The 67,187-nt window shown below is 36.7% G+C and overlaps 12 protein-coding genes, 1 long non-coding RNA gene and 1 pseudogene across 15 annotated transcripts; 9 read left to right on the forward strand and 5 right to left on the reverse strand.

The window, feature by feature from the left end:
- Positions 1-311: 311 nt before the first annotated feature.
- LOC148696077 (uncharacterized) lies at positions 312-1,801 on the reverse strand. Its single transcript, XR_015963300.1, has 2 exons — positions 748-1,801; positions 312-614 (listed from the first exon to the last, which is right to left on the reverse strand). It is a non-coding gene; the product is annotated as an uncharacterized LOC148696077 (long non-coding RNA).
- Positions 1,802-8,147: 6,346 nt separating this feature from the next.
- LOC148696078 (uncharacterized) lies at positions 8,148-14,806 on the forward strand. Of its 3 annotated transcripts, XM_088696184.1 has the most exons (10): positions 8,148-8,634; positions 8,800-8,870; positions 9,078-9,166; positions 10,161-10,254; positions 10,743-10,836; positions 11,661-11,750; positions 12,982-13,168; positions 13,270-13,353; positions 13,598-13,756; positions 13,854-14,806. In XM_088696184.1, the coding sequence occupies exons 7-10, from the start codon at positions 12,994-12,996 to the stop codon at positions 14,804-14,806; spliced, it is 1,371 nt and encodes a 456-aa protein (XP_088552310.1). In that variant the 5' UTR covers positions 8,148-8,634; positions 8,800-8,870; positions 9,078-9,166; positions 10,161-10,254; positions 10,743-10,836; positions 11,661-11,750; positions 12,982-12,993. The 3 variants fall into 3 exon arrangements, 1 of the variants encoding a protein (XP_088552310.1); XR_015963797.1 differs by lacking the exons at positions 12,982-13,168; positions 13,270-13,353; positions 13,598-13,756; positions 13,854-14,806 and having other exon boundaries at positions 8,731-8,870; positions 11,661-11,863; XR_015963798.1 differs by lacking the exons at positions 10,743-10,836; positions 12,982-13,168; positions 13,270-13,353; positions 13,598-13,756; positions 13,854-14,806 and having other exon boundaries at positions 8,731-8,870; positions 11,661-11,863.
- Positions 14,807-15,207: 401 nt separating this feature from the next.
- LOC137744424 (uncharacterized) lies at positions 15,208-18,192 on the forward strand. The gene is made up of 2 exons (XM_088696151.1): positions 15,208-16,117; positions 16,286-18,192. The coding sequence occupies exons 1-2, from the start codon at positions 15,208-15,210 to the stop codon at positions 18,190-18,192; spliced, it is 2,817 nt and encodes a 938-aa protein (XP_088552277.1).
- A 3,591-nt stretch (positions 18,193-21,783) lies between these two features.
- LOC148696079 (uncharacterized) lies at positions 21,784-23,117 on the forward strand. Its single transcript, XM_088696152.1, has 2 exons — positions 21,784-22,407; positions 23,034-23,117. Exons 1-2 carry the CDS (start codon positions 21,784-21,786, stop codon positions 23,115-23,117), a joined length of 708 nt encoding a protein of 235 aa, XP_088552278.1.
- Positions 23,118-23,721: 604 nt separating this feature from the next.
- LOC148696080 (MYB-like transcription factor 4) lies at positions 23,722-25,610 on the reverse strand. Its single transcript, XM_088695299.1, has 3 exons — positions 25,365-25,610; positions 24,856-24,985; positions 23,722-24,049 (listed from the first exon to the last, which is right to left on the reverse strand). The coding sequence occupies exons 1-3, from the start codon at positions 25,492-25,494 to the stop codon at positions 23,722-23,724; spliced, it is 588 nt and encodes a 195-aa protein (XP_088551425.1). The 5' UTR covers positions 25,495-25,610.
- A 4,734-nt stretch (positions 25,611-30,344) lies between these two features.
- LOC137711662 (MYB-like transcription factor 4) lies at positions 30,345-32,507 on the reverse strand. Its single transcript, XM_068450917.2, has 3 exons — positions 32,042-32,507; positions 31,626-31,755; positions 30,345-30,918 (listed from the first exon to the last, which is right to left on the reverse strand). The coding sequence occupies exons 1-3, from the start codon at positions 32,163-32,165 to the stop codon at positions 30,621-30,623; spliced, it is 552 nt and encodes a 183-aa protein (XP_068307018.2). The 5' UTR covers positions 32,166-32,507; the 3' UTR covers positions 30,345-30,620.
- Positions 32,508-35,921: 3,414 nt separating this feature from the next.
- On the forward strand, positions 35,922-39,554 carry LOC137710723 (actin-interacting protein 1-2). Its single transcript, XM_068449830.2, has 6 exons — positions 35,922-36,470; positions 36,596-36,757; positions 36,885-37,071; positions 37,223-37,645; positions 37,792-38,199; positions 38,796-39,554. Exons 1-6 carry the CDS (start codon positions 36,076-36,078, stop codon positions 39,051-39,053), a joined length of 1,833 nt encoding a protein of 610 aa, XP_068305931.2. The 5' UTR covers positions 35,922-36,075; the 3' UTR covers positions 39,054-39,554.
- Positions 39,555-39,726: 172 nt separating this feature from the next.
- ATSEC20 (Sec20 family protein) lies at positions 39,727-42,121 on the reverse strand. Its single transcript, XM_068449832.2, has 7 exons — positions 41,701-42,121; positions 41,424-41,493; positions 41,123-41,178; positions 40,865-40,940; positions 40,710-40,746; positions 40,321-40,435; positions 39,727-40,241 (listed from the first exon to the last, which is right to left on the reverse strand). The coding sequence occupies exons 1-7, from the start codon at positions 42,102-42,104 to the stop codon at positions 39,998-40,000; spliced, it is 1,002 nt and encodes a 333-aa protein (XP_068305933.2). The 5' UTR covers positions 42,105-42,121; the 3' UTR covers positions 39,727-39,997.
- Positions 42,122-46,153: 4,032 nt separating this feature from the next.
- On the forward strand, positions 46,154-50,152 carry LOC137710464 (beta-glucosidase 44). Its single transcript, XM_068449487.2, has 11 exons — positions 46,154-46,643; positions 46,772-46,830; positions 47,615-47,690; positions 47,772-47,843; positions 48,114-48,201; positions 48,337-48,589; positions 48,676-48,791; positions 48,878-49,095; positions 49,463-49,494; positions 49,581-49,683; positions 49,774-50,152. The coding sequence occupies exons 1-11, from the start codon at positions 46,397-46,399 to the stop codon at positions 50,049-50,051; spliced, it is 1,542 nt and encodes a 513-aa protein (XP_068305588.2). The 5' UTR covers positions 46,154-46,396; the 3' UTR covers positions 50,052-50,152.
- A 6,926-nt stretch (positions 50,153-57,078) lies between these two features.
- On the forward strand, positions 57,079-58,403 carry LOC137710250 (uncharacterized). Its single transcript, XM_088696153.1, has 2 exons — positions 57,079-57,116; positions 57,206-58,403. The coding sequence occupies exons 1-2, from the start codon at positions 57,079-57,081 to the stop codon at positions 58,401-58,403; spliced, it is 1,236 nt and encodes a 411-aa protein (XP_088552279.1).
- Positions 58,404-59,764: 1,361 nt separating this feature from the next.
- On the forward strand, positions 59,765-60,861 carry LOC148696081 (uncharacterized). The gene is made up of 2 exons (XM_088696154.1): positions 59,765-60,574; positions 60,664-60,861. The coding sequence occupies exons 1-2, from the start codon at positions 59,765-59,767 to the stop codon at positions 60,859-60,861; spliced, it is 1,008 nt and encodes a 335-aa protein (XP_088552280.1).
- Positions 60,862-60,864: 3 nt separating this feature from the next.
- LOC148696082 (uncharacterized) lies at positions 60,865-61,614 on the forward strand. Its single transcript, XM_088695300.1, has 2 exons — positions 60,865-61,161; positions 61,270-61,614. Exons 1-2 carry the CDS (start codon positions 60,865-60,867, stop codon positions 61,351-61,353), a joined length of 381 nt encoding a protein of 126 aa, XP_088551426.1. The 3' UTR covers positions 61,354-61,614.
- Positions 61,615-61,915: 301 nt separating this feature from the next.
- LOC137711483 (putative 26S proteasome non-ATPase regulatory subunit 3 pseudogene) lies at positions 61,916-63,840 on the forward strand (annotated as a pseudogene).
- Positions 63,841-64,228: 388 nt separating this feature from the next.
- On the reverse strand, positions 64,229-66,416 carry LOC137710295 (small ribosomal subunit protein RACK1). The gene is made up of 2 exons (XM_068449226.2): positions 65,437-66,416; positions 64,229-64,540 (listed from the first exon to the last, which is right to left on the reverse strand). The coding sequence occupies exons 1-2, from the start codon at positions 66,316-66,318 to the stop codon at positions 64,442-64,444; spliced, it is 981 nt and encodes a 326-aa protein (XP_068305327.1). The 5' UTR covers positions 66,319-66,416; the 3' UTR covers positions 64,229-64,441.
- Between the last annotated feature and the right edge of the window lie 771 nt (positions 66,417-67,187).

The following is a 67,187-nucleotide window of genomic DNA, read 5'->3' on the forward strand; positions in this document are numbered from 1 at the left end:
AAGCTAGCAAATTAAGCTAGGGTGGGTGATTCTCCATGGGGTTGGGATTTTGGCTGCTTTTTGTATTATGTGCAGAAAGTCTCACTCTAAATTTACAAGTCTTCTTCCTATTTTAATTGGCCTTTAATTTGGAGAGTAAACAAACTAGTTATGATTAGGGTTAATTCGAGTTTAATAGTAAAGATGAACGTAATGTTTAGTGTGATCAGAAAGAACTTATTGTGCATGTCAGACGCTTGTAAAGAAAGAAATTTCTCGTATATCGAACTGTGGTTAGAAAAAAAAAAAAAAAAAAAAAAAAGCTTCATGCATATCGAATGTTGGTAAATAAAATTATTTTTTTAATAGAACGATATATTACACAAAGAGATAGAGAATTTGGTGAAAAAAGATAAAAATATTTCTATTTTCAGTCTTATTTCCAAGTTTACAGGGAAAATTGAACCCATGTGGGCCTTTGATTTGGGCTTTGTCATGATCTATATTCAACTGCTTCAACTTGAACAAAAAGGGCCCCGCCGCTTGCCGCTGGCCGAAGGCAGCCCTGGTCCTTGACTTTTGAGGCTTCAGCCAGTGAATGGAACAGGCAGTCTGGCTCGCCATCACTTTGCTTTCTGCGCGGAGTTTATGGCAGTTGCTATGAACGCAGCAAGAAACTGCTAAAATCCTGCACTTTCATATGAGAGAGAGAGAGAGAGAGAGAGAGAGAGAGAGAGAGAGAGAGAGAGAGAGAGATCGATATCGTACCAGCTGATGAGGTAAACGGTTTTGATCGACGAAACGAGGGAATGATGAGGGTTGATGTCCATACACAGTCCTTGTCAATCAAACAGTTCTTACTAATACCTCAGCTTTGTTGCCGGTTTGACCTTGGTCCGCCTTCAGTTCTTAAGCAGCTCTAATTTTTACTTTCTTGGGATTAATATGATTTATCATCAAAATTTCTCTCTATTGATTCATTATTTATAATGACATAATTACTACGGCTTTAAAAAATTCATGGTGCACTCTCTGTTTTACCGAAATTTACTATGCACGCTTTTTTTTTTTTTTTTACTGAAAAATTAAAGAACAATGAAATTACATATGTGATTACTATAAAGGAGTGAGAAAAAAAATTTGTTCAACAAGATAATGTATATCTATAATTTGCAAATTAAGTAAGTTCCGAAGATAGTAAATCGAATATAATATGTATGTGTGTGTGTATATATATATCTTTATTATTACAGTCTAGTAATAGTTTTCTTCATCTTCACTTGCAAGTAAGAGATTTTAAGTTTAACTTCGTAAATGACGAGTTCGACACTAATTTATTCTCAAATCCTTAGTGTAAATATATAAACTAATAAACTATCATACTATGAAGAATTTATTAATGTTAAAAGGAATGGAAGGAGATGATGATCAGAAGGGTTTCAATAGTTAATTAAAAGGTTGATTACATATTAATTAGCATTAAGAGACTAAATTTGGAGTGCCATCCACAACTCCCTACCGACATTATTACTTATATGTACTGTAAACTGTAGAAAACAAACACGAGAGAAAGACTAGATACGGGATATATATAGAAGTTCAAGGTCGAACAGACAACGAGATAGAGATATAACCTGCAAGACACTGTTTATTTGACGAGGGTCAGCATGGAAATCACTCACCGATATACCATCTATGCATACATATGATACTCAAGCCCCCTACTACTGAATCATCACATATATCTCTGTGTGTAAAAGACATTCCAAAAATAATGCTTCAGATTCAATACTAAAAGGAGATGAAGGGAGGGAAATGGTGAGGGAAGGCAAGGAGACTCTTGTCCGCCGGGTTGAGTTTGTATTTATAGATGTTATCGATCTTACCTATCTCTCAGAAGTCAGGGAAGCATGAGTTGTCCTGACATTGACCTTTAGATGTGAATGTATGTGTGTGTGTGGGGGCGTGGGGGCGTGGGGGATGGGGAATGGATGGTGTTGATCTCATCTAGAAAATCAAGGCTAGCTAGCTCGAGTTTGAGGGTAGATGGGATCCCATGCATATTCCTTTACATATTGAAATTGAAAGAATGGTTATTGACAAATTTCTAACACATAACAACATGTGGGGATGGCCTTGAGACGGTAGATGGGAAACTTTTGTATCATCTTGTGCTACCTACCCTCCATCATAATCACCATAATGATATCGAGAACCAAATATAATTAGTGTTAGTAATTGTACTTAATTTGATACCAACCACAAATGGGCTTGCAGTTCATTTTGACGTACATAGATGGATTGAGAATCAGATTGAAAGATGCAAATTTGAGAATAAAATCCAAGCTTCTATATTTGAGCTAACTCCATTGTCCAACTTGAACTCGTAACTTATTATTTCGAATAATGAATATGAAGTAGGGAAACAAGTATCGAACTCACTATATATATATATATATATATATATATATATATATATATATATATATATATATATATATATATAGTCTCTTCTCAAATTTAAAAGGAAAAAAAAAAGGCGGAGACCCCATAGCTGCATTGAATATATAATCACTGAGACAGAGAAGAGAAAATATGCTTGTTCGGGTTTTACATGACCGAAATATCTTAGGCCAATCTCTAACCCATAGCCTAAAATCTATAATTCCTCTTCTATTCTCCCCTCAATCCATTCTAACCCAAGTTTTAATTTGGACCTAAAACCAAAAAAAAAAAGCCAAATTTAGCCCAAGATTTAGGCCAAGATTAGTGGTGGACCCCCACCCACATGGGTGTGTCTCCCGCTTGTCTGTCAATAAAATTGAGCCCAACAACTCTTTTGGTTAATCAACGGCTCACGTTCAAATGGGTTGTTGGTTATCCAACGGTCCACATTTAATTTAGTTAGTATTTTTGTTTTATATTTATAAATTTATTAAATCCAACGACTAAGATCGAATATGATCAAATCTAACGGTAAAAAGAAATCTAACGGCCCAAATTTAAATTCAACGGTTAAAATAATTATAAAAAATTATTTAACTCAAAATTCACCTAAAAACTTTATAAATATCTATATATTTGTTGAAAAAATCCACATAAAACTCACTTTTCTCCTACAATTCTTACAATTTTTCTTTCTACCATCTTCCAAAACCATGTGTTTGTTCATGTGTCTTGTGTTTATACATCTCTATCATGTGTTTCATATTCTTCTATAGTGTTTCATGAGTTTCATGTGTTGGTTTAGTGATTTTTCAATGTTTATTGGAATTTAAATATTTGTAGGTTAAAATGTTCAGAAAATTTATTTAGGATAGTCTACATAATTTTTTAAAAGTTAATTTTAAAAAAAATAGCCTAAATTCATTCTTTAATAATTTGGGGTTAAAATTTTAGACCAGAAGGGTTAGAGCAGAAAAGTTATTTTTAGGTTAAAACTTAAATTTTCTGAGCTAAAAGCTTAGGTTTTAGGCTAAGGGTTGGAGATGGTCTTAAAGAGAGTTGATGACCTAATTCTTTCTCATCTCTCAGCTGCTAAAAGATATGCCTTGCCCTGTTTATTTGGACAGATCTGACAGAAAAATGAGCTCGCCATTCCATTATTTCCAAATTTGGATGCACATATACATCATCGGTTAAATAAATTACTACAGTAGAAACTAAAAAGCAGAACATGACAAGGAAAAAAACAGTGTATCCGCTTTAAGCTAAGGGTAGTGTTATTCACACACTCTTTTTTAACTCCCACACATTCTTGTTAATTTTTATCCATTGATTTTCTTCAATTCATTTGATCTGACGACTAGAAATTAAAAAAAGTGTGTAAAAAGTAAAAATAAGCGTGTGGATAATACCATCCTAAGATAATATTTGGGGATTAATAATGATTAAATATGGTCTTTTATTCCATAGTTGGGTAGGCCCATAGGACTGATGGGGATTTACTCAAATGTGATGTTGGGTTGGCCCATAGAATTTACATGCTTTTTTCTTTGGAAAATTAGATAAAATTATTATTTTTAAAATTCTATTTGCAGCAATAATCATTTTTTCAGTACGTCATTGATTGATATTTAATTGATATGTCATCAATATTTAATCGTTATATGTCGTCAATATTTAAATGACATGTTGTTGATACATAATTCGATTAGTTTAACAATTGAGATTTGATTTCTTTGCAATTTTTCTTTTCTTTTATTCTTCTCTTTTTGATACATTTAGTTGTTATGTTTGGAAAAAGAACTTTAAAGTTCCATGCAACTTAAGTTAAATTTGGTAGGCATGCTCTACAAAAAAAAATTTGATGGAGAAAATTCAAAAATGACTAAATAATACTGTTCGGGCGACGATTTCTTCGGATAGGGCTTCTCGGCTCTCAGCACAGCTCCCTAAGGGATTGGCACTTTGAATGTGTAGTCAGGCTCTTGCCTGCTGATTTGCTGCAAGAAGAGGACATGGTTAGTTTTGAAAGGTACCTTTGTGGGGTCTTAGGTGTAGGCCTTAAGATTCGCAATCAAAACTAATCAAGTGTTAGGCGTGCACTGCTATCTCAGTATAGCAGATGTAGAACAAGATTGTGTTTAGTCGATTACTTGCGTCCCAAGTTACTCAGACTTCTTGCTATCAAAGGATTGTCGTGGATGGGTTAAGTTCACATTAAGTTCTTTTTCTTGCATTATGACTAAGGACTTTCCGTTCATAATCTTGTATATTCGAATGAGGGGAGTCCAGATCCCTTAAGTCATTTGTTTGGTTCTTAATTGATTTTAAATGAAAGCATATCCATTAAGCTGACCAGATCCAAATGCAAATGAGACTCTTAAAGTAGGAACATGGATGGCTATGACTTGAATACATGCTGGAGAATACATTAAGCAGTAGATCTATTATCTTAGAAAACACACAAAGAGCTTTAAGCAAGATTTCACCTTGTCGGGCAAGGTTGAACTTCTTGCAATCACTTCTCTTTGAGTTTACAAAGGTTTCTATGCTAAAAAGAGATGGATGGTAAACCAGTTTACACAAGAGAATCGATACTACACTACTAGGGGTGATAGCAGAGCTTTAAATTAGACAAAAGATAGCTTTTGTGAGGGAGATATCCTGAAAAAGGACTGAGATCTGGGCTGATTATAGCTTTTGGATGCAAATTTGGCTTGAGAGCAGAGTTTGTATGTTTGTTTATTTGATTGGTTGAGTGTCCTTGTCTCTGGGGCCCCTTCCTCCTTTTATAGGTAGATTAGCCCGACTACAGTGACTTTGCTCTTGCCCAAAAGCACTTGGAGGGTAGTGAGTTATCAACTTTTTACTTGTATTGCCACTGAAAAGTGATTTTTGGCTGATTGTGAGTTAGTCCCCATCACTTGGCGTTCAAATCATAGGCACATGCCCTATGCATTAATGGGAAGGCGCCAATTTGTCTCTGGGCTTGATTCTTGGGCCTCGAGGAAGTCTTCCTTTAATTGGTATCTCTAGGCTTCCACACATTTGCAGCCTAATGTTTAAATATTAACCCAAACAAATACATTTGAGATCGAGAGCTATGAAAGTACTTTGGCTTAGTGTCCTTGTAGTATATTTGTAGTGTTTGAGTAATAGCTTTGTATTCATTGAGTAATCCATTGTAAGGTGTATTTTAACAGTTGAATATAAAATTCTTTGAAACATTGAAAGTCTTTCATCCAAACACAGCTCTAATCATTTTAAGTTCAATCCTTTATTAAGAAAACGAGAAGCCTGAAGCCTCAGGTCACAACTGAGAAAACTGAGAATACTACTAGTTTAAATATATATGTCAAGAGTTGAGGAAAACGAAAATAGTACTAGTTTAAATGTTAATGACCTAATTAAATTTTAGTAAGATGTGGCGAGCTATAAAGAGTAATCTGCATGTTGAATGGTAGATAGAAGTAGTAGTTAGCGCACAATAACTCATGCATATACCTCCTCGATCTGCTTGGTCAAGGGTTATATGACATGCATGAAGTGGTAACAACTACCAATGTGATTATTATGAACTAATCAAGAAACTTTATGTCTGAACAAAGATTAACATATACGTACACAACTTCCCTTGAATTCCTGGTGCCTCATTTCTCAGTACTGATAAATTAGTAAATAATTAATAAATATTGGGTAATGCGGACCTTACGCTGCAGCAGGTTTGCAGATATTGGAAACTGAAATAACATTTTAATGGGTTTTAATCATTGTCGGAATGAGTGGTTGATCCGACTGAAAACTTTTTTGGATTCGGTGTTCCTAATAGTTTAATTATATATTAATTAACGTCTTAAGTTAATTAATAAGTTGTGGATTTTGTTCCACAACCACCACATCCGCAAGGACCACAAGTGGCGAAGCTACGTGAGGGCGAGGAGTGGCGGCCGCCCCTTCCCACGCCGGAAATTAAGTTCAGGAGTGGCTGTTTCGCCCCTTCAGTCTCGTCGGAAGTGATGAAATTTCGTGTGGTTTTCTGGCGTTTTGAGTTTCCCTGCTCTATCGTACCACAGGCTGATCGCGAGCTCTCTTTTTTCCAAAAAAAGAAATACCTAGGCCAAAGAAAGGAGGAACAAAGATTTGCATTTTGAAGCTTCTGCAAACGGAAAGGTTCTGACGAAGAAGAAGAGAAAGGAAGAAGAGAGAGACTTTCTCTCTCTCCCATCCCACCCCACGTGCAATTACAATTTGTTTTTTTTTTTTTAACTAGTGGCCAATCAATTTGTGCCACCTAACTTGCTATTACTTGTTTATATTGGAATTTGTTTTGTTTTTTAATTATTGTCCAATGTATTTGACAATTCTTCCAATATTTTTAAGCCACTTATTTGACATTGTCATTTAACTTAAAATTCATTATAAATTTATACGAGCTTCAAAAAATAATTTGTAAAATATTATGAACTCGTAATTATTTATTTTTTTTCTCTTACCATCAAATTCAACAAAGTAATAAAGAAAATTTGTTAATATTTTTTATATTTTATATTTTATAATCAATGTTTTTTGGATATTATATGGTGTACAATAAATAGACAATTATTTATACGGTATATAATAAATTTGTTCAAATTTGCCTAGGTCCTTGCCTAAGTGTAAAGTCATGTTCACCGTCCGATTACAGCTTAGCATCTTTTTAAACTTTGCTAATTATACAGTTAAGTAATAGGACGATACAACAAGAAACGGTGCTAAATCATCCTTCAAATAATATTGTTGTTCAAACCCTACTTCGACTATTTTGAGTAGTCCAAATCCTCTTGAATATTTCGGTTAGTGCAAATTCTCCTATAAATATTACAGGTAGTTCAAATAATCTTCTTGCAAATCCTGGACTTAGACCTCGAATGAATGTTCACATTTTTCCAGGGCCCTAAACTTTTAAATTTCACCCCTCTCCTCGAAAATTTCTGGCTTCGCCAAACCCTAGTCGAATGCTTTTGCATACTAATTATTCGTTTGTCTTCTTCTCTATTGTCAACGAAGATAAAGTTTACTTAGGAAACTAGATTATAATCCCTAAATAATATATGTTTTTTTATTAAAGTTGGGTGTAAGATTAAATACTGAATTTGGTCATTTGACTTTATATATCACCTAAAATTTAGCTAATAATTATTAACTTTTGTTTTGTTTTATTTTATTTTTAGTATTATAAATAGAATATTTTTACTTAATTTGTATTCGGTATGGGTACAAAAATTGCTTAAGTGGTAACAGCACATATATGTTTATATGCACGTATATATATGTATACATAATTTGTGTACCTGTACATATGTACATATGTACATAAATATATGCACCTATATATATTTGTGTATCTATACATATGAACCTATGTATATATGTTATCTATATATATGAACCTATGTATATATGTTACCTATATATATGCACCTATATGTACATTTGTGTACCTATACATATGAACCTATGTATATATGTACCTATATATATGCACCTGTGTATATATTCATGTACCTTTATAATGTATATTGTTTATTGTGTTTGCATATTAATTTATTTGTTTGGTTTCGTGATTGTATATATAAATTTTTATATAGTTTAATTCTCATTAGCAAAATGATTTAAAAAGTCTTTCATTTTCAATTACTAAATTTGATATGTAGAAATAAAATTTTCTATTTTTAAGGATTTATCTATATATATAAAGTGAGAGCCCCAGTTTGGTGAAGCTTTCTAAACTCCTAAAATACCCTTACTTAATGACAGTGCGCAAATCAAGGATTTGATACCAAAAGAGGGACAAAAAGGTAAAAACATTAACTATTTGAAACCTAATGGAAAGTGAAAAGGAAGAGACAGTTGCCAGTTCAGTTATTAGTCGTACTCCAACTTCCCACGATCGAAACCAAAGAACAGTTTGACGATTCCCACGACGAAACCAAAGAGCAGTTCAACGATTCCCATGATCTGAGTTTAGTTGAAGGTTCAACAACAACTGCCCACATACCACCGCTATATACAGATGAATTTCGAAAAGATCCCAATTTTCGAAACCAGACTTCGGGACGTCGTCTTGGAGCCCATACTCTTCACACCTTCGATCCCGGACACCCACTTTCAAGAGCCCAATCTCCTGGCTGTTGCTCATCTTCCCTTCTCTCTTCCGATCGCCATATTTAAGTAAGTTTTCCATTTTGTACAAATCTGTAACCCCAACTTTCCTTTCCATTTAGCTTTCGATTTCAACCTTTGATTCAAGATTTTTTCCAATTGCAGTTTTTTTATTTGGTCCCATCATCTGCACACTTTTTTTTTTTTTTTCCATCTTTCCTTATGTGTCCTTAGTAGCTTCCATCACTCTTGCTCTCTCAAAGATTGCATTGAGGCAGAACACGTACTCACTCAAAGACAATCTGGTAAGCATTTTCTTTTTATGTGATACAGTCTTAGATTTTTTTGTATTTTCCTTGGTTCTTCGGGGGTTTGTTCAAGTTCTCGAGGGATTTCAAGTTTTTGGGTTGATGATTGAATTTGGAGCTTAATGTGTTTTTTTGTGGTATTTTTTATAGAGGTAATTTCTTGGTGGGTTTTGTGTTTACTGTAGTCAATTTTGGGTTTTGTAGATTGAGACAGCAAGACTGAAACTCGAAGACGAACAAGCAGAGGAGGAGGTCGGTGAAGAAAAGAGAAGCAAAAGTAAAAGGAAAAAAACGTGAGTTATTTTTTATTATTCTCCCTTTTGAAGAGCAATTTTTGGATTTTCTTTAATTTGTGTCAATCTCCATCTCTGTTCTTCCACTTCCTTTCCACCTCTGTTTGGTACTTTTTAATTTAAAAATGTATCTGTAAATTTTTTTCTGAATTGTATTTGCTTTCTGTAGTGTTTCGAATCTTCTGATTGCATGCTGGCTTTTTCTGGTAATGGGTTTTATTCATGAACATTCTCATTGCTGCAAATTCGATTAATTGTTTTTTGAACCTTTGGATGTTACCAAGATTTGATTTTTGCTAAAGGATCTGTCTAATTACATTGGTTTGTGTTTTTTTTTGGGTTGATCTTTCTTTTAATTTAATCATCTTGAAATAAAATTGGAATAACTGCATGTTTTCATTTCACAGTTTACTTTTTAAGTTTTTGGATAGATTGACTTGACCTTCACATTTCTGTGAATTTTTGCGTTGGTTGGTATCCTTTCTTCCTTATCATACTAGACAAAGGGTGATGAACAAAAAGATGGTTGCATTCCGAACAAATGGGGGGAAGTTGTGTCTAAAATTACCTCTCAATGTTATATGTTTCCTTATTATTGAAGTCATGGTATTATATAGCTGCAGTTGGTTAGGTGCTTACGATCTTTTGCAGGAAACATGATAATAACTTAACTGATTTACTTCAAATGTATAAATTGTCTGTACCAATACTTGATGTGTGATAAAGTAAATATTGTTATGGAGGCTTTATATTTTGACTTTTAAGTTCTTTTGTGTTTTGGTACCAATACTTGATGTTTCAGTTGGCACCTCAGTCCTCCCCCTGAATTATTTCAGTTGACACCTCAGTCCTCCCCCTTTTTTTTATCCTACAACTTACTGTGTCGTCATGCTTTCTTTTTTCAGGCTCTTTCAATTTTTATAAAACTGATTCAAGTTATTAAAACAAATACAATTCATGTTTTGTTATGGTTTTACATACTCATTGGTTGCAGACCTATTCGTCGGAGATCGAATAAAAGGAAAGGTGGGAAAGTCCATTCTTGCCGTAGAGCTCATGTTGGCAGTGAACCTTGAAGAAAACGAAAGGTGAGAATAGCAGAACAGTTGGCTTTTTTCTTTTAGCACCGACTTATTTCCAAAAATTCCCCTAACCTTAATTAGCATTGGCACTTTCAACACTTTCGGAATGTGTTTGCATTTTTTTAATGGCCTCCTATGTTATAGTTATCAGGAAACATGATAATAACTTAACTGATTTACTTCAAATGTATAAATTGTCTGTACCAATACTTGATGTGTGATAAAGTAAATATTGTTATGGAGGCCTTATATTTTGACTTTTAAGTTCTTTTGTGTTTTGGTACCAATACTTGATGTTTCAGTTGGCACCTCAGTCCTCCCCCTGAATTATTTCAGTTGACACCTCAGTCCTCCCCCTTTTTTAAATCCTACAACTTACTGTGTCGTCATGTTTTCTTTTTTCAGGCTCTTTCAATTTTTATAAAACTGATTCAAGTTATTAAAACAAATACAATTCATGTTTTGTTATGGTTTTACATACTCATTGGTTGCAGACCTATTCGTCGGAGATCGAAGAAAAGGAAAGGTGGGAAAGTCCATTCTTGCTGTAGAGCTCATGTTGGCAGTGAACCTTGAAGAAAACGAAAGGTGAGAATAGCAGAACAGTTGGCTTTTTTCTTTTAGCACCGACTTATTTCCAAAAATTCCCCTAACCTTAATTAGCATTGGCACTTTCAACACTTTCGGAATGTGTTTGCATTTTTTTAATGGCCTCCTATGTTATACATGCAAATAGTTATAGTTATCAGAACATCTATCTGATGTTTTACCTCATCCAACAGCTTAATTACACTCCCACTGTTTTGGTTAGAAGTTAATTAGAAGAGTCTTCATTCCATCGACATCCTTTCCTTCACAATTTATGCTGAAAATTCATCGCACAATGTAATATGAAACGTTTAGTTGGCATGTTAACTTTCAGAAGCATGAGATGATCAACAATGAATGTGCATGATACCTTTTTTTTATCCTACTGGGTTGTCTTCATCTTCGGTCTCAAAAGCCTTCCTTAACTTTTCTTCATCTAATCTCAAAAGCCCTCCTTGCATGTTTCAGCTTTTTAGTACAGCTTTTATGTTTTGGATTTTTTTTTTTGGCGGTTTACCACATATTTGGCTGAGTGGAAAAAAAAGTTAGTAATCATTTATGACTTCAGATTCCTTGAATGCTCAATATTTTAGTTGGTGGTGTGCTCTGTGATTTGTGTGATTCAGAGATAGTTGGAATTGATTCCTTGAATATTTTTCACTCTCTTTTTTCCAATTTTGTAATAAAGTGGTGTGCTGTGTGCCTTCTTAGTTCGATAATTAAGCTAAGTACCATTTGGAATCATGCTAAATAATTGATAGAAGCATAAACTAGATCTCATTTGGAATATATTATGAAGATTTATGCATCAATTTTGTTTGCAGACCTATTCGTCAGGCCTCAAAGAAAAGGGAAGGTGGGGAAAGTGTATTCCTGGTAATGAAAAGATAAGGGAGAGCCAGTGACAGATATTGGTGAGGATCCGATCTTTCAATTGTGTATGAATTGTTGCCTTCACTTGGTTTCTTTGAGGACTCAAAATTGTAATATGTACCTGTGTTGTTTTATACATGCGTTAAGTTCCAAATCCAAGTTCAGATGCATCTCTAGGTTCATTTCTTTCATTTTTAGAATCCTCAACTCCAAAGGTTACTGATAGGGAGCAAATAAACACTGATACACGAGTATAACTAGAAGAGGCATGAATGTAACGAAACTCCCAATGTCATATGTACCAGCCTTCTAGAAAACTCCCAATCAAGCTATCTTAGTATCACACACTCCATTATAAATGCTTACAATCACAGAGTTTCATCACATACCCTATTGATATATTTACACCTTTACGTTTGTAAATGAATATAAATTTCCATTTTCTATTCGCATTTGAAACTGATGCTCAAAACGCTACCCAGTATCGAACTCTATCCCATATTTCATCTATTCCCACTCCCTTATAATCATAAAAAAAAAAAAAAAAAAATTAAACGAATTATGCTCCAACCAAATGCTTGACTTTTAAATATTTGACAATCATATAATGTCCATATATAAATTAGAGGCATTCACATTTCCAAGTTTTTAAGTAAATCACTTCCATTAATAGGAGAGGGAAACAGCTGCAACTTGGACATTTGTTTAACGTCAAATAGGTGAAGCATCCTATACATGTTTAAGTAATACCCCTTGACGTTAAACAATTAGAGGCATTCACATTTCCAAATTATTCATTGCAGTTTGAATTTGTCATAATTAAAATCAAGTTCATTATTACCTGGTGCGTGTCCTATAACTTTGACTGAAAACTTATGAATCTGAAAATTTTGATTCAAGGACATTAAATTTTTTCAACATGTATTCAGAAATGAAATTACATGTCATATTTTCAGATTTTTTTAATCATTTATGTTTTCCCATTTTATCTTCGTTGTTGTTTTAAAGGAAAAATAGTAAAAATTGTATGAGAGATTACTCACATTTGTGCAAATTGGATGGAATATATGCTGCTAAATTCTTCAACGAACATGGCAATATGACAATAAGGCATGCATAACGATAACACCATTATCATAGTAAACGAAAATGATGTGTAGATAAATGTTTTTTCTTCTTCTGTTCATAGGCATCTACGTAGACTTTTTCGTATTTATGGAATGTAACAGAATTTGTATTCAATTTAGGTTCATTTATTTTTTAATTTTTTAGATAAATTTTTCCATGGAGCGTGGCCAAAGTCATGCAAGACAATGGCGTCAATCATTGAGTCCTGAAGAACATCAAAGATATCTAGCTCGACGACGTCTAATAGCACAAGAAAAAAGACAACAAATTCCAACTCTATATGATGATCATACTATGACATCCCCCAGTAACATACAACAAGAAATTCCTGGTATTTATTTCATATTCCTTTTCCTTTAACTCATACTAATGCAAAAAAAAAAAAAAAAAAAATCTAATTTCTAATTTTTCTTTTAACTATGCAACAAGTAGGTCCCAATAATATACAAGAACGGGTTCAGTTGGCTAACTATGATGTTGAGGTCGACCCCAGTAATATAGAACAACAAATTCCTGGTATTTATTTCAATTTCTTTATTTGTATTTGTTTCACACTTAAAAAATTAGGTTATTTTTTAAGAACAAAATTTAGTGAATTGAAATCTCATTGTATTCTTTTCTTCGATACTTTCATATTGATCTCAATGTTGTAGTTATTTTTAGTGGTAGTCTTACGAAATATTAAACTCACAACTAAATATATTAAATATTAAAGACAAAATTTTTAACTAATCGTATTATAATGTGGTCTATTTATTAGAACAAATTGAGCATGAAAGCGCGAATTCAAGGGTTTTGTCAGATATCACAAATCATGATGACCAAACTTCTACTAGAATGCGTACTCATATGGGACAGTTAGCACATTCAAATAGGTCACAAATATCTTATGGGATGCTCTCAATTCCTCCCCACAATGGTGAGCTTAGTATATAATTTTATCTGTATATAGATATGTAATTAGTTACAAAGAAAATTCTTATACTGAATGTTGGATATTCATGTAAAAATATCAGAAGAAGAACATGCAAATAGAACCAATTGTCATGTGCGCCAAACCAGAGGAAGAAGAAACCACAATTGTGCTAGAAATTATAATGAGAATCGGGGTATCCTAGGTTGCCAATTATCTGCTCCAACCACATGTCCGTACTGCTATGCACGATTGTTTGCTCGAGAAACTTTGAACATGTGTTGCTTGAAAGGAAGAATTGTTTTACCCCCAATACAATCCCCACCAGAAATGGTTGCTCTTTTCTCTGACCAAACAAATGAGGGTAGACACTTCAGGCAAAATATTCGAGCTTACAATCATGCATTTGCATTCACTTCAATGGGAGTACACGTGGATGAAAGAATTAATATTGGTGGTCGTGGGATTTACACATTTCGTGCTCAAGGTGCATTATATCATAAGATTGGTGGACTTTTACCAAATGAAGGGAACAGACCGCGATTTTTACAAGCTTATATATATGACACTGAGCATGAAGTTGAAAACCGAATGTGTGAAAGTGAAGTTTTAGATAGACGTGTGGTTGAAAAGATACAACATATGTTGAACAACCATAATCCTTTTGTTCATACATTGCGAAGTCTCGGACAACGCCAAGATTTGCCGAATTGCAAGTTGATCCTAAAAGAGCAACCAATAGATCGACGTCAGTATACTCTACCATCAGCATCACAAGTTGCGGCAATTATAATAGATGGAGATAATGCCACAATTGCAAATGGAAGGGATATCGTGGTGGAGACAATTAGTGGAAGACTTTCTCACGTTCGAGACTTTGTTGGATTTTATGATCCCTTACAATATCCACTATTGCTGCCTTACGGTACATATGGATGGGATGTTAACAGTCGTGATGATGGTGGAAGAGCAATAACATGTTGCGACTATTATGCTTATATGTTACAGGTTTGTACTGATAACATAATTTACTTCCCGGTATATATAGATGAATGATGATTCCTATATTAAAAGCAATATATGAAATTTGCTTTTGTAGATACGCCACAATGGATCATCACTTTTGCTTCGAGGTGGACTCTCTTGCAACAATATGCTGTAGATAACTACATTAAAATTGAATCACAAAAACTTAGATGGTTGCGTTCTAATCAAGCCACAGTTAGAGCGGATCTCTACAAAGGACTTGAAGACTCTCTAAATGCAGGTCAACACAATGCAGGTATATATATCGTTTCAGTCATCGTTATTTAGAAATATAACTTTGTTTAAAGTGTGTACAATATATATAGCTAATTGAAAATAAAATATTATTAGGTAGCATCGGGCGTAGAATTATTTTACCATCATCATTTGTTGGAAGCCCACGTGACATGTACCAACGATATCAAGACGCAATGACTTTGGTTCAAAGATTCGGAAAGCCAGATCTTTTTATTACCATGACATGTAACCCAAGTTGGGAAGAAATCAAAAGCGAATTACTCGCTGGACAAACTCCACAAGATCGCCCTGACTTACTCACTAGAGTATTTCGTGCAAAACTTGAGCAACTAAAAGAAGACATCATTGAAAAGGGGGTATTGGGCAGTGTTGTTGCTTACGCATACGTTATTGAGTTTCAGAAACGTGGTCTTCCACATGTGCATATGCTGGTTGTGTTAGATGAAAATGATAAGATCAATAACCCAGATGAGTATGACCGAATTGTTAGAGCTGAAATACCAAATGAAGATGTAGAGCCTCAACTTTATAATGTGGTGTTAAAACATATGATTCATGGCCCGTGTGGGATTCAGAATCCTCTATCTCCATGTATGAAAAATGGGAGTTGTAAGAGAAAGTTTCCCAAACCATTTGCACCAGTCACCGTTCAAGGGAATGATTCGTATCCAATTTATCAAAGGCGAGGAAATCGATTGCCCGTCTCACGTAATCGACAAGGAAACATAATGGTTGATAATAGTTGGGTCATTCCATATAATCCATGGTTGCTGTTAAGGTATGATTGTCACATCAATGTCGAAATTTGTGCAAGCATAAAAAGTGTCAAGTACTTATATAAGTATGTTTACAAAGGCCCAGACAGAGTGACAGTTGAAGTGCAATCAGACCCTCAATACGATGAAATAAAGCAGTTTCAGGATGCAAGATGGGTTTGCGCACCAGAGACATTATGGAAAATATTCAAGTTCATTATTAATCGAATTTATCCATCTGTTGAGCGAATGCAAATACATCTTCCTAATATGCACCAAGTTCAGTTTCGTGCCGATGAAAGCATAACAAATATTCTACATGATGAGAGTACAAGAAAGACAATGTTGACTGAATTTTTTACACTTAATCATGTGGATGCAGAAGCGCGACATTATTTATACATGGAGATACCATCACATTACAGATGAATTCAAGCTCAAAGAAAGTGGTCTAAAAGAAAGAATCGTAACAAGGTTATTGGGCGAATATATGCAGTTTCACCTGCTGAAGGCGAAAAATTTTACCTTCGGATTCTTCTTAATCATGTTAGAGGACCAACATCCTTCACAAACTTGAGAACAGTTAATGGGGTTTTGCATCCAACATTTAAGCAGGCAGCAGAACAACGAGGTTTGTTAGAAAGAGATGACAGTATTCGACAATGTTTGTTAGAGGCCTCCACAATTCAGATGCCGTCGGCTTTAAGAAGATTATTCGTCACCATATTGGTATATTGTGCACCAATTGGTGTTCGAGGGTTATGGGATGAGTTCTGTCCATTCATGATGGAAGATTATGTTTCCATGACTAACATAACTCCCACACTTGCTACCAACATACTCTTGCGTGAGTTGAACATACTTTTGGTTCAATTTAACAAGAGTATAAACGAGTTTGATTTGCCCCAAATGACAAGAGGAAATGAATCAAGTTCAGGAATGACGGGATGTATTGAAGATGAAATATCCATATGTATTCCACAACAAGATCTTGATGCAATTGAACGCTTAAATGATGACCAAAAAAGTGCGTTTAACATAATAATGGGTGCAGTTCAACGATCGGATAATGCAACTTTTTTTGTGGATGGTCCCGGTGGAACTGGAAAAACTTACTTATATCGCGCATTGTTAGCAAGCTTGAGAAGGTTGGGGCACATAGTATTAGCAACAGCATCATCTGGAATAGCAGCTACGATATTGCCTGGTGGGAGGACAGCACATTCTAAATTCAAGATACCACTTAGTCTCGATGCATCATCGATGTGTTCGATCGGTAAACAATCTGATTTAGCAAAGCTAATACAAAAGGCAAAGGCAATTATTTGGGATGAAGCAACAATGACGCATCGTCATGCATTTGAAGCACTCGATCGAACGTTCAGAGACTTAACAGATATTGACTTACCATTTGGGGGGAAGATAATGATATTTGGAGGAGATTTTCGACAAGTTCTTCCTGTTATCCGGAAAGGAACCAAGTCCGAACTAATCCAAGCAAGTGTTGTTAAGGCATCATTTTGGTCACAAGTAAAGATTTTAAAACTCAAACAAAACATGAGATCCATAAATGATTGTGAATTTTCAGAATTTTTACTTCGTGTTGGTGATGGGAATGAAGATGTTATTATGGATGATATGGTAAAACTACCTGAATGCATGGTGATACCATGGGAGAGTGAGCATTCCATTAATCAATTAATTGCCAAAATCTTCCCTGACTTAGAGGATCATATAAATGATGCAACCTACATGGTGGAAAGGGCAGTGGTAACTCCTACAAATGAAGACGTTGATATGTTGAATGAAAAGATAATCAATATGTTTCCGGGTTTAGAAGAGACAATGTATTCATTTGATTCAGTTGAGGATGACGCAAGGAATTTGTATCAGCCAGAGTTCTTGAATTCAATCTCACTTGGTGGTTTGCCTCCGCACAAGTTAACTCTGAAAAGAGGTGCTCCAATCATGCTTTTAAGAAATATTGATCCGAAATTGGGATTGTGTAATGGTACAAGATTATTGTGTCGTGGTTCTTACCGAAATCTTATTGATGCTGAAATTCTAACTGGACAATTTGCCGGATCCAGAGTTTTCTTACCAAGAATCCCTCTCAAAAGTACTGATACTGCTGGGCTTCCATTTGAACTTACAAGAAAGCAATTTCCAGTGAAACTAAGTTTCTCTATCACTATAAACAAATCTCAAGGTCAGACAATACCACATGTAGGCGTTTACCTTCCAGATCATGTCTTCAGCCATGGACAATTATATGTGGCTTTATCGAGGGGGGTCTCAAAGTCAACCACAACCGTGTTAGTAAAAAGTGGCTCCATAGTAGGCCAACAAGGTGTATTTACACGGAATGTAGTATACAAAGAAGTCTTGCTTCATTCCAGCTAATTATGCTGATTCCTAATAGGTAACAGCTTTATTAACGATAACCTTTCAATATGCATTTCTCACTTATCAATTAACTATTTTTATTTGATTTTTAATTTTCTCACTATCGTTTGTAGATTGGCAATGAAAATTTGAAGCATCAATCATGAACAAATGGGTGGAAATTGCAGCATTGATGTCAATATGTAAACTTTCTTTTCAAAAGAAACAGTGACATATAGACTCTATGAGTATTGTGAATAATGTACATATTGTTATGTAGGATTTATATTTTGACATTTAAATTGTTTTGTATTTTGCTACGAGTACTTACTGTTTTCATCTACTATTTTTTATTTATTTACATATACTTGCTATTGTTTATAGGCTTTAGGTAGGAACTTGCATCTAAAATCGTATGTTGTTTGATAAGTGCATGAATAACATTTAAATCATTACTTTACACAAAGTAAAAACGAAAAACATGATAACTTTTTAGGACGTGCATGATAAAAAAAAAAGTTCCTCTTTGCACAATACATTTAAAGTATATCTTGACAATTACAATAGGAAAAACTAACACAATACACCTTTAGGGGCGCGTAGCGCCCGTGATGCAAAAATGCCTCTCGCACGCACGTTAGTGCGTGCAGAGAGGCTAGTTGATGATTAAATTAGGTACTTAAAAAAAATTGAAAATAATAAAAGTGGGTAGGGGTATTTAATATGATTGATAATGAGTTTTAAAATTAGGCACTAAAACTAGATTTATAAAAGTATCCCGGTTATAATGAAAAAATAATCTTCATTAGGTCCTTAAGTCTAAATGCCCCAAGTTTATTCAATGCTTATGGCTTTTGCACTTCTTTCTCAGTGTAGTAAATTTCTAATTACTGTACTTCATGAGCACTGAGAAATTTGGCTTTTGCACAACCCGAGTCGTTCATTTTTTCTGCGTACAACAATCTTTTTGCCTTCTTCTCTACTGTCAACGATGCAAAAAATTTATTCAATTGCTGCTCACTTTGAAGAAAGTTGAGACTCTATCATAAAACTAATTAGTAATATAAGAGTAACCTAACTTCTTATAAACCTTTGCATAGTTTGGTCACTCACCGATAAAACTTTAATTGTCCTCACATTCTCACAGGTAATTGTAGCCTTTGCAACTTTTTTTTTCCCATTGTAGTAGATTTTTATATTTACTGGCAGTACTTCAATGACTCGAGAACTTCATCAGTACTAACTACTGCACAACGATAGGCCCTCACCAATTCTCAAAGCTTTGTATGTTAGATTGGCACTACCGGCCCTAAAACCCTAAACTTTGCTTTTTGGTAATGAAGTTTTCATCCAACTTTGTACATGCAATACTTTTTTTTTTCTTCTGAAAATATGAGTACACCCCTTGAAATTTAATTATCTTTAATTAAAACTTATCATGATAAATTTCTCTAACAAAAACCCAATGACTAGGCTCCAACTAAGCAATATCCATAATTAAGTTTGACTTGGCAAAATTTGTATTTTTGGATGTCTAAATTACCCCTAGTAACACTTACTTTGGGTCTCTCACTTATTATTTACATTTATTTTACATTATTTCATTCAATTAAATGTTCAAATACCTTATGGGGATTTGGAAAAAAATTTAAATGTCATGATTCCTATGCATTTAATAGCAAAAATTTACATGATACCAATGTTCCTTATATAGTTGTTTTCACGTGATGCTAACAGGTAAATTAGTATATCCTACAATATAAAAAATATTATTTTATTCAAAATTATCAATATTTTAAATGTAACTTAGGTAAATTATTTTGCACAACATATATAACAATATAAGTTCCTAGTAAATTATGTAATGATACATGCAAAATAATTTACCAACAAAAAAAATAAATATTTTTTATTCAAAATTAATTAAATACCAATATTTTGCAATATATATATATATATATAACAATTTACCTACATGCAAAATAATTTACCTACAAAATAAAAGAATGTCAATTGATTGCACACTATATAATAATAACAAAATGTGGCTAGTATATATGTAATATCACATGAAAAATAATTTACCTACAAAATAAATAAATATTTTTAGCCAATTGATTCAAATTAATTAATTACATATTATTTTACATAAAAATATAGATAAATTATTTGTACGCATATATATAATTTTAACAAAATGTGTCTAATACATACATGCAAAATAATTTACCTACAATGATTGTCAAACAAATAAAAGAAATGAAACATATGATGGTAAGAGAAGTATAAAGTAGATAATTTTATAATAATAAGGCACTTATTTCTCACAATTATGGTGAATAATTAAATTCATTAACATAATTAGAGTGTTGTGGCACAATTGTAAATGGTTTGAAAATAATAGGTATTTATTTGTTTACATGGCAGTCTACTTCAAATTTGGGTTTAATTTGGATGTTTAAAATGAGATGGGTTTTTGTTAAGAAAATAAGTGTTGCATGGATTTATATCTAAAGAATTTTTTTAGTTACTTAACCCTTTTAAGGGTTGGTTTTCCCTTTCATGCCTTTCATGATATTAAGGGTGGTTTTCCCTTAACAATTGTAATTGATGTTGATTCTTCACATATTTAATTTATTTCAATCATGTTGAAGATGAAGATATATATATATATATATATATATAGAGAGAGAGAGAGAGAGAGAGAGAGAGAGAGAGAGAGCGCAGAGAGATGCACAAGCTATGGAGTTCCAGAAAAATAGAGCAGTGGTAGTACACCATCAGTGAGAGCAACTATAACGTATAATAAGGCCATGGAATCAAATTAATTAGGTAATTTAGGTTATAAAATTTGAGTTGGAATGGTGGTTACAAATTAGGGTTTGGTCTATGCACGTGGGTGGCCGAAACGAGACTTATTCACCAACATATTCAACTACCAATTAATACGGTAATGGACAGAATTTGAGAAGAATCCCTAGCTTAGCGCCTGCAATTTTAAACCTGGGCATGCAGTAGGTCTACCAAATGCGTGTAAATTCTATATATGAGCTTCCGCCCTTTACTTACATGATATGTGCTTGATGCATTATGATCCATAAACAATATATATATATATATATATATATATATGTATGTATGTATTTATTGTCCTTCAACACCATCAATATATATATATATATGTATGTATGTATTTATTGTCCTTCAACACCATCAATACTCCACAAAACTTCAACCGCACGTGATCTACCTATCTTGTACATTTCGTAGTTAGCTAACTACGATATTACTGGCTGGTAGTACTTCTACATTTATCACATTTTTTGTATCATATTTGTACCATCTTTCTCATAAAGTTAAGATCAACCAACACATGTGAATCACATTTTTATTAAAAAGATGGTGCAAATGTTGCAACATCATTTTTTATTACCCGACGGCGCATGCGAGTGGTGACCTTTTTTGGTATGTGTGGGGCATGATGATGAAATGGAGGATCACTTATTTTCAGGTGTGAATTTAGTCGAGTTCTTTGGTTTTGCTGCCCTCTCCAGCTTGATTCCATGGCGTTAATTTGGGGGATCTGACTTTCGTGATGGGTGGAACAAGATGTATGAAAGGTTCAAAGATGAGGAGAGAAGTGAGGAGATATTTCAAGAAGTGGTTTTTGTCCTATGGAGAATTGGCAGAAGTAGAAATGCTGCTGTCTTCAAAGGAGATTTGAAAAACCCAATGGAGGCCATGGTGATTTTAAGACAACACCTTCAGGAATATAGGGATGCTCAACCTACCAAAAAGGTGCTGACACCAATTGGTCAGGCCATTTTAGAGGATGAATTTGCTGGGGCAAGGGTGCGATGGAGGAGGCCTTTATTTGGTACGTTGAAGGTGATTTGCGACGGGGCTTGGAGTGCGAAGACGATGCGGGGAGGTTATGGATGGGTTATGAGGGACTTTGCAGGTATACTGAAGATGACGGGAGGGGCGGGAGGCTACTTTTTCAATAATGCTGCGGTGGTGGAAGCAGCTACAGTTCGTGCTGCGCTGATTTTCTGCTGGGAACAAGGATGCTCGAAGGTTGAGATAGAGTCTGATGCTCAATCTTTAGTTAAGATGATCAATGGAGAGGTTTCTACGGATGCTACTTTCGACTGTAATTTATTCTTAACCCCTCAACTAGAGGAGGTAAAGTTTCTGTTTGTCCCGCGGAGTGGCAATATGGCTGCTCATGCGGTTTCTTCACATACGCCCAGCGCATGTTTTTAGCTTTTTATGTTTTTTTTTATTTAATTTTTTTGTCTTTATCATTAAATAAAATTAGTGAATGATTTATAATTAAAATATAAAGATTTGAAAGTTCTTTTTATTAATTTTTTTTATTTTATATTATATGTAAGGCAGCTAGGCGATATTCACCTTGTAAGTTACTGATCACCAGAAATTTACTTGAGGTCAAGCATACATTAATTTTTGTAATTTTTTTTGTGCAATTTTATATGTATATATGTTTCTCAATCGACCGGCCTTCTCAACCTTCTAATATTCAGATATATAGAATATTAACTTAGATTTTCGTCAATTGGCAAGTCTTTCGCTAGGGATATTGTGGTCTACAAGATTAGCTGCAGCTCCTGCCTTATCTACTTGTTGCCTAAAGTGTCACGTGTCAGTCATATAAAAAGAGTAAAGGCTTGGGTTCTTGTATCACCATAAATAATATAAAATTCTCGTTTCAATACAAACAAAATAATAACCTGGCTACCTTAGTTTGAACAGTAGCTAAATTCTCTGTTGTATCACCTGACATAATCTATAAGTCGTGATGAATTGTTGTATTCTTAAGGCATGTGTATATGCAGACACGTATAGACTTGGTTCGGTATCATGGCGGGGCATATGTACTGGCGTCCACAGTAGTCGACCTGCAAGCAGATTCATTTTAAAGAAACTAACGAAAAGTTAAGAAAAAGTTTTACTTTTAATGAAAGAATGATAAATAAAAGTGTATTGAATAGTATCAAGAAAAAGTAAAAATATGATTATTCGTTAAAAGTGAACAGTACAATGAGCGTTTTGTTAAAAGTCCCTTAATTTTACCGTTCCACCTATAGTTAGGAATTAATTCTTTGGATAAAAGAGAAAAGCGGCATAAAAATTGACTGAGTGTGAGTGTGAGTGTAACTGTAAGAAATTTGTAACTCAGTCAATTTCTTACATTAATTAGTTAAAAGTTGACTGAGTTACAAATTTCTTACAGTTTTCAGTTTTTTACATTAATAGTTAGGAGTGTGAGTGTAACTGTAAGCTATTTCGTAAAATCTACAAGTTACGCAATCATAATCTAATAAACATTTATTTGAGAAAACCTTGGAGCCAGCATAGCAAGAAATGCGTCCAGCTAACCACATTCTTAATTTCTCTCTCAAGTCTCCATTACATAACTATTGAACCAACTAATTCTGCTTTTTTGCTAGTCCTATTTAGCATGAAAAAAACTATCTCTAGCTATTAAAGATTTGAACTATGACTAAAGAGAAAATCAACTAATTAACTTGGAGGGCCAATCGTGATATCAAGATTGAGGTCAGGCAAACCACTGCAGCTTGTGTTGCTTTCCAGGCCACTGGTAGAATCTGACAATGGTTTAATTTGATCAGAGTCTTTATCCCCTTGAGAATCAACAGGTTCAGAGGGATAATTTACTTTTCTGGAGCCAAATGATGGTTTTGTAAGGCCAATATTGTGTGTGTGTCCTATGCGATGGTTATTGGGGTCAACTCCCATTTGTATCAGTTTTCTCCTTAGATGAGTGTTCCAGTGATTCTTCACTTCATTGTCAGTTCGTCCCGGCAATCTTCCAGCAATTAACGACCACCTATTTGAATTGTACAAGTATAAATACATGATCAGTATATAGTCCAGCAATTGGTACTTTAATTAGCGAATGAAGAAGACCTACCTACCTATATATATGGCTATATTTAGGGACCTCAAATAACTATTTGATTTTTTGGAAACTGAAAACCAAATCAACATCCCTTAACTATTCAACTTAACGTATATATACACACATTTCCATATATATGTATATTATTGGATAAGTATGATTTGCTTTGTCAGGAGTGCCACATGTGCAACAATAACTTGTGTCTTAAGCCAATGTATTTGAGCTGTTAGTATAAATACTATTTTTCCTCCTTATATTGTCGGTTAATTACTATGTATTCTAAAAAATATAGTTAATGAGAAATATTGAAGTTTGCCCTCTTTCTTCTCTGTTAAGCGTTCTTCTTCAATTCCTTGAGATCATATTCTGAGATGGTGATGGTTAAGATATATATGTGTGTGTATGTATGAAGAAGAAGTTATGCAATAGAAAGGAGCTTGCATTATCAATTAGGTTTTCGTTGCAGTTTATTCAGATTCTAACAAATGTACAAGGTTCCAATGAGAAAAAGTGAGACCTTTTGAAAATTATTTTGCCCCCTGATATTCCACCCTATCAAAATATTCCCTTTTTCCATTTGCTGCTGGGAATTTTTTAGACACACTACTACTGCATGTCTGTGATAGAGAGATGATTATCTTTTATTCAAAATTTTCCCTCTTTTCTTCATTTTCTCAAATGTTATCAACATATTGTATAATATAATTTTATAAAAGATGCCACGGGCAGTATACCTGTTTCCAAGAAGTGCATGGAGCCTAATGATTAGGTCCTCTTCATCTTCACCAAAGTTGCCACGTTTCACGGTTGGCCTTAGATAATTTACCCATCTTAATCTACAGCTCTTTCCACAACGAAGCAAGCCTGTACCATTATTAATTTCAAAATATGATCAACAATTAAAATTAATGAAAAATAAGGAACCATAATATAATAAATATATGTATTATATAAATATTTTTCAAGCAACAAATTATAAGTTCTAAATTAATTGAGAACTGCATGAGTATGTGTGTATGTGAGTGAATTTGTGCATGTTAGTGCTTTTTTTTTTCTTTCTTACCAACAATATTACTACTCTAAATTACATTAAGAGAGGAAGATGGTTAAATCCAAGAAGCAGTGGGGTGTAAAAACAAAAACCCTAAGAACCTCAATCCACGGGAGCAATCCACTGCTTGAACATGTTTTTGGTTGATTGGGTTAATTTTGTAAGTTCAAGAGGAAGTGCATGTATATATACCTGCAGCTAGTGGAAGGGAACTCCAGATTCCTTCACCATTTTTTTCAACATATTGAGTGAGCTTCTCATCTTCTTGCTTCGACCATGCTCCTTTTTTCGTCTTTCTCTTCTCACAGCAAGGTTTCCTCATTACAGTAGTAGTATTGAAGTTCTTACAGCAAGTGCACAGAGAGAGAGAGAGAGAGAGAGAGAGAGAGAGAGAGAGAGAGAGAGAGAGAGAGAGAGATCACTCAAGGTGCCCAAGTGAAGGGGGTAGAGAACTATATAACAGAGTTTTCCGACTTCGCTTGACTTACAGTTGTGAAATTTAACTACACTTCATCTGTCGAGGGTTTGGTGTGTGTGACGGTGTCTGGTTCTACTTCAAAATGTGATATTTCTATGTCTTTGACACATTTCCAAATACGAAAGGCCTTCATGTTAATTAAAAAGTGAGTGTAAATGATATTGGAGGCTCCATGATATTGCGTATACTTAGTTTGTTCAACTAAAAAATAAAAACAAAGCATTTTTTCTATTCAACAACTGTGGTACTACATGATATTTGTTTGAGATGAATTTTATGATAAGAGAAGGGATCTTGCATTGCATGTGCTTATAAGTAGTTGGGTTATTTCCCATACTGCCGCTTGATTTTATTGTGGAACTTCAATTTCTTCATGGTATCAGAACAGGTTGTCCCACGTGTTAAATCCAGTGGCCGCACGTGCTCCATGTCACCCCATTTGTGTTGTTCACATGTTTTAGTTGAAAATTCACCACACGTGAGGAAACGTGTTGAGATGAATTCCACATTAATTGATGAGAGAATGATCTTAAATAGGCCTATAAGTAATTGGGCGCTACTCCCCATATTAATTGTCAATAAATTTTATGATAAAACCTTAATTTCTAATGTACTATGTGGACTTAAAGTTAATAATACATGGCCTAAACATTGTTTATTAATGAAACAGATCAACTCAAATCTCTGCTTGGTCACTTCATCTTTGATGCCCACGTAATTAGTATTTTTAGTGGATGAGAATTCTCCGTCTCTTTTTGTCTCTGCCTGCATACAAATGGATTTTGAACGAGGAAACCGAAGAGAGAATCCTCGCCCATTTTTTGTTGTACATTCATAAGTCGGTACTACTGAAACAAAGGGATGGATTATGATAAAAATATAAAAACACAGAAACCATGAGGGAGTCTAGCCAACAAGTCTCATAGTCAACTGGGAGTTGAATGGTAGATACGCTGGTGATCTTTACGGGTAATTTTCATAGGGCACACGTGTTCCTGCTGCGATTCCCAAGTGTACCAACATTTGACACCATTTATAGAATGAATGAAAACGAATAACTTTTCAAGAAAGGTCAACGTAAATATATATCGAAAAGCCCAAACTTTAGATTTCATCAGTGACATTTAAAGGTTTAGAATACCAAGCAAAACTGGATTTCAGATTCTGGCCAAAGAAAATGATAAAATTTTCGAGCATACAAATAGTAGGCATGGGCAAACCCTAAATCATATTATATTCATCGAACTTTACAGTCATAATTTCTTTATGAGGTATTTATCAATTTATCCTCTGAACTTGTAAGGATTGACCAATTTCCTCCCTCAACTCTCATAATCAGTCAATTTGCATCCTAATGTTAATTTTTTTAATTTTCCATCTATTTTTCCATTGTAGGTATCTGCATGATTGCCTTTAAAGGGTAAAAAAGTCATTTTCCTACACCTTCTATCTTCTTCCTTTTCAAACTTTCTCTTGTTCTTCCTTTTCTCTAAGCCGAGCCCATGATTGCTGCCAACGCCTCCCTCCTCCGCTGTTTGCAGCCCCAGTCCATTTGATATGCTGCTTTTGCAGTTTGCAGCTGCCCACACCTCGTTGCCTCCTCCCTCGTCCTCGTCTACCTCTGTTAAGGTGTAGGGAAACCTACTTAACAAAAAATGACAGTAGGGTGCAAATTGACTTTTTTTTGCCCTTCAAAAGCAGTCATGCGGATACCTACTCAATGGAAGAATAGATGGAAAATTAAAAAAATTAACAGTAGGGTGCAAATTGACTAATTATGAGAGTTGAGGGGGAAAATTGGCCAAAATTAAAGTTGAGGGGGGAAGTTGACTAATTATGAGAGTTGAGGGAGGAAATTGGTCAATGATCACAAGTTCAAGGGTAAATTGATGAATACCTCTTTCTTTATTATGTTGTTGCATGCATACCCAGGTCTTTCTTCTTTTTCTTCCCTTTTTTCTTCAGACTGTATATGCATGCACGGGTTTAAAAGGAATATATAGTTATTTCAAATTGGAAAACATATTTGTTATTGCAAATATATATAATTTACCAGAGTGTAGAGTTTGTAGAGAGTAGGCATGAACGAAAGGAATTGAATTTTACTACTTTGTTTTGGGAATCTGAGCAAACTTATCACATTCAAGAAAGTAGTGTGCCTCTAACAAAGACAAATTTTGAAATTGTGCTATTTCCATTGTGCCCTTAGGCCTTAGCGCAATTGTATTGTAGCGTCAAAATTTTTTATTTTTGGATTAAGTACCTAAAACCTCACAATCTTTTAGTATCATTTCAAATTGGTTTCAATATTTTTAAACATTCCAAACCAGTACCCAATTTATTGAAAATGACACATCAGTTAAGCCCCAATTGATTTTCAAACATAGATCATATTCAAAACCTACCAAGTAGATACGTATATCATGGTCCACATTAATATTAGTTGCTTCAAAATCTAAACTTCAAATGTAGACTATATAATATGGAATCCAATGATCAAACGGGTATTAGATTGAATCGAAAATGCACCCAAATTGAAATTACATCAGGAGGGCAATTTCCTTACAAAGAAAGGGTTAAGAATTCAGATAGGGTTTCAAGGAGCTTGTTTCTACTTATGTGATTTCCTCATTCCCCGACTCCCGGCTCATAAGGCTTCCAATTATTCTTTGTGTGTGGTGAAGATTGTGGTGGCCACATAATGGCAGTTCATACAATTTCAGCAACTTCCACGACCTCCTCCAGATGTTAGCGGCTTGAGTTGTAGGATGAAGTTGGTGGTTTTCTTATGGGTTTGGAGATGATGGCCTAATGGGGGTGGTGGTGATTGTTAATTGGTGGATGCTATGCTTTCATGACATTCTATTGATTTTGGAGACAAAGTAAGCCCTAGTTAATTTAACAGATTTTTAATTGGGGCTTAACAAATGTGACATTTTTAAGAGGTTGGGTACTTGTTTGGAATGTTTAAAAAGGTTGAGACCAATTTGGAATGACACTAAAATGGTTGGGGGTTCTAGGTACTTAAACCTTCTTTTTTTACACAGACAAAGGGTCGGTGATTTGTAAAAACAAAAAAATGGGTTAAGAGTCTAAGACCTCTTCTGTAATTCTTCAAAGAGGCATGGCATGCTCTAAACTTTGGACAATGTAGCGCTTTCCCTCCAAAGCCAACTGAGGTCCCAGCCTCCTCTCTAGGGAAGTCCAGAACAAGCTATCCAAGAATCAATCTTTTAAGAGACGATTGATCTTGTAGAACTATTAAAGCAGGCCGTATCCAAGAAGGTTTGAAACAAAATATGCATACAACTTTTAGGTGAAAAGTCAAAATCAGCATCAAGAAAAAGGTTGGAAATTGGAATCAAGCTACATCATGTCATTCTTTGAACATTAGAATGAACATGAGGTAAGGTAGATTGGTGATCAAATATTCTTTATGTTCATATATGTAAACCATCTGGAAAATCCTCCGTTGTAGGACATGCTGTTGATAATATATGGGAAAGAGATCAGAGTATCCGATTAGTTTGGGTAATATTTTCAAGTAATCGACGTATAGTCAAAAGTTCACAGCTACGAAAATTGTTATATCGGTCCGAGCAATAGTCGCATTTACTAGTTCGTTTTCTTCTGAACTTGATACAGTGCATGCACCGGTTTTTACCAAGCACCAAAAAAAAAAAAAAAAAAAAAAAAAAGGCATTCCCAACGAATACATATAGACACAAACATATAAATGAATTTTGTAGGTTTGTGGAAGGTAAGTAGTAACTACAGTTGTCCTAGGGCAAACTGTTTTGACAGAAGTTCTTTGGGAAGGTCGAGAGATAAGGCAAAAGAAAAGGCAAAGTGACGCGGAATTGAATTTGCTGGACATGAAGAGAAGATGTGATATTAGACTACATGATACATCTTGCTCCCAACAAAAAAAATATTGAATCCGCTGTTGTGGTTGTGTTTCCCTTCCATTCTTTTAACAATTATAAAAAGTAAAGAAGCTAGATTTTTACCGCGTTCAAGTTTGTAGCTTTCAGCTGCTAGCTTGTTCTTCTTTTTCATTGTTTCGAAAGTAGATTCTTGACCAAAAACCATGTCTAGGCAAGGAGATCTCCATTAAAGTAAAATTTAAAAAGTGATAGGGAGCGATTATATAGTTTAAGCATGGAAGAACGTGTTACGTACACTAATAGTCACATTCTTTAGCTAATTGAGTTCTCTCATTCTGAAATAGCTAATGGTTAATGTACCATACTTCTTAAGGAGTGAGCCATGCATGCATGGACAGTACATGATACAAAAGATATATATATTGCCAAACCAGTTGCATATACTATCGCAATATAAATCTCAATCGATATATATCGTAATCAAAACGAAATACATTTCATCATACATATAGTATAGGACAAACCTTTCCCCTTCAAATTCCAACATCAAGCATTTCTCATTACTGTAACGGGGAGGTACAAGAGATGAACCCTTACCTCTTTCAAGGGATTTCAAATATTAGAACTGATATTGTATATATGTGTATACATATATATGCATACATATATATATATATATATATATATATAATATCTAACTTTTCCCTATATATAAACAGAGAGCGCAGAAAGAGAGATTTTGGGCAAACTCATACTTACCTAGCTAGCCATACACATATACAACTAGGATCTTAGCAGTCAGGTGCATGCCAAATTACTTTTATCTCTTTTCTTTTGCCAAATTTCCAATTGTACACACAGTGATAACTAGCTGTGTCCAAATTAATTACGTACACACCTTTATACTAGTCGACCAGACTAGTCATAATTAAAGCCAAACCCACGTACCCAAGCACCATTGTCTAAAAGAAGCCCTGGAGGTGGTGGGGTGTATATACTTAAACTAGACACTATAGTTATATGATACTTTTTTGTTTAAGTCTAGATATATCATGTACTTTTCTCCCTCTCTTCCAAAAACAATTAGAGTGAGAGGTCGAGATTCAGGTCGGGCAACCCGCTTTTGTTGCTGTGAATTTCAGCACCAGTACTCATGGAATCCGACGGCAACGCAAATGATATTGGTGTACTGGTATCAGGCTGCAGTAGTGGCACACTAGCAGTAGTGCCTCTTCTCAAGTGAGGATCATTGTGGTGATGGGGTTTTTTGGGATCAAGAGTTCTTCCCATCTTTAATAACTTTTTCCTTATATGAGTGTTCCAGTAATTCTTCACCTCATTGTCCGTCCTTCCCGGCAGTCTTCCGGCTATCAGTGACCACCTAGGTAAATTCACGAATATAGCATACATACATATATTAGTCCTCATATATCAAATATATGTTTAGGTTTTATATTAATTCTCTCTAGTTAAAAATAAATAAAATAAAATAATAAAAAAGCATCTTTAAGTATGAATTTGACTTAGGGTGATGTCAATATAATTATAATTTAAACTAACATGAAGTAAGTTTTGACTTTGGTGTAGGGGAAGCACTACACTAACCAACCCAGGCGTACACCCTAAAGTACGAACTAATTAAAGCCAATCGTTTTTCTTGGTTCTAAAAAATTAATATGTATAATTAAATTATAGACTAAGTATACAATTTAATTAAGGTATACACACACACACACACACACACACACACACACACACACACACACACACACACACACACACATATACAGATATGGTTATTGTAATTAGGGATATCCTTATGTTCAAAAAAAAAAAAAAAAAAATTAGGGATATCCAAATTTGTAATTATATAACTATATATGTATTGGAAAGAAAGTTAAATATATATGATTGTTTCCAAACTCAATTAAATCACCCTGAAACTCTCTTTTTAGTTAGGTTGTTTGGGCAATCGTGTTATTGAAAAATTAATTTAGGGAAAGGGGGTTATATATATATATATATATATATATATATATATATATATATATGTATGTATGTATGTATATATGGACTGAGTTTGTATACCTATTCCCAAGGAGCGCATGAAGCCTGATGATGAGGTCCTCTTCATCTTCTCGAATACTTTCGCGTTTAAGATCTGGCCTTAGATAGTTTATCCACCTCAGTCGACAACTTTTACCACACCGACTCAACCCTAGTCATGAATCATCATTAAACAATAATATTATTCAACATATACATGATCTTTGAAAAGCTACATATCATCGATTTATATATATAACACCTCTTTTTCCCCAATATTATTCGCTATTTATCTACTCAATCATGAATCAATCGTTTACTTCCCTGATCATGATCATATATATTCATATAGATCATAGATGCTAAAGTTGCAAAATAGTATATATTTTAGCTATAGACACCGATCAAGCAGTAAAAGTCGAAGAAATCTGGAAGATAAATTTGTAGTATACACCCACCTGCAGCCTTAGGAAGAGAATTCCAACAACCTTCGCCATGTTTCTGGATGTAGTCAATGAGTTTCTGATCTTCTTGCTTAGACCATGCTCCTTTGTTTATCTTCTCATAACAAGGCTTCCTCATTGATCAGAAACCCTAGCTAGCAAATTTAGAACCACAACAATATATAATCAAAGAGAGAGATGGAGATATTAGATATATATGTCTATATATATATATATATATATAAAGTTCCTGTCTTCCTGATGTGAGAGAGAGAGAGAGAGAGAGAGAGAGAGAGAGAGATCTAATGCCGAGGCCCCATGACTATAGCAGTAGATCGAAGGAAACATGAAGATGTATAATATTATATAAAGCATTCCGTGTGTGTGCGTGTGTGCATGGTAGGGGAGAGTTTGGAGGACCTTCCAAGTTTAGATGGACTGGTTGTTTTTACCCAAGTGTGTGTATGTGTGTGTGTGTGTGTGTGTGTGTGTTTTTTTTTATGTGTCTGTGAATGGCAAAGATGTGCTTGGTTTGGTGAGGTGAGAATGTGCACCACTTACCCTTTGACCTTTTCCACCTGCTAGCTAACCTACTTTTTAAGTGGGTAGGCCCCGAAAGTCTCTAGTTTTCCTCGGCCACCATTAAATCTTGATGGAGCTTTTGTGCTAGTTATTGTACCAGAAATTTGAAGTATTTCCTTAAAGCTCAGTGTTTTTTTTTAAAGCTCAGTTTCGACAAACTTTATGATTATCAAATGCTAGGTAAATTAAATTTGTAGGTTAAATTTGAAAACTAAATGATTTGTCATTAATAAAAAATAAGCACGTTAATCAATATTTAAGTAATAATCTAATAATCAACTTCTATGTTATTTAGTTTACTAAATTTGGTTTGTAAATTTAGTCTCCCAAGCAATACCCTTACCAAATAATTCATTGTAATTAAGAGTAATGTTAGCGAGACTAAATTTGTAGACCAAATTTTGAAAACTAAATAACACGGAAGTTGATAATTGGTTTATCATTTAAGCATTGATAAACGTGTTCATTCTTATTGATGACACATCATTTAGTTAGCAAATTTAATCTCTCTAACATTACTCTTGTAATTAATTACGAATTTTAATTAAATAATTGAAATTTTATGGATAACATATTGGTAAGGTAATTAAGTGATGTTTCTTGTGGAAGGGTCAATAGCTTTCATTGAACGGGGTTGTAACTTTTGTTCTACAAAGTTAATCAAGCATTTTTGCTTGAAAAAGAATAAAACGTATGATAGTGTGTATATAGTTGTCTTGAAATACTACCACAGTGGTCTCTTGTTGAAAGTAAGTTTCTCTCTGTTATAGGTAAGACCATAATTTGGGGATGATGATGGTTCAAATATTCTCAAGTCAATTTGTGCTCTTACAATAGAAAGTTAAAATGTATGACATTATTTTGGGATATTACCACAAGAACATTTTGTTGGCGGATCCAGAATTTTAAGATCGGGGAATCCCAATGTAAAAGGTCCAACAAATAATATTACAATTTACAAAGTCTAAACCATAAGCTTTTTTTTTTTAGCAATGTCATTTATATAAAATGACAATCCGTTCCCTCAATTTATGAGTCTATTAATAGCTTTTTTATATCCGCTCCTTCAAAAAATCCGACCAATCCACTAAAAAGTAGTATGACAAAGCAAGAACAACGACATTCAAAGGAATAGAGAGAATTTTATATGAGTCTTCTTCCTCACGAGGAGTTTGCTACAAGTCTGCAACTCATTCACCCTCATTGAATAAAATTGCTTATACTATAACCCCATAACTATAAGACGTTTAACAATACAACTAAAACTGCTTGGTCTGTAGAACATATAGCCCTAGAAATAGAATGGTCTTCCCTTCCAAAACATTTGGAAGGTCTTCAAAAGACTTCTATAGGCGCTTTTCTCAGACCTTGGATGGTCTGGAGACCACCCAGATCCCTCTATGGATCCGCCCATACGCAAGTTTTTCTTAATTGTTTTTTTTTTTGTCAAAAAGTTTTTCTTAGTTGTTGGTAAGCCCTATTTTGGGGATGACAATCTTTCAATTCAATGACCAATGTAATACCGTACTATTTATCGATATCAATAACCTCCAAAATAACTACTTGTCATCCCCCAATCCCCCTCTTCTCATACAGTAACAGCATGGTTGGGTCTTGCTTGGAGGAGACCCAAGCCCAATCTTGCTCATCCAATTAATTTAATTTAAATTGATCATGCAAGCACGAAACACAAAATTACGAAAAAATAAACTCTTATTTACTCCAATGCTCCTCAAGACTCATACTTGCTTTCAATTTGCCCCCTGAAATTCATTTCTCGCACTTTACCCCCATAATTATACAACATCTCTCACTACGCCGCATTTTCGTTTAAGTTTGTAAAAGATCTCTGACACCTTTTGCTTTCGCACAATTGAGACCCACTTGCCTATAATTTTATTTATTTTTTGGTCGAAAGGGACCCATTTGCCCATTAATTCGTTGCGTTCCCTTTCTTCTAATCCATCAAATCAGTGGATCCGTGCTATCGAAATTTGATCAAACGGCTGAAGTTATTATAACTTTTAAAATGGACCCCTATTTGTAACCGTTAGATCAAATTTTAATGGCATGGATCCATTGATTTGATGGATTAGCTAGAAGAAATCTGATCCGCCATAGAAAAGCAGCCATGGCGGCTTTCTCCCCCATCACCCACCCCTACTTCTTCTTTGGTCGAAAGAGCCTGACTTACTGTCATCTTCTTAAGATCACACCCTAATTAGTACCAGCATTCGCAATTGTGCTTACTTGAGAGTTTGAGCAACATCTCCACAAAGAAATCGCTCCATTTTTAGACCATAATTGTAAAAAAAAAAAAAAAAAAAAAAAAAAAAAAAAAAAATCATTTGATAATGTGAATTCACTTAATCGTGAAAATGACAACGTTAAACCTATTATTTTTGACATATGAACCACATAAGAGCTACGTAAGCCATTTTAACACTTGTTTAGCTGAATGAATGAAAATGAGCATAGTGAAAGAGAATGCTATGAGAGATTAAGTGGCACATAATGAGTCTTACGTGACAAAATGAAAATAAGTATGTGTTTTGTGGGGCAATGGGTAAATAACAAAAAAAAAAAAAGCAAAAAGGAGGAGACAAAGACAATTCTTTATCGAGAAATGATCTTTGTCGAATCCTTTTTATGAAGATCTCAGAGATCCTTTAATTGCATTCGTTCATTGTGCGATCAGTTTTCGTCAGACAACATCTCCACAAAGAAATCGCTCCACTTTTAGACCATAATTGTAAAAATAAAAAAAAAAAATAAAAAAAAAATTCATTTGATAATGTGAATTCACTTAATCAGGAAAATGACAACGTTAAACCTATTATTTTTGACATATGAACTACATAAGAGCTACGTAAGCCATTTTAACACTTGTTTAACTGAAAGAATGAAAATGAGCATAGTGAAAGAGAATGCTATGAGAGATTAAGTGGCATATAATGAGTCTTACGTGACAAAATGAAAATAAGTATGTGTTTTGTGGGGCGATGGGTAAAAAACATAAAAAATAAAAAAAAAAGTAAGAAGGAGAAGACAAAGACAATTCTTTATTGAGAAATGATCTTCGTCGGATCCTTTTCATGAAGATCTCAGAGATCTTTTAATTACATTCGTTCATCGTGCGATCAGTTTTCGTCAGGTTTTATTTATATTCAATTTTAAATAAAAAAATTTACAATAATTTTTTATCGCATGATGTACGATGAAGGGATGTGATTTAAAAATTTCCAGGATGCTTGCAAAATGAATATAACGAGGATCCTCTCTTCTTTATCTTGGATCTGACGACTCCCACACCAACACGTTTCCCCGTCCACTTTCCCTTTTGAACATTTCCAAAACTCGCACAGCGCTACACTGGCATCCATCATCACTCTATCCGTACCCCCCACCGCCTATATATACCCGGCGCTTTTAAATCCCCACTTCTCACTTTTCCCAAAATCCCAAAAATGACCCCCCAGCTCACCGAGGCCTACGCCTGTGTCCCGTCAACGGAGCGCGGCCGTGGGATTCTGATCTCCGGCGACCCCAAATCGGACAAGCTCCTCTACACCAATGGAAGATCCGTAATTATCATGAGCCTCCAGAACCCCCTTGACGTCGCCGTTTATGCCGAGCACGCTTATCCCGTCACTGTTGCCAGGTTCTCCCCCAACGGCGAGTGGATCGCGTCCGCCGACGTCTCCGGAACCGTCAGGATATGGGGTACCCACAACGACTTCGTGTTGAAGAACGAGTTCAAGGTCCTCTCGGGTCGGATCGACGACCTCCAGTGGTCCCCTGACGGGTTGAGGATCGTTGCTTCCGGCGAGGGCAAAGGGAAGTCTTTCGTTCGCGCGTTCATGTAAGCGTCGTCGTCTTGATTGTTCAATTTAAAATTTGTGAAATGGGTTTTCTTTTTTGGTGGATTTTCCGGCATTTTGTGTTTGGTTAGTGGGAAAATTGACGGAATTTGAATGGATTGAATAGGTGGGATTCGGGCTCAACTGTTGGGGATTTTGATGGGCACTCGAAGCGTGTGTTAAGCTGTGCGTTTAAGCCGACGAGACCCTTTCGAATCGTCACTTGTGGGGAGGATTTCTTGGTGAATTTCTACGAAGGACCGCCTTTCAAATTCAAGCTGTCTCTCAGGTTTGTTCTTTAACATAATTTAGCTCGAAATCTTATTGATTTAATCACATTGTAATTATGTATGTCTGTGTGTGTGTTTATGTTGCTGCCCTGACTCGAAATATTTTATTGATTTTTCGATGTTTAGGGATCATTCGAATTTTGTAAATTGTATAAGGTTCTGTCCAGATGGTAGTAAGTTTATCACTGTAAGCTCAGATAAAAGTGGTATTGTTTATGATGGAAAGACTGCGGAGAAGATCGGAGAGCTGTCCGCCGAAGATGGCCACAAAGGCAGCATTTATGCTCTTAGCTGGAGTCCTGATGGTAAACAGGTAAAACATTGGATTGGTAATTTCTACCCAAGAGTTATTGTTCATTTAGTCACCGTAACTGTATTATAAAGATTGCAATTTTGTGTCTTTTTATTTTGTCTGTGTTATAAACTTTCTTTGTGTTTGTTCCCTGATTGAATGTGCTGATTAGGTTCTGACTGTGTCTGCTGACAAATCGGCAAAAGTATGGGAGATATCTGAGGATAATAATGGGAAGCTGAGGAAAATGTTGCCGCCTCCTGGATCGGGTGGAGTGGATGACATGCTAGTTGGGTGTCTGTGGCAGAATGATCATATTGTTACGGTTTCTCTCGGAGGCTTCATTAGTATATTCTCAGCGAGCAACCTTGATAAAGCCCCTCTACTGATATCCGGACACATGAAGAATGTTACTTCATTAGCTGTTCTAAAGAGTGACCCAAAACTTATATTGTCTAGCAGCTATGATGGTCTCATTGTTAAATGGATTCAAGGTGCTGGATATGGTGGGAAGTTACAAGGGAAGGAAAATTCTCAGATAAAATGTTTAGCAGCTGTTGACGAAGAAATTGTTTCATGTGGATTTGACAATAAGGTGACAAAAATTGTGTACTCTTTTAGTCTCTCACAATTCAACAGTATATTCTTTACTTTTTATTCTATATGAATACTGTTTTGCGTCGTTTGGGTTTCACCTTATCTCAGTTTCTTTCCTCTTGCATTTTTCTTATGACTACCTAGGTTTGGAGAGTTCCTCTCCGCAGTGATCAATGTGGAGATGCAAAGGCTATTGATGTTGGAAGTCAGCCAAAGGACATAAGCCTTGCCCTTCTATCTCCTGAACTTGCTTTGGTTTCAACTGATTCTGGAGTTGTCATGCTCCATGGCACAAAAGTTCTGTCAACTATTAACCTTGGATTCACTGTGACTGCATGTACTTTATCACCGGATGGAAGTGAAGCCATTGTTGGTGGGCAGGACGGTAAACTGCATATGTATTCTGTAACAGGTGATACACTTAAGGAAGAGGCTGTTTTGGAGAAGCATCGGGGGCCCATTTCTGTCATACGCTACTCTCCTGATGTTTCTATGTTTGCATCAGGAGATTTGAACCGAGAAGCTGTTGTCTGGGACCGTGCCTCTCGAGAGGTAGTGTGCTCACTGTCCTCAGCCATTTTTTCAATTTCATCATTCTAATATTATAATCATTGTTCTGGTATTATTGACATTTATGGTGAAAAAGGATAAATAAGACGTGTTTTTGTTTGTCAATGCATGCGTGTGTAGAAGTTCTAGATGTATGCATCAATCCCTTATCAGCTGATCTTCTTTGTTTAACCAAATTTAGTCAAAATCAAATGTATGATTTGTAAGAGATATAAGTGTGATACAGGCAAATTGATCAAGTTCAACTGATAAAATCTATATCCCATTCGCTTGTCAGCAAGTATATCTTTCTTGCCAGCACACTTGTGACTTTCACATTTGAGTATAGCTTATGAAATGATAGATGTGCATATTGGAATGTCAAATAAATGATTATATATCTTTGCAAATTTTGTGTTGAGAACTTGGAATTTGATTTGTTAATAAATTAGGTAGTTGTGACGTGATCTTTCATCTTACTATAAAATTACGTTCGATAGATTATGTGGTTGCATACGGGAACTTTAGAACGACTCCTGCATATTGGCTATCGTTGAACTAATTCCTAGTAAACATTGTGCTTTATTTTCTTCTTCCAGATCAAGCTTAAGAACATGCTGTACCATACTGCCCGGATAAACTGCCTTGCTTGGTCTCCTGATAGCACGATGGTTGCAACTGGATCTCTTGACACGTGTGTTATCATATACGAAGTCGACAAGCCTCCAGCAAGCCGTACAACCATTAAGGGTGCAAACTTGGGTGGGGTGTACGGCTTAGCTTTCATTGATGAGCACACTGTGGTCAGCTCTGGTGAGGATGCATTTATTCGTGTCTGGAGGTTGACTCCGCAATGAAGAAACACGGAGGGCTTCTTAGCGTCAAGGAAAGAAGAAAGATGGGAGTGTTTTTTTTTTTTCTTCTGGATTTCATGGGTTTGCGAGTTTCGATACGATGGAAGGATGAGAAGGATACTTTCCATGAATTGTGAAGTATCAAGAAATAGTCTCTGTCGTCTGGTGCGTCACAAACGGCAGTGCATAGGCAAATTGGCCGTCTTTTTCCATGGCTCATGACCTTGCAGCTTGGAGTTGGTGGTTTAGTGATAAAAGTAGCCGCGAGTCGACTAGGTGTGTTGTTTTTCCTCGTGTGTCTAGTGTTTCCGCCGGCCGGCCAGCGATCGGGCACGCGATTATCAAATGCAGAATCAGAAGATCAAACTAAATTCAGCTGTGTTTCTTTGTTTTTCACCTTTTATGAATCCTTTGTTTGCTTGGTTTTTGTGTGGGGAAAGTTCTAAGTATTTAACTTTATGTTGTAATTATTTATTTGTTTATGGAATTACATTTTGTCATCAATTGTGCTCGGCAATGTGTTAAAGATTTAAAAAATTGGATGCGATGAGGATTCAACGGATAAATATTGATGACAAATCAATAAAAATATTGATCACAATGGTCAAAATCAAATACTGACGACAAATCAATAAAAATTTAACATCAAATTGACAAAATTCAGAGAAGCAACATGTTATCAATTAACATTTATACTTTCATCATTTCAATCAATTTGTCCGTTCAAAGACATCTGATAAAATTGGAACAATACAGAGAAGATCGTTTCAATCAATTTCCCTTAAAATTGCGAGATTGCTATTTCCAAATATGATAAGGAAAGAAAAAACGTTGTACATATTTAACGATGCTGGCTCCAAGAAACCAACATGAAAATAAGAGTGCAGGTACAAAAAATTAAGACACAGAGATGTCGTAATGTCGTAATGGCAATGCGTAACTCGAATTCATCGTAGTTCGTCGTGCATCACTCTTTCTAGAGGTTCCTCGACATTATGAGCTGCATTGCCATAGGCCTGGGCATGATTTACGGCATCTTCAACAGCTCCAGGTCTGAGTTCTGCTCGCCCAACCATACCAGCCTTAATGGCAGATGTGACCTGCCTCTGCAGCGCCAGCAGACCAATACGCTTTGAAACGACATATAGAACAGCTAAAGAAAACAAGAAGAATCCTAGCACAAGTATCACCCTGTCCAGATAAAATTCAATGTTAGGATCTGCAGATGTACATAATAGTTCTATGATGAAGGAAATTTTCGCTTCGGAACCTGTCAATGACATCTTGTCGTTGCATTGTCGAGAGTAGGTTTCTGGTTCGCATCAACAATGAACGGTGTCCCTTATATTCACTTTCAGCCTTCTTCAGCACTCCAGTAGATTCCTCTGCACAAACCAACATATATAGTATTTATCTAACAACGGAAAACAACCTTTCGAAATCTGTAATACTAATATTCGTATTTCAAATATTGCATACAAGCAGAAAGGTCGTTCTAAATGGACCTAGATCAATGACGTATACATTATGTCTTTAACGTAGACAATCTCTAAGGCACGTTGTCATTAGATAAGCTGTTCAAAGAAGTCAAAAAAATTGCAGTGCCACACTCTAAGCACATACAAACTAATTTGATGTAGAAGAATGAAAGAAACTCACCAAAAGTCATGAGTGTGCCAGCACTTCGTTCAACTTCCTACACACGAACAAATAAGAAAACCAAATATTTCATCCCACCAGGAGACTCATACAACAGATTCATAAAGATGTAAGCAATAAAGTAAATCGGAAAGAAAGAAAATACAGCAACTAACCTGAACCATCAGCTGACGAGTACGGCGAAGGCTCTCAGTGATGCTTTCTGCGGCAGATGTCATTCCAGCCTTTGTTCTGGAGAAAACCAATAAATCAAAAGCTTTTAAATAACAAATTCATCTAACAGTATGAGAAAACTGTAGTCAAGCTCATCAAAATTTTGCTCCAGCTTAACGACGATGCATATGTAAACAAGTGAAGCAAACACAAAAAATAGATACCAGTTTACTGAAAGCCATTTAGAAGTTGATACGTACTGTAAGTTGCGTCTACGAATCGTGGACTCTTCTCCACCTCCCAAAAGAAGTTCTCTCTGCAACAAATACAGCTAAATCAATCACAATTCGTTCCAAACATCGTTTCTCAATAAAGGACAATCCACCAAGAACTATCTTGTTTTGTCTCACATCAAGGGAATCAAACAGTATCTACATAAAAACAGTTTAACCCAAAGACAATACGATCTAGCGCACAACGATTCACAATGGTAATGTGAAGCATTATCGTCCAAGAGATTCATAAACTACCCAAAATTAGTCCAAAAAAGTAGTTCAATACCTCTTTCTGAGCAGCTTTCCTCATGTTAGCCTTTGCTTGCAAATTTGCATTCCTCAAACTCAAGCGCAAACTGATCAGAAAAACCACAAAAACAATAGAATTACCAAAAAAAAATCAATATTTTCATTTCAATTGAAGAGCTTTAATTTACCAAAAAATATATTAAAGAGATTAATTTGTTGCATTAAATTGAATAATATAACTGAACTGAAACAACCCTAAATCAAAGACTCAATTCCTTGACTTCTACAGAAACGTAAACTGAGAATTCCATTACCTGTGGGATCGGTTTTTCCAGGATTCGAGCAAGGCCTTGGCGGATTGGACCTGATCGTCGGTGGGCAACTGCGGAGCGAACAGATCGAGCTTGAACTGCAATGAATTGAGCAACGACAAGCCGTCTTGTGCGAGCCCGTTCATCCTGGGCAGCGAGTCCTTCTGCGACTCCATAGTAGCAGCTCCGGTGGATTCACCGTACTCTTCGATCGCCTTTATTTGCTGTACGACGTTACTGTACGCTTCGTCCCACTCCTTCTTCGCCTTCTCCACCTCCTCCTCCACCTTGTCCATCGGCGCTTCCGATCGTTTCGCCGGATCAGGGTGGGAAAAAAACGCGAGAAAATGAATGTTTGGTTGCCGAGAAAAATGAAAAATGAGATTCAGTTTGATTATTTCAGACATGAAACGCACAGCTTTGTATTGTATCCTCAAAAGTCTTGCGCGCCGATTTAAAGCCTGCCTTTTTTGTTATGATTTGGGCCGGCCCACTCCATCTGGCGGGATCAACTTAATTTGGGTGACCCGCGACTCACATCCCCATGAGCCCAATACCGTAATACACTCTCTCTCTTTTTTCTTTTTTCTTTTTTCTTTTTGTTGGAATGATCCCAATACATTAAAAACCCTAAATATTGGCTTCTTATATACAAAGCGTTCTTTTACCTGCAAATCATAGTCTCGTATATATATAAAGGTAAATCATTAAAAAAAAGCAAAAGAAAGTATTTTGGCATTCTAAGTCAAACTGAGCTCTATTGATAAAGCAGAACGACTTCTTACATCTAAGGAGTGAGAATTTATCGTTAGGAAATAGCAAAACTCGTTTTAATTTAATTGCAACACTACTCAAAACGGTTAAGCTTTTACTAATATGAAGTAGTTTGCGATGTACCAAGTATTTTATTATTATGCTATTAGTAATTTCACCTTTTGCACATTCTTCACATCTCTTTGATGCGAATGATTCCGACACACCACTTTTCTCTTTCTGCACTCATCGGTTTAGACAATGATGCGGAAAATTCATTCTTTTCAAATAAGGGCCTCGGAAAACTGATGCACTTAATTACGGCATTTGTTGTGTTCCTCTCCATGGTCAATTATTGAATCATCAAGTAGGCAGGCTTGTCATCTTAGAATCCAAAATTCAAGTTCACGTGCTTCAACAATGTCTGCTGAAGAACTTATTCACATACTTATCAACCATCCCTCAATTGGGTCTCCTTGAAAATGGACAACTGTCTACAACACCAATGACCAGTCGAAGATCCTGTCCCAATGATGATGATCTTAAGAATCTTCACATCTTAACCGTTCATCGTGCACCGTACGATCAGTTTTCGTTAGGTACTATTTGTTGTTTAATTCTAAATAAAAAAATTTAAAATAATTTCTAACTGCATGATGTACGATGAACAGCTACAATGTGAGGATCCCTAAGATCCTCACAATTTAGATCCAGATGGGGTCCAAATCCCTGCAGCAAATTCTACGCTTTGTCATTCACTAGTCGCTAGCATGTTTGCATAGAGGAGCGTCAAATCACTCTAGATACAAAACAAATAGACACATAAGGAACCATTAGAAAATTCTTTTAAAATAGCTGAAAACGCTTTTAGTGAAAATGTTTTTTTAAAATCAATTCATAGTTAAAATTCAAGTGAACCTGAAAAAACATTTAAAGCTCAAGATGTACATAACTGATGCTTCTTGTAAAAAGTATTTTAAGTGCTTTTAGAAAAGAAAAAAAAACATTTTTTCTAAAAGTACTTTCAGTCATTTTAAAAGAGAAACAAGCTCTAAGTAAAAGCAAGAGGATTGATCTAAAAAAACCGAAAAACAAAATCAAGCATTCCTATAAAGAGAATTGATAACCATGCTTCTTTTTTCTCTTAAATTTTTTTGTTTATTTTCGATCGTCAAATTGAATAATTTAAATGAAATCGATGAATATAATTTAGAAGAAAAAAAGTATGTGACTGTCGATTCCACAGTGGTGGTCGGGCCCTTCGTATAACTAGGGACCTACGGTTTGGTTCACAAAAATAAATACGTACAGGGACCATAACTTTGTGTCATTTTAAAAATGACATTGGAAAATCGACATAAAAACATAAAATGCAAAATAAATCACCTCCAATTTATGCTTCCGTTAGTAGTTGATTTAATTTTTATGTGTGGGTGCACGAATACGTGATTTCCTGACCAACATAAGATGTTCACAAATGCCACTTTAATGATGAATGCTTTTACTTTTGACAAAATGATCATGGTAGTATGTCACTATCTCTTCAATTATTGTAGTTTTCATCTTTTTATACTAGCAAATTTTGACTAAAATGATCACCTGGGTTTGCCTATAGGAGAAATGCTCATGAGATTTTTTTAAAATGAAATTTTTTATAAATTATTTGTCATTTCATGTTTTTTTTTTATAAAGTTTATAAATTAGCGTGAAAATTAACGTTAAATTATGAGATGCATGCAAAGTTTAACTTTGAGAAAGTCTTCTTAGTATTTCTTTTGCCTATATACTATGAAGCTACTTTAATCTCCTACGATAAGATTTCTTGATTTTTTTTTTTTTTTTGGATCAAAGATTTCTTGATCTTAATCAAACGTTTTAGAAATTAGAATCACAACCCCACATTGTCTTCTGGTAAATTCAAAGCCTAGATATCACAAACAGAAGTGTGCTGGTCCAAATTGTCAAGTTGCCTGCCGACGCCCGAGAAAGGCAATCCAACTTTACGAATCTACCCTGCCTTTGATTAGTAAATGACAAATCATGTCTACAACTCCATACGTTACTTGTCCTAATCAATCCTTAAATATTTTAGGGGTCTTTTGATATGAGTCTAAATTAACTAAAAATTGGACCTATTTCAAAAGTAAAAAATCACTAAAATTTGGACATATTTCAAAAGTTAGCCTATAAAATTGGACATATTTCAAAATTTTCCAATATTTTTTCTGTTTCTGATAGTATAATATTAGGGACGTTTTGATATAGACGCCTTGTTTTTAAATGTCATAGACTAAACATTTATTCCTTTTGCAATTTGATTTAACATTTTCCCTACAATTTTGGTACTTTAATTTTATTTCATTAGAAGTCTATTCACATTAGCGTTCCCTTTTTTTCCTCCTATTTTTATTCATCTTTTATTATGATAATTTAAGATTTTTTTATTTTTTATTAAAATATTTATTTTAGTAAATTAACCAGAATGTACAAAACTCGTTGTTAGGTACATTTGGTTATATTGGTACGTTTGATTGTAATGGTATATTTAGTTACTTGGTACATTTGAATTTTTGGTCCATTTAACTGCATGTTACTTATGTTTCTTCTGTTTCATACGGAAACAGGGCTTCTACATATTTTTGCCTTTGAACATCTGTGCTTGGAAAATTAGCTACTTGAACAAGTACTTAACACTTTCTATGTTTTTTTATTAAGTGCTGAAATAGGTGTATGCCCTGCACGACACATATTTTGCCATCTAAACTACACAAAATGTATGTGAATTGCATGTTTTTTTTTTCTTCTGTTTCTTATCGACCTCATTCACACATGTGTCCCTCTGTTCATTCATGATTGTGTTGAATTTATTCAGGTTAAATGTGTCTTACTTATGCAGTTATGCCTGAAATAGTGGTTTCCGCCGCAACGCGTAGACTTATTTTCTAGTCTTCTCTATTCAGAGAAGGAATTCCATCCAATTATTTAATGTGACAAGCCTTCTCACGTTTCAAAATTGGGAGCATTTCTGCTCACCACCATTTACTGTGGTGTATACTCATCACTCTATTTATCACCGTTAAATGAGTTTGAATTTTGAGATTCGTGTAGTGGATAAGCACAAATCTCAAAATTCAAAATCATCTAATGGTGATAAATAAGATGGTGAGCATATACCACACTAAATGGTGGTGAGCAAAGATGCATTCTTAAAAAGTTAGTGAAGGAGATTACTCCTTATCAAAAGATAAGGTTAAAAATCAATTTAGGTTATATACATTTAATGGTGGTAATAAACCATTAAATGTAATAAACCATTAAATGTGTGTGTGTATGCAAAAAGATAAAGTATACGTTGCAAGTTTGACAAAATCAGGGACTTGAAAATCTTAAAGAATCAAAACAGATGAAATAAAAAAAGTAAATATTCAAAACGGAACAAAAGAATGAGTGGGATCATCTTCTCTATTTAGAGAAGGAATTCCATCCAATTATTTAATGTGAGAAGTTTCCTCACGTTTCAAAGTTAGTGAAGGAGATTACTCCTTATCAAAAGATAAGGTTAAAAATCAATTTAGGTCATATACATTTAATGGTCGTAATAAACCAAAATATAAAATCTACAATGGACAAAAACATAGCAATTAAAATATTTAAATAAAAACATGTTTACTTTATTCCAGTGTGACACCAGATTACCCTTTTCATGATTGAAATGTGGATGGTCCCATGCATGTAGATGTAGCCCCATGCAGGGACCAAGTGTGATCTGGATCTGGTGCCACAGTTCCACTCCATATCCGTTTTTGTACGTTTATTTTAGGAAGCAAATGAAAATTATATTCGGCTCATCACTCTCACTCATTCTTCTTATCTATAAAAACGACACTCTCCTCTCAACACCGTACTCTCTCTCTCTAAATTTCTTCTGTAGCTGGGCTGCTGGAAGATGAGAACTCCTTTGTGCATGCTTCTAGGTTTTCTTGTGATACAGTGCTTCGCGCATGCGGCGGAGCACAATGGAGCTTCAGTTCTTGAGCCGGACAGTGTGAAATTGGACACAGGTGGGCTGAGCAGAGCCAGCTTCCGCAAGGGTTTTGTGTTCGGAACGGCGACGTCCGCTTACCAAGTCGAAGGCATGGCCAACAAGGAGGGTCGAGGGCCCAGCATTTGGGATGCATTTGTTAAAATTCCCGGTAATTACATGTACAGGTTTTATTGAACAAATTTGTTTATTTAATTTCAGTTTGCAGTACTATCAGAAAAATAATAGTTTTATTTTTTTATTTTTTTTGTTGAATATTTATTTTTTATTTGGATATAGGAATTATTGCAAATAATGGTACAGCAGATGTTGCTGTGGACCAGTATCACCGATACAAAGTAAGTTTGTTTTTTTCCCATCGTAAATTTATCGGAAAAAAACGGCACAACAAAAACGATGTCTTTTTGGACTGGAACATTAAGGGTTTGACTCGTGAAAATAGACTTTTTGCAAAGTAAGGATAGATATTCTAGCGACCCTCGCAAAAGCAGGGAGTTTTGTTGACTTAAGGTTGCCATTTTAATTTTATCGAAAAAAAAAAAAAGCTAAAGTATTTTGTATGACAATTTATAAGAAAATAGATTATTTACAGTATAACTGGTGGATTTTTCATAATTCTTTTATTATTTTCTCTTTCCGCTTTCATTGAATTTTTTATTTTTTTTTTATGTACAAATTAGAAAGAAATTAAAGAGACTCATCTGCCTTTTGATGTATTCATCCTACATATGTTGAAGCAGTTGTAAAAAAACAGAGGATGCATAAGCCTAGTGACAAACATGCACAGATCTAATGACCAAACCTCTACGGTTTCACAACCACCTTCACAAGTGTAAAAAAGCAAAGGTTTAAAACACGACCAAGACGTTACTGGTGATATCTCAATCTAATCACGCACTACATGCGTGTTAACTTCTTTATGTGATAGGGCATGATTGGTTTAAGATAATGGCGCTGTATTAATTGTTCAGTTGAATGAAAGTCCTTGTTGCGACATAGAGCAAAAGTGCCCGTTTTAAGTTTCAAACACAAAACTAAAGCAAATTCAAGGTAGATATTGATTGTGGTTGATTTTTTTAGGTCTGAAGTTAGGAAAATTAAAGTCTGGTTTTGTTGCAACAGGACGATATTGATCTCATGGCAAGCCTAAATTTCGATGCCTATCGATTCTCAATATCATGGTCCAGAATTTTTCCAAGTAATGATCTTAATCCCTTTCATGCCTCTTTCATTTCTCATATTTATTTTGTTCTAAACTTCTGTTTCTTAATTTATGTAGATGGCACTGGGAATGTAAATTGGAAAGGAGTTGCATACTACAATCGGTTAATTAACTACTTGCTCAAAAGAGGTAAATGCTGTGAAACTTTTGGAACGGAGAGTTCCGATCATCTAACAATGTATGACATACAAGTCATACATTGCTGATCAAATGGTGGTCTTTATCATTCTATGCCTGAGGGTAAAAAGTGCAGATGTCGCATTTTGTGGTTAAAAACGCTGATATGTCACATGTATTGCTGTATGATAGAATTTTCTGTACGCTAAGATGGCGATTTGAAGTAAGAACTACAACTTATGAAGCTATGGCCTTTGATTTTTATGTCTTGTTGTTCTGTAGGCATTACTCCATATGCAAATTTATATCACTATGATCTTCCCCTAGCTCTTGAGAAGAAGTACTTGGGATTGCTGAGTGACAAAGTAGTGTAAGTACTGTGAAAAGTCTATCAAACTTTATCGTCACCCAAGATTGTATTTTCGAATAAATTGTTATACAAAAAATGTTATGACAAACTAGCAAGAGTAGTACTGGAATCTGAGATGTGGTTCAATTTTGGCAGGAAAGACTTTGCTGATTATGCAGACTTTTGTTTCAAGACGTTTGGAGACAGAGTGAAGAACTGGATGACCTTCAATGAGCCTAGAGTGATTGCTGCTCTTGGATATGATAACGGATTCCATGCTCCAGGACGATGCTCCAAAGCATTTGGAAATTGCACGGCTGGAAATTCAGCAACCGAGCCTTATATTACTGCTCATCATTTGATTTTGTCACACGGAGCTGCCGTTCAGAGATATCGCGAAAAGTATCAGGTAAAAGAAACTATTTTGTCTTGAAATGCTGCTTTATATATCTCCTTTGGAGTCTTCAAATGAAATGAGTAATGTGCATTCTTCAGAAAATACAAAAAGGAAGGATTGGCATTCTCTTGGATTTTGTTTGGTATGAGCCTCTTACAAGATCAAAGGCTGACAACCTTGCAGCTCAAAGGGCCAGAGACTTTCATGTCGGATGGTAACTATACGTAATGAATTCTATTCTCTGAAAATTTACAACAGAGAAATCATAACTAAAAAAATTGTCGGATTGGATTTTCGTAGGTTCATCCACCCGATTGTTTATGGAGAGTATCCAAAAACAGTCCAAGAAATTGTTGGTGACAGGCTGCCAAAGTTCACCAAAGAGGAGGTTAAGATGGTGAAGGGTTCAATGGATTATGTTGGAATCAACCAATATACTACTTACTACATGTATCACCCAAAACCATCAAAATCAAATGACTTGGGGTACCAGCAGGATTGGAATGCAGGATTTGCTTGTAAGATGTTTTCCTCTCTCTACCTTAGATGCTTGTTTGAGGTTGCTTTTATAAGGAGTACTTACGCTCATAAGCGCTTATGCTAGAAGTGGTTTCATTAGATACCAGTTGAAATTTTCTTTTAAATACAAGTGTTTTCACAAAAGCAATTTGAAGTACTTTATGAAGAAGCATCTAACAAGTGTTTTTCCATAAAGCGCTTCTATGAACCCAAAAACACTTCCAACTCTTTTCTGCCAAATGCATACAGAATTGCTTTTGATTGTCAAAAAATGTTCTCTCTTTCCAGAAGCGATACCAAGCTCCTAAAGTGCTTCTATAAACCCCAAAACACTTCTAACTTGTATGTATTTCATGCAATTTGCAGATGCAAAGAATGGAGTGCCTATTGGTCCTAGGGTAACTTAATTATGATCCAATCACAATAGTTCCTTTCACTTCAAATTTTAGCATTATTCATTGAAGATAATTTGAACATTTTGCAGGCATATTCTTATTGGCTGTACCAAGTGCCATGGGGTTTGTACAAAGCTGTTATGTACATAAAAGAGCGATATGGAAATCCACCAGTGATTTTATCTGAAAATGGTAGCACTACAAGAAAACTACAAGTAGTTACTGATTAGTTTTCATTTTTCTTTCGTAGTTGTGAATCAGTTAGTGTTCTTCGATTTGCAGGAATGGACGACCCTGGCAATGTGACACTTGCGGAGGGATTGCGTGACACGACAAGGGCCAACTTCTACAGGAGTTACATAACTCAACTGAAGAAGGCAGCAGATGACGGAGCCAATGTGATGGGCTACTTCGCTTGGTCGTTGCTCGATAACTTTGAATGGAGGCTGGGATACACTTCCAGATTTGGCATTGTCTACGTAGACTTCAAAACCCTCAAGAGATACCCAAAGATGTCCGCCTACTGGTTCAAGAAGCTACTTACCAGAAACAAGCACTAGCTTGCTTCTAGTCCAAGTTTGGAGAATAAAAATGTAACCTTTTGAGTTCTCTGTAGCTGTAACCTCCATTTCGATCAAGAAACCTAGCAAGTATTTTGGTATCTCACATTCTCTATATTTCTGGAAAATTACTATTTGCTTCAAACTCGAGTGAAAAACTACTCTAATCTATTAGGGAGGGCCTTCGGACTCGCTATAAGCCATGTGCTCTAATCTATTTGGGAGGGAATTCATTGGGGTTACAAAATGAGAGGAGTTGGATTTGAGTGTAAAGGTATAGAGACACTACCTAGTCAACTAACTATGACCTAGAAGGGATTTTAGAAAGGAAACTCATAAAGCTCTATGACAAATACAAACACCCAAACACTTTTGTGTAGAATCATCAAACGCAACAAACAAATGTGCCGATTCCTTTACTATCAAAGCCGAAAACCACCCACCTCGTGAAACTCCTCATAATCTTAATTTGTTCAAGATCAAAAGGTGAGTTTTGGTTTGGAAGATCCAGTTTCAATCCCTTAGTTTGTGAATTTTGACCAAATGATAAATTGCTCTTTTTTGGAATTTGGCTTCATTAATTTGAATGGAACTCCTCATGAAGACATGTGTCAAGTCTTGAGCCTCACTTTACTTTGGTGAATCATGTGCCACGTGTGTAGGCACACGACCTATTCTAGTCAATTATGACTAGTCACATGGTTAAATTTTGAATTTCTACCAACGAAATTTCAATGTCTACAAATGTCACTGAAAATGCTTACTTGTCTCATGTAGGAGATGTAGCTTGAAGTCACTCTTGATCTTTATTTATTTTTTATCCACGTATCTATATCGAGAATATCTTGTGATTGACAAATCTTGAAATTTGATGTTGACATTGTACGTGTGCTTGACATTTGCAAAACCTGTGATTTGGAATTTTGGAAGTCATTCGAACTCTTTGAGTCTTCAGTGGATATGTGGATGCCAGACTTTACTTTTTTCCCCCTCCATATTTTTCCCACTGGAATTGTAGTAAGGGTTGGAGTCTTGGACATTATGGTCGAGCTTGTTGATGTCATTGTCCAAACAGAAAAAAGATCTGTATAATCAATGTGATTATTTCCTACAATACTTTCTGCCACTTCGACACTAAATATAAGAAATTTAGATGGTAAGAATCATGAATTTCTATCATTTGGGGATTATTTATTTATTTATGATTTTTTTTATCCAAAATATCTCTTAAATAAAAAAAAAATGACAAAATATACCCTCAGTTTTATCAAATCATTTTGGCTCATTGTTATTAACTTAAGAGTATTTTTGTTATTTTGATTCTTATTTAACATAAATTTTTGAAATGACCAAAATGATTTATGGTAGACAAATTCAGGGATTATTTTTATCAATTTCAAATCTCAATGATCAAAGTAAAAATTTATATCAATCTCAAAGAAAAAAAACCTTTATTTATTTATACAGGGCTACCGAAAGTAAAGTTGGATTTGTTTACATATTGTTTACCGCCCCCGGTAACCCTAAACCCTAAACAGAAGATCGAATAGGCAAATTGTTGTCGTGCGTGCGTTTATGATGATGATGAAAGTTGCAGTGAAAGTTGGGAAAATCCTCGCCCCAGTTGTGGCCAGAGCAAGTAACAAGAACCTCACAGCAAGACTTGCTACTCTTTCGACCGCCACCGCCACCACCTCATCCTCCTCCTTTGGTAACAACCCCTGCGTTGATCTGTATGTGGAGTCCTTTAATAAACCCTTTGGCTACCATGACGATATGTATTCCGATTCCTTGACGGAACCCTTTGGTTCCTGTTGTTGAATTGTAATCTTGTCTTGGTCCAAAGATAATTGATCCGGCCCATACACAAAGAAAGATCCATGCACATGCTAGAGAATTCTAGCAAAGTTCAAGTTGGTGGAAGAGTCTAGAAGAATGGTGAGGATTCCACCAACATACAAGATTAGTGTAGATAATTCTAGCTTAGGAAGGTAGTGGAATTATCTAGATATCTCTAGCATGATGTTTTCATGCTTCTCCAAGGTTCCATCCATACCTATAAAAGGAGAAGGCATCCACACCATTTGGAACAACCAAGAGAGCAAGTAGCAAGAAGTGAGAGTGTCAAGTAAGAAGTAAGAAGAAGCAACAAAGCTTCTAAGAGTGTTTGAGTGTTTCCTTTTGTTCTAAGTTTGTGAGTGAATAAAAACCTTGTGTAATACTTTGAGAATTCTTTCTTTCTCTTGCCTATCAATTCCGCTGTGTTACATTTTTCTTTGTAAGATAAACCTCTCCAAGTAGTGAAGCATTTTTAAACCCCAACAAAGTGGTACCAGAGCTATGGCTAGCAATGCTATGGCAGCCTTCCAAGTTCCAGTGCTCGACAGCAACAACTTCGATAATTGGAGTATCAAAATGAAGGCCCTTTTGGGTGCACACGATGTCTGGGAAGTCGTGGAGAAAGGCTACACTGAGCCAGAAGATGAAGCTACTCTGTCTCAACCCCAGAAGGAGAGTTTGAAAGATTCAAGAAAGAGAGACAAGAAGGCTCTCTACCTTATCTACCAAACATTAGATGACAATGGCTTTGAGAAGGTCTCGAGTGCAACCTCTGCCAAGCAAGCATGGGAGAAGCTTCAAACCTCTTACAAAGGAGCCGAACAAGTGAAAAAGGTTCGTCTTCAAGTATTAAGAGGTGAGTTCGAATCTCTACAAATGAAAGGGTCTGAATCAATCTCTGATTATTTCTCAAGAGTCTTAGCCGTTTCCAATCAATTAAAAAGAAACGGAGAAAAGTTAGAAGATGTTAGAATTATGGAGAAGATACTACGCTCGTTGGACCCCAAGTTCGAGCACATTGTCGTGACGATTGAAGAAACTAAACACTTGGAAGAAATTAGTATAGAGCAATTAATGGGTTCACTACAAGCATATGAAGAGAAACATAAGAAGAGGCAAGGGAATGATGAGCAGCTCCTTAAGACGCATGTTCAGCCAAAGAAGAAAGAAGAAAGCTTCGACAACGAGAGAAGCCGATACAGAAGAAGTCGTGGTCGAGGTCGCGGACGTGGACATGGGCGTGGATGTGGTTGGAACTTAAACAACCATAGCAACTACGAAAGAGGAGAAAGCTCAACAAAAGGTCGCGGAAGAGGACGCTCAAACTCAAGGTATGAAAAATCTCAAGTTCAATGCTATAATTGTCAAAAGTTTGGGCATTATGCTTGGGAATGTAGAGCTCCAAACAACAGACTTGATGAGAAGGTCAATTATGTGAAAGAAGAGAAAGAAGAGAATGGTGTTGTGCTACTAGCATGCAAGGACAATGATGGAGACCAAGACTATACATGGTACCTTGACACCGGCGCCAGCAACCACATGTGCGGAAGAAGAAGCATCTTCGTAGAGCTCAATGAATCAGTGAGTGGCAACGTTTCTTTTGGAGATGAATCCAAAATACCCGTAAAAGGAAAAGGTAACATCCTTATTCCCTTGGAAAATGGCGGTCACCAATTAATTTCAAATGTCAACTACGTGCCCAATATGAAAAGCAACATTTTGAGTTTGGGTCAACTCTTAGAAAAAGGTTATGATTTTCATACGAAAAATTATATCCTTTTTCTTAGAGATGACAAAGGAAGATTAATTGCCAAGGCGAAAATGTCAAAAAATAGAATGTTTCCCATGAACATTCAAAACGATGTTGCAAAGTGTCTTAAGATATGTTACAAAGACATATCTTGGCTTTGGCATCTTCGTTTTGGGCATCTTAACTTTGGGGGATTGGAGTTATTATCTAAGAAGGAGATGGTGCGAGGCTTACCGTGCATCAGCCACCCTGATCAAGTTTGTGAAGGATGTTTACTTGGGAAACAGTTCAGGAAAAACTTTCCAAAGGAGTCGACCACAAGAGCCCAGAAGCCACTCGAGCTCATTCACACCGATGTGTGCGGTCCAATAAAACCAAGCTCTTTGGGTAAAAATAATTATTTCCTTCTCTTCATTGATGATTTTTCAAGAAAAACCTGGGTGTATTTCTTGAAGCAGAAATCAGAAGTCTTTGGAGCATTCAAGAAGTTCAAAGCCGCTGTAGAAAAGGAGAGTGGTTGCAAGATCAAAGCCATGAGATCTGATCGAGGAGGAGAATTCACTTCGAAGGAATTTCAAGAGTTTTGTGAAGCAAATGGAATTCGTCGACCTTTGACAGTTCCAAGATCCCCTCAACAAAATGGAGTGGCGGAAAGAAAAAATCGAACCATCCTCGACATGGCTCGAAGCATGCTCAAAAGTAAGAAATTGCCTAAGGAATTGTGGGCAGAAGCTGTAGCATGTGCTGTCTACCTATCCAATCGGTCTCCAACAAGGAGTGTGTGGGGAAAAACCCCACAAGAAGCATGGAGTGGAAGAAAACCAGGTATTTCTCATCTAAGAGTTTTTGGAAGCATAGCCCATGTACACGTACCAGACGAGAGGAGAACCAAACTCGACGACAAAAGTGAGAAGTTCATCTTCATCGGCTATGACACCAATTCAAAAGGCTATAAGCTGTATAATCCAAACAATGGGAATACGGTGATCAGTCGAGATGTGATGTTCGATGAAGAAGGAGAATGGGATTTTGGCCCGCATGCAGGTGATCTTCACTTCTTTCCTCAATTTGAAGAAGAGAATGAACAAGGGATGATGGAGCAAGCAAAAGAGGTTCAACAAGAATCCACTACTCCACCTGCTTCACCAACATCAACCAATCATGGTAATTCATCAGCATCAGCATTGTCAAGTGGGAGTCTAAATGAAAGAGAAGTACCACGCACAAGAAGTATACGAGATCTTTATGAGGTAGCTGAAAGACTTGATAATCCTACATTTTTCTGTCTCTTTGCTGATTGTGAACCAGTCGACTTCCAAGAAGCAATGCAAGATACTAAGTGGAGGAAAGCAATGGATGAAGAAATTGAAGCAATCCAGAAGAATGATACATGGGAACTCACTGTTCTTCCGAAAGGACACAAAGCCATCGGAGTCAAGTGGGTGTACAAGACAAAGAAAAATGCCAATGGAGAGGTCGAAAGATACAAGGCAAGACTAGTGGCGAAAGGCTATAGTCAAAGAGCCGGAATCGACTATGATGAGGTATTCGCACCCGTTGCTCGGTTGGAAACTATACGATTACTAATTTCTTTGGCAGCTCAAAACAGTTGGAAGATTCAACAAATGGATGTGAAGTCCGCCTTCCTAAATGGAGTCCTTGAAGAAGAAGTCTACATTCAGCAACCGTCAGGCTATGAGATCAAAGGGCATGAAGACAAAGTTCTGAAGCTGAAGAAAGCCCTCTATGGGTTAAAACAAGCGCCACGAGCATGGAATAGTCGCATCGACAAGTACTTTCAAGAAAACAACTTCATCAAGTGCCCTCATGAACATGCTCTCTACGTCAAAGTCAAAGATGGAGATATTTTGATTGTGTGCTTATATGTGGATGATTTAATCTTCACGGGGAATAATCCAAGCATGTTTGAAGAGTTCAAGAGAGTGATGACCAAAGAATTTGAGATGACCGACATCGGGTTGATGGCATATTACTTAGGCATTGAAGTCAAGCAGAACGAAGAAGGAATTTTCATCTCCCAAGAAAGCTACACAAAGGAGATACTGAAAAAGTTCAAAATGGACGACTGCAAGCCCGTGAGCACGCCAATGGAGTGCGGAGTCAAACTAACCAAGTATGACAAAGGAGAAAGCATAGATCCAACATTTTTCAAAAGTCTAGTTGGAAGCTTGCGCTACTTGACTTGCACAAGACCAGATATTCTCTATGTTGTCGGATTAATCAGTCGCCACATGGAGAATCCCACAACTACACATTTGAAAACGGCCAAAAGAATTCTTCGATACCTCAAAGGTACTGTTAACTTTGGCTTGTTTTATTCAAGTTCTGATAACTACAAACTTGTTGGATATAGCGACAGTGATTGGGCAGGAGATTCCGACGATAGAAAAAACACTACTGGATTTGTGTTCTTCATGGGAGACACTGCATTCACATGGATGTCGAAGAAGCAACCGATTGTCACTCTCTCTACCTGTGAAGCTGAATATGTAGCTGCTACTTCATGTGTCTGCCATGCAATCTGGCTGAGAAACTTGCTGAAAGAATTAAGAATGCGACAAGAAGAGCCAACAAAGATCTATGTCGACAACAAGTCTGCAATAGCTCTAGCAAAGAATCCAGTATTCCATGACAGGAGCAAACACATAGATACCCGTTATCATTTCTTAAGAGAGTGCATTGCAAGAAAGGATGTGCAAGTGGAATACGTGAAGTCTCAAGACCAAGTTGCCGACATATTCACCAAGCCACTCAAACAAGAAGACTTTGTCAGACTAAGAAACTCAATTGACGTCACAAGACAAGATTAAGGGGGGATGTTGAATTGTAATCTTGTCTTGGCCCAAAGATAATTGATCCGGCCCATACACAAAGAAAGATCCATGCACATGCTAGAGAATTCTAGCAAAGTTCAAGTTGGTGGAAGAGTCTAGAAGAATGGTGAGGATTCCACCAACATACAAGATTAGTGTAGATAATTCTAGCTTAGTAAGGTAGTGGAATTATCTAGATATCTCTAGCATGATGTTTTCATGCTTCTCCAAGGTTCCATCCATGCCTATAAAAGGAGAAGGCATCCACACCATTTGGAACAACCAAGAGAGCAAGTAGCAAGAAGTGAGAGTGTCAAGTAAGAAGTAAGAAGAAGCAACAAAGCTTCTAAGAGTGTTTGAGTGTTTCCTTTTGTTCTAAGTTTGTGAGTGAATAAAAACCTTGTGTAATACTTTGAGAATTCTTTCTTTCTCTTGCCTATCAATTCCGCTGCGTTACATTTTTCTTTGTAAGATAAACCTCTCCAAGTAGTGAAGCATTTTTAAACCCCAACACCTGTGACCCTAACAAATGTCTGAAGTCATTGCTCCCGCTGGCCTGGTCCCGCGATTCCCTTCGAGCTCATTTGCAACCTAGCAAACCGCTATGAAACAAGGGAAGGGGAATTCTTCCACACGGCGCTGGTTTGGCTCCACAACAACCACCCCAACACCCTAGCCTGCAACATCGAGGCTATTGTAGGCAGCAAACGTTCCCAGGTTTCTTTTGGCAGTTTAAAGGACTTTGTCATTATTCTGTACCGGCTTCTTCTTCCAGAAGGAGGCAGCCACAATAGTGTCATTGATGTTGCCATCCACAAGAAGGGTGTTCTTGAAAGGTACGACCGTGACCCCAATTATCAGTTTTTACACAATCATGTTTTAGATGTTTTTGCGGCCGACTTTAGGTCTGATTTTGAAAAGTTGAAGAAAAAGAAGCCCAATGAGAAAATTAATTGTGATGATTTTAGCAAGTCAAGTGCGCCCTTTGTCCTTGGACCCATAGAAAACGGCTGCACGTCCTACGATTACAAAGCCAGCTGTATTGCTATCACTACTATTCCACTGTGTGAAAGCATCGCAAGGAAGGTTTTTCCTCGCGGTGAGGAAGAGGGCGAGAACGAGGTTGATTACACATATAGAGTCCTGAATCGGCTAAGTAAAGAGGTTTTGGAGCCGGTGTGGGAGCTTAGTCCATATTTTTTGGTGGATAACGTGAAAGCCGGCAAGTCCAATACTTCGGCAGATGTTCTCCTTCCCCATAAGATCATCTTCTATGAACTTCAATGGAAGGCAATGGTGGAGGACTTGTCTAACAAAGGCAAGTTGAAGAATTGCTTGGCTGTATGTGAAGTCACGGGAACCTTGAGTTGGGTGTCGGTGGCTATGTGGCTATTGGTGTCTCAACTGAGTGATCACAAGCCTTGGAAAGGAAAGGTCATCCCTTTCACTCGTAATCCTGATAAGCTCCATCTCATACAAGGCAATGATCTTGAGTCCAAGCGCGCCTTCTTGAGAGGGATGAAAGGCCTTGGAGATAGCACTACAACTCACAAGGTGCTTAATTTGATTCTCCAGGAGGCCTTGAATGCTAATTTGAAGCCGGAACATATGATCAAGAAGGTGCTAGTTTTTGCCCACTTGGGCTTTGCTATGTCTTCTAGCCACGCGGATCACTGGCCGATTACTTATCAGGCAATGAGGAGCAAGTTTGAAGAGAAAGGCTATGTGGTGCCACACATAGTGTTCTGGGACTTGTCTCATGACAACACTATCAAATGTTCACAACTATCAGGGATGACGACCTATAGTGGCTACTCCGATGATTTCCTCAAGTTGTTCTTGGAAGGGGAGGGGGATGTCGATCAGGATCATGTCATGGAAGCAGCAATATGTGGAGAAGAGTACCAAAATCTGGTTGTAGTCGACTGAGTGCTACTCAATCGTGATTGATCATTCTTTTAGTTAGTTCAACTCTTTTAAGTTATCATTTCTTCACTCTCTGTTGGCTTTTTTCTTATTCTTTGTTCTTCTAGATCTCTGTTGGCACTTCTTTTTTTTTTTTTTTACTTTTGTGCTTGATCTTCATTGTTGGATGATGGCTTTTATAACTATTTTCGTTTTCGAAAAGAAAAATGACAGTAAACATAACATTTTCGGAGAATGTTAGCAATCTTTCTTTTTTGTTCCTTCTCAGTTCTCCCGTTTATCCTCTACATGTCCATTATCTCTACAAAAAGTTAAGTTTTTAAATCATTAGCTAATAAATAAATTAGGCTGAAAACACGTCATTAATACCTACGTTCACCACGGAGGAGGTTAAGATGGTGATCGGTTTGAAAGGATTATTTTGTAAACAACCAATAATTTATACCACGACCTAAGTTGCAAAATTTGAAATTTCGCAATGCACAAAATTAAGAGAAAGTCTGAAAACAAGGTGAAACAGAAGCCCAGGGAAGATTGAAGATTAACCAAAATCACTAAGACATGGAACAAAATCAAACAGAAAACAAAAATAAATTGCAGGGAAAGCGAACCATGCCAGTTAAAGCAGAGCTAAAACCCTAATCACTGGAGTCGATGCTACTACCATTCCTAATCAAATTCAGAGTGCTAATAGTTAGCATGTTAGGCCACTAGCTTTAGAGCACCCCGTAATGTATTTTAACGACCCAACCATGTCTTCCCTCAAAATGTTATGTCTAGTCACCCAAAACAGAAACCATATGACCATTGGAATAAATGATAGTCATTTTGTATTTCTTTGTGTAAGGGTATTTGTCCATTTTCTTCACTAAATTAATGTCGTAATGATTTTGGATTTGTTTAATTTTTTACAACGATGATCTATGAATGAAGATATGAAATATAATTGGTTCAGATTCTTGAAAAAAAGTTATGGAATAGACCTTACAAGGCTAAAAATGTGTGTCAAAAGATGAGTATCCCCTGATCCAACTCTATATACATTAATATATTTGTTGCATGTGGTCTATATCATTGCGTATCTACTCATGCGTTCCAAATTCAAAACTTTCATTTCCTAAATAATAATAGAATCTAAAAGAGTTTTAAAAAACCTCTACATATAAGAAACCCAATAAAGAGGAAGAGGGGAGAGGACTTAGGGTTAATTTATAATTATCCATATTTCCTTATCGCCACTCTTTGATTTCCTCATTATTATTGTGGTACGCGTCTCTAGGGCTACGAAAGTGTAAAATTTGGATTTGTTTACCGCCTCCTGGCAACCCTAAAGCTAACAGGCGATCGACGAGGCAATTGTTATCATGATGATGAGAGTTGCAGCGAAAGTTGCGAAAATCGTAGTCAGAGCAAATAACAAAAATCTCACTAGAAGAGTAGCTCCTTATACATCTCTTGTTGGTGAATCATCAGTATCCACCGCCACGGCCACCGCCTCATCCTCCTCCTTTGGTAAGAATCCCTGCCTTGATCTGTACCACGAACTCGCGACGGCAACAAAGTCTTGTAAGAGATATCTAGACCCAATATTGCTCACGCTAGCCTGGTCCCACGATCCCCTTACTACCCTTAAGCTCATCTGCAACCTAGGAATCACCCGTTATGGCACTATCGTGTACAGGGGCAGGGAATCTTTCCACACAGCGTTGCTTTGGCTCCACCAAAACCACCCCAAAACCCTAGCCTGCAACGTTGAGGCTATCGTCGGCCGCGAATATTCCGATGTTTCTATCGGCTGTTTAGAGGACTTTGTCCTGATTCTGTACCAGCTTCTTCTTCCTGAAGGAGCCAGCCGAGGTGATATTTTGTACAGTAGCGCAATCGATGTCTCCATCCACAAGAAGGGTGTTCTTGAGAGGTACGAGCGTGACCCGAATTATCAGTTTTTACACGATTGTGTTTCGGATGTTTTTGCGGCCAACTTTAGGTCTGATTTTGAAAAGTTGAAGAAAAAGAAGCCCAATGAGAAGATGTATCGTGATGACGCCAGTGTTGCGGTAGCTACTACTTTTCTGTGTGAAAGCATCGCGAGGAAGGTTTTTCCTAGTGAGTTGGACGTGGAAAAGGACGAGGCTCATTACACGCACATAGTCCTGAATCGGCTGAGTAAGGAGGTTTTGGAGCCCTTGTGGAGCATATTGGAGCCCTTGTGGAGCATATTGGAGCCCTTATGGAGTATTGTTCACGTTTTTCGGTGTGTAAGGTTAGGCACTATCTGGAGGACGTGAAAGCCGGCAAGTCCAAGATTGCGGCAGATGCTCTGCTTCCGAATGAAATCATCCGCTATGTGAATGATCCTCATGCAGATAACAAGCATGATGTAAAATATTATTCCCATTCGGATGATTCCTATGCGGTTGATCGTCCGGATGTTGGGGACGTGGCTAAGCTTCAATGGTAGGCAATGGTGGAGGATTTGTCTAACAAAGGCGAGTGGAAGAATTGCTTGGCTGTATGTCAATTCTTCAGGGACCCTTTTGGCGTGTCTGAGGTTGTGGGGCTATTGGTGTCTCAACTGAATGATAAAGAGCCCTGGAAAGGAAAGGTCATCCCGTTCACTCGGAATCCCAAACGGCTCCATCTCATACAAGGCGATGATCTCAAGTCCAAGCTAGCCTGCTTCAGAGGCCCGGACTTCAGCGCTAATAGCACGACAACTCAAAAGCCGGACTTCAGCGGAAATAGCGCGACAACTCAAAAGGTACTTGATTTGATTCTTCAAGAGGCTGTGAATGCCAATTTAAAGCCAGAGCAGATGATTAAAAGGGTGCTCGTTTTTGCCCTCACGGATAATATGTCTTCTATCCAGGCCGATCACTGGACGATCACTTATCAGACAATGAGGAGCAAGTTTGAAGAGAAGGGCAATGCAGTGCCACACATAGTGTTCTAGTACATGTACTCCCGCGACAGCGACACCAACATGGTTGTATCTTCACAGCTATCGGGGATGACCACCTTCAGAGGCTACACCAACGATTTCTTCAAGTTGTTCTTGGATAGGGAGGGAGATGTCGGCCCTAACCATGCCATGGAAGCAGCAATATGTAGAAAAGAGTACCAAAACCTGGTTGTAGTCGACTGACCACTGCTCAATCTTCATTGATCATCCCTTTAATTTAGTTTAATTCTAGTAAGTTATGTGTCTTTTTTCTTTGTTTGTTCTTCTCTCTTCTGGATTTTTACTTTGGCGCTTGATCATCACTGTTGGATGATGTCTTTTAGTGCTATTCTTCTTTTCCAAAAGAAAAAAAAAAGTTGATAATAAAATAACTTAATCAACGTCTAGTGTTTGATGAAGATCATTTGTGCAGAAGATTAACTAAATCGGAAATTATTTAGTTATCTAACTCGTTATCCAATAAATAGTTTAACCAAGTTATTTAGTTAAACAATAAAGTTATGACAACGTTATTGAAAATCAATTAAAGGTGACATAACTTCATTGTCGAACCCCTGGAGATAAAGCATTGTCGAAAATTTGGGATTGATGGACTTCTTGTTGGGGCTCGCTTTTTGTACTTCAGGCGGCAACAATGGTTGAGATTTGGGAGACTGTTCCTCGTATTCTCTCTTCTGTCTCGCATAAACTTGCAGAGGAGGAAACCATCGCAAAACCCTGGTTCATCAGTCGCCAAATCGATTCCGATCAGCGCGAGCCGCCACCAGATTCAAGTCTCTACAAGATGACTCACGACGTGGAGATGAAGGAGGTCCCGGCGCCTTCCAACTCAGTTTCTTCGACTTCTCCGTCAACTTTACACAATTTGAAGGAGATTGCTTCACTCCTTGAGACTGCTGCTTATACCCGGGAGGTTAGGCGGATTGTGCGTGCCGTTAGGTTAACGATGGTGTTGAGGCGGAAGCTGAAGGTTTCTGTGATTTCAGCATTCCTCAATTTTGCCCTTACACCGGGATCTGAGGTTCATAGCCGTTTATCATCCTTTCTTCCCAAGGATGATGAACAGGATATGGACGTTGAAACCGCAACATCTGCTACTCAAGTTCCCGCAAAACACCTTGCCAGAGCTAGAGATGTACTCCTACTTGCTTGTGCTCATTTTTCTGATTGATCAGAATAAGTACAATAAGGCTAAAGCCTGTGCCTCGGCAGGCATTGCTCGTATTAAGAACTTGAATAGGAGAACCATTGACGTTCTGGCATCCAGGCTGTAATTCTATTACTCCCTGAGCTATGAACTCACTGGTGATCTTGCAGAAATTAGAGGAAATCTCCTGAATCTTCACCGGATTGCCACTTTGCACCATGATGAGCTGGGTCAGGAAACACTTCTTAATCTTCTGCTTCGCAATTATCTCCACTATAACCTGTATGATCAGGCAGAGAAACTGAGGTCCAAGGCACCTCGATTTGAGGCTCACTCCAACCAGCAGTTCTGTCGGTATCTCTTTTACCTAGGAAAGATCAGAACAATTCAGTTGGAGTACACTGATCCAAAGGCGTCCCTCCTGCAAGCTGCTAGGAAAGCTCCTACAGCAGCCCTTGGTTTTCGGATTCAGTGCAATAAGTGGGCAATCATTGTACGCTTGTTGCTTGGAGAAATCCCTGAGAGAACCGTTTTTATGCAAAAAGGCATGGAGAAGGCGTTGCGGCCATACTACGAAATAACAAATGCTGTGAGAATTGGTGACTGGGAGCTTTTCAAGAATATTGCAGAAAAGTTCTCGGATGTATTCAACGCAGACCGAACCCACAATTTGATTGTTAGGCTGCGACATAATGTCATAAGGACAGGGTTGCGTAACATTAGCATCTCTTATTCCCGTATTTCTCTGGTTGATGTTGCTAAAAAGTTGCGACTCTCCAAACCCGGTTGCTGATGCTGAAAGCATTGTGGCGAAGGCAATCCGAGATGGTGCAATTGATGCCGCTCTGGATCATGCAAATGGATGGATGGTGTCAAAGGAAACTGGGGATATCTACTCCACTAACGAGCCCCAAGCTGCATTCGACACAAGAATTGCATTTTGCCTCAATGTGCCCAACGACGCATTGCGAGCACTTAGGTTCCCACCAAATTCCCATAAGGAGAAAGAAAGTGCTGAGAAGAGGAGGGAGAGGCAACAACAGGAGCAAGAGCTTGCAAAGCACATAGCCGAGGAAGATGATGATGAGTTTTGAAAAGGTTATATACTGAGAAAGCCGGCCATCTACTTTCCCTGTGCAAGGCTCTCAAAAAGCTGTGCCTGTTTTGTTTTCTTTTCTGAAAATGTATCAAGAATATTTTGAGTTCCTTGTCTGATTGACTGGGATAGCGTCAGTTTCCGTTTATGTTACAGATTTATCGAGTTGGGCCTGAGCCACCTCCTCTTTCCGTTGAATATGATACGAACGTCGAATATTTTACATTTCACCAGACATTGAACATGCTTATCAGGTTACCATACTAGTTCTCTCTTGATGTTCCCTGTAATTTGACAATTGTTCAAGTGGCATATTGCCAGCAGAGTCTTTTTTCCGCTTATGGTTGAGAAACTTGTGTCGTAAACTATACAATTTTGGTTCAACACATGATGCCTGTGAAGTCTTTTTCTTCGTACGGCCACTCGGTAATCGGTATTAACTTGTTTAGGGTGGATGGTAGGATGTGTGTTAAAACATTAATAACTTAAAAATAAAATTTCTCACCACTTCTATAAAAACATGTGATGTACCACTGATGTTCCGGTCACAATAAAAAATTTCTCATGTTGAGGATGGACTGGAGATTCGACATTCAATAATTCATGCCGTCAAGCCAGGGCAGTAATCACATAAATATCACAACTTAATTTGAAAACCGAAACTAAAAAAGCTTTGGCCTCAAAGCCAACATTGTCAAACAAAATGATTCAAATCCACCAGATCCAACATAGCAAAACCCTAAATAAACATTTAGACCAACTACATTTCATGAAAGTAACTCATTTGTCCTCGAGAAGACATGACTTCTGGCAAATTATCACTCAAAACTTGAATTTCAACGACCGATACCCCAGACTCTGATAACTCCGTCGGTGTAGCCACTGAACAAGGTGCTGCCATCAGCGCTCCAGTTCAAACTCGTACAGTAGATAACCTGCAATTCAGCACAAGTTAAACAAACCAAAACAATTAAAGTTCAAGCATTACTAATATCTACAAAGATTACGAACCGAATAAAACCAGTCACCAAATGAAAACGCTAGTAATCATAAACCTACTATCGACTGACAACTTAATTATGTCTATGAATGCAGTGACACAAAGTAAGGTACAGGCCGGAGAACATTGTCAAGCACTCGCGCAATGTGGAGTTCCTTTCCGCACTTTAAATGCAATAATGAATGTGAATGGAAAAACCAAGATTCGAGCAAAACACCAACACTAAACAAATACAGCAAAAACGAATACCACCAGAGTCAACAATACCAAATGAATGTAAGTTCCATATTATGAGTTTGTAACAGGGGAAGAAAATACAACATCGCACAAAGCTCAAAAACAATTTAAAAAAAAAACAGCATCACCAATTGGTGAGCAACGTGACTTATCTTCAAAGAAAAAATTTGTCAAAAGACTCAAAGCCAAGCAAAGCAGAAACTCTGTAGAGCAAAGTCCAATTCAATGTGTATATAAGGAAGAAATGGCCAAGACATAAACGATAATCTACCCTATAATCGATAACTGCACATGTCAAATGCAAATTGCAACAAACATAGGAGCATTGTACCAACCATTTTGGGGTCAGCTACCATACTACTAATATCAATAAAACAGTTAAGATAAATAGCATCTATGCACAATCGCTACATACCACATTTGTGATAACAAGATTAGAGAAACAACATATAGACGATATAAGCAATAAGCAATTTCATCAAAGCCCGAAATCACATTACAAAAACAATCACAATTGAAAGACAAACAACACAAATGAAAACAAGATATAGAACCAGTAATAAATCGAAAAGAGCAGGAAAAAAAGAAGTATACCTTCTTCTTGTATGAAGTAGCAGCATGGGTATCCTCAGTCTTCTCAGCCTCAGTCTTCAGATCGACCTTCAACTCCTCCACAATGGACTTACTCTCCAAGTCCCAAATCTTGATGCTTTGCTCGGTTGCGGCACACAGCCAGTACCTGTTGGGACTGAAGCAGAGAGCGTGGATTATGGAGCCGGCCTCGAGATGATACAGCCTCTTGCCCTCCGCCAAATCCCAGAGCAGAATAACTCCGTCTTTGCCTCCGCTGGCGCACAATGAACCATCAGGAGAAACCGCGACGGTGTTCACATACCCATTGTGGCCCTCAAGGGTGTTCCTCAGCTTGCAGTTGGACAAGTTCCAGACTTTCACAGTCTTGTCCCACGAGGCCGAGACGATGGTGGGCTGCATCGTATTGGGGCTGAATCTCACACAGCTGACCCAATCACCGTGCCCATCCTGGTCCTGAATGGTGAACTTGCACTCACCGAGAGTGTTCCAGAGCTTGATCGTGCGGTCACGGGAAGCCGAGACGATCTGACGGTTGTCAATCGAGAATGCAACAGACAACACATCCTTAGTGTGACCAACAAATCGGCGGGCGGAGACGCCGAGGGCCAAGTCCCAGAGGCGGAGCTCGCCGTCCCAGGATCCAGAGAGGGCAAACTGGCCGTCGGAAGAGAGAACAACGTCCTGGACGAAGTGGGAGTGCCCGGTGAGCCTTCTGCGGGGGACACCGTAGGTCTTCTCGTCTTTGTTGAGGTGCCAGAGGATGATGGACTTGTCGCGGGAGGCGCTGACGATCATCTCGGAGTTGTCGATTGGGATGGCGATGGCCGTGACCATGTCGGTATGAGCCCTCATGGTGCCGCGGAGAACGAGATTCTCACCCATGGTTGCTGGTGGTGGTGCGCGGCGGCGGGTGTGCTAGGGTTTTCAGAGAGGCGGGAGGCTGGAAGGCGTACGAGAGCGTGAAAGGGCAAAACGGGAGAAAAGAAGAATATATAGGTGAGAGAGATAGGGTTTTGAGAGAGATGAGCCAGACCGAAAAACTAGGGTGGGTGTGTGGGTTTGGGTTGCTTTAGTTTGGTGACCCGGCCCGGTATGGATGAGGCACAACTAGATTCTAAAACTTGGGTCTATTCTTGAAGCCCAATTAGTTTCTAAAGTGGGGCTTTATATTCCCTATTAGATTGGAAATAGGTACAACAATGTGTTGGTTGCATTATGAGTTCAAATTTACCTCTCGTAAATTATAATTGTTTAAAATTCACTTTCCAAAGTTCGAATCACTCTACTCCATTAATAGGAAAACTAATCAAAATAGTTCAGGGTCTTGTAACCAAGGTTTCAAAAAACGCTAGGCGCTAGCCGGGCAGTGAGCTAGAGTCTAATGCCTAGGCGGACTAGGCGGATTAGGCGGATTAGGCGGATTTAAGTAAATATATTATATTTCATGTAAACAAGTGTTTATTTATACTTAAAATATATATGATTTCATCACAAACTACGAAACAGAATGACATATATATTAGGAAATATTAAAACATAAAGAAAACATGAGGAACAAACTTATAATGTGTGTTTATTTAAGTATTCAACAAGTTTTTTAGAATTTATTGAAAAAAATAAAATTCAAAATGAAAATTATCTATTTTCTGTCTAAGTGAGTTGCAACGTAAGAGAGTGCCTAGGCGGTTTAGGAGGGCACATCAACAGGTTTAGACGCCCTTTCTTAATTTTTAAATGCCTAAGTATTAATT

The sequence above is a fragment of the Pyrus communis genome, chromosome 6, assembly GCF_041283825.1.
Source record: "Pyrus communis isolate YQ-2024b chromosome 6, ASM4128382v1, whole genome shotgun sequence".
Classification (NCBI taxonomy): Eukaryota; Viridiplantae; Streptophyta; class Magnoliopsida; order Rosales; family Rosaceae; genus Pyrus; species Pyrus communis.

Bases quoted from the DNA above. Each gene is read 5' to 3' on its own strand.
- LOC148696078 (XM_088696184.1), top strand. From the start codon at position 12,994: ATGGAGCGTGGCCAAAGTCATGCAAGACAATGGCGTCAATCATTGAGT. The intron at 13,169-13,269 runs GTATTTATTTCA...TGCAACAAGTAG, and splicing joins CATACAACAAGAAATTCCTG to GTCCCAATAATATACAAGAA. The intron at 13,354-13,597 runs GTATTTATTTCA...TCTATTTATTAG, and splicing joins TATAGAACAACAAATTCCTG to AACAAATTGAGCATGAAAGC.
- LOC137744424 (XM_088696151.1), top strand. From the start codon at position 15,208: ATGACTTTGGTTCAAAGATTCGGAAAGCCAGATCTTTTTATTACCATG. The intron at 16,118-16,285 runs GTACAAGAAAGA...GAATATATGCAG, and splicing joins AAATATTCTACATGATGAGA to TTTCACCTGCTGAAGGCGAA.
- LOC148696079 (XM_088696152.1), top strand. From the start codon at position 21,784: ATGTATGAAAGGTTCAAAGATGAGGAGAGAAGTGAGGAGATATTTCAA. The intron at 22,408-23,033 runs GTTTCTTCACAT...GTGTATATGCAG, and splicing joins GCAATATGGCTGCTCATGCG to ACACGTATAGACTTGGTTCG.
- LOC148696080 (XM_088695299.1), bottom strand. From the start codon at position 25,494: ATGAGGAAACCTTGCTGTGAGAAGAGAAAGACGAAAAAAGGAGCATGG. The intron at 24,986-25,364 runs GTATATATACAT...ATAATGGTACAG, and splicing joins TTCCCTTCCACTAGCTGCAG to GCTTGCTTCGTTGTGGAAAG. The intron at 24,050-24,855 runs GTATACTGCCCG...CAATTCAAATAG, and splicing joins CATGCACTTCTTGGAAACAG to GTGGTCGTTAATTGCTGGAA.
- LOC137711662 (XM_068450917.2), bottom strand. From the start codon at position 32,165: ATGAGGAAGCCTTGTTATGAGAAGATAAACAAAGGAGCATGGTCTAAG. The intron at 31,756-32,041 runs GTGGGTGTATAC...ATTCATGACTAG, and splicing joins TTCTCTTCCTAAGGCTGCAG to GGTTGAGTCGGTGTGGTAAA. The intron at 30,919-31,625 runs GTATACAAACTC...GAATTTACCTAG, and splicing joins CATGCGCTCCTTGGGAATAG to GTGGTCACTGATAGCCGGAA.
- LOC137710723 (XM_068449830.2), top strand. From the start codon at position 36,076: ATGACCCCCCAGCTCACCGAGGCCTACGCCTGTGTCCCGTCAACGGAG. The intron at 37,646-37,791 runs GTGACAAAAATT...ATGACTACCTAG, and splicing joins CATGTGGATTTGACAATAAG to GTTTGGAGAGTTCCTCTCCG. The intron at 38,200-38,795 runs GTAGTGTGCTCA...TTCTTCTTCCAG, and splicing joins GGGACCGTGCCTCTCGAGAG to ATCAAGCTTAAGAACATGCT.
- ATSEC20 (XM_068449832.2), bottom strand. From the start codon at position 42,104: ATGTCTGAAATAATCAAACTGAATCTCATTTTTCATTTTTCTCGGCAA. The intron at 40,747-40,864 runs GTTAGTTGCTGT...GTTCGTGTGTAG, and splicing joins CTCGTCAGCTGATGGTTCAG to GAAGTTGAACGAAGTGCTGG. The intron at 40,436-40,709 runs GTGAGTTTCTTT...TGGTTTGTGCAG, and splicing joins TGGCACACTCATGACTTTTG to AGGAATCTACTGGAGTGCTG.
- LOC137710464 (XM_068449487.2), top strand. From the start codon at position 46,397: ATGAGAACTCCTTTGTGCATGCTTCTAGGTTTTCTTGTGATACAGTGC. The intron at 47,844-48,113 runs GTAAATGCTGTG...GTTGTTCTGTAG, and splicing joins TAACTACTTGCTCAAAAGAG to GCATTACTCCATATGCAAAT. The intron at 48,590-48,675 runs GTAAAAGAAACT...TGCATTCTTCAG, and splicing joins GATATCGCGAAAAGTATCAG to AAAATACAAAAAGGAAGGAT.
- LOC137710250 (XM_088696153.1), top strand. From the start codon at position 57,079: ATGAAACAAGGGAAGGGGAATTCTTCCACACGGCGCTG. The intron at 57,117-57,205 runs GTTTGGCTCCAC...TTCTTTTGGCAG, and splicing joins AATTCTTCCACACGGCGCTG to TTTAAAGGACTTTGTCATTA.
- LOC148696081 (XM_088696154.1), top strand. From the start codon at position 59,765: ATGATGATGAGAGTTGCAGCGAAAGTTGCGAAAATCGTAGTCAGAGCA. The intron at 60,575-60,663 runs GTTTTGGAGCCC...TCGGTGTGTAAG, and splicing joins TGAATCGGCTGAGTAAGGAG to GTTAGGCACTATCTGGAGGA.
- LOC148696082 (XM_088695300.1), top strand. From the start codon at position 60,865: ATGGTGGAGGATTTGTCTAACAAAGGCGAGTGGAAGAATTGCTTGGCT. The intron at 61,162-61,269 runs GTACTTGATTTG...TCTTCTATCCAG, and splicing joins ATAGCGCGACAACTCAAAAG to GCCGATCACTGGACGATCAC.
- LOC137710295 (XM_068449226.2), bottom strand. From the start codon at position 66,318: ATGGGTGAGAATCTCGTTCTCCGCGGCACCATGAGGGCTCATACCGAC. The intron at 64,541-65,436 runs GTATACTTCTTT...GCTGAATTGCAG, and splicing joins CTACTTCATACAAGAAGAAG to GTTATCTACTGTACGAGTTT.